The following is a 72,089-nucleotide window of genomic DNA, read 5'->3' as shown; positions in this document are numbered from 1 at the left end:
CATAGAAAAGTTTTGTAGCCAAAAACTTGTTGCACGTTTCCGCTTTACCGAAAATTGAAAGGTTATGGTATAAAAGATTTAGCATAACGCTCAAGGCCTGCCACCCTATCTTTCCAGTACTGTGCGCTTGACTTGTGTGCACTTAGTGGAACACCAAGATATTTTGGTGGCACCACAGACCACTCAATACCGGCAAACTGATCAGGTGTAGATCCCCATGACCCAAACCACAAACCTGAACTCTTAGAATAGTTTACCTGTGCGCCTGAGACGCTACCAAATTGCTCTACTGCATCAACAATCCTTTCAATACTGGGCTTGTCAGTACAAAAAAGGCAATGTCATCTGCATATGCTAAAACTTTAACTTCATTCTCTAGCAGTCTGAAGCCATGAATATTGAGACTGAATAATATGCAAGCATATCGGTTCTAAGTATAGAGAAAAAAGGAGCGGTGACATAGGACATCCCTGCTTAACAGAAGAGCTGATAGATATAGGCTGCGAGAGATGACCGTTCACTATCAGGCGGGTAGAACAATTTTATAACAAAGTTTCACTCCTTTTAACAGTATTGAGCCCACATTAGCTTGCTGTAAAGGGAAAACAGAAACGAGTGAGAAACACGATCAATGCCTTTGCGAGGTCAACTTGCAGTAATGCAAGTTGGTCAAAAGAATTTGAGCAAAAATCTAGAATAGTACGAGCGATGTGGATGTTAGTCTGTATAGAACGGCCTTTCAGTCCACATGTTTGATGGGGTCCAACAACAATCGACATTACAAACTGCAACCATTAGCTAAAATCTGGCAAAAATCTTATAGTCTACGTTACATAACGTTATGGGCTGTAACCATCATGACGTAATTTTTCTTTATCAGCACTCTTTGGAATCAAAATTGTGTGACTTTTTGTGAAAGACTGTGGAAAAGCCTCGATCTCTAACGCCTCTGTGAAAATTCTCATTAGAATGGGACATAGACGTCCCTTAAATGCCTTATAAAATTCACCTGATATTCCATCAGGACCTGGTGTTTCGATAAAGGCAATTGATCGATGGCAAGTTCTAGCTCTTTCTGAGTAACAGGGCCACTTACAAGTGAACAATCTTCATCTGTTAATGGCTTAATGAGGGACACGAATTGATCGAGAAGTTGAACATTCTGAGCAGAAGTACTAGCACTAAACAATGTTCGGTAGTTGTTCTCAAATTCTGCCATGATCATCTGGATTGGTCACCAAAGTACCATTAGAGTATACTTCCCATATCATTTTTGACTTTGCGTTTCGATGCTCGTCAAGCAGAGCCTGACGAGTTGGTTTCTCGGAATTTAGTGCTCGATTATTGCGCGAGCGAATACGCGCACCTCTGTAGCGTTCTGCATCAAAATGTGAATTTCACATTTGATACTAGCAATTTCTTCAACACATGAACCAGGTGCTTCACACTCTATCTCATAAAGGCTTCTGAGGCTATTCTCTAGCATCTTTTCTCGTTTTCTATAGAACGATTTTACAGAAGGGAGAGAAATTCGGCCTTGTTGGTAAGAATTAGGAAAAATTTTTCAGCGCAAATAACCTCCCTTCTCGTCCCTGTTATTTTGCGCTGAAAAATTTTTCCTGATTTTACAGAACTTTTGTTCTATAGCGAGTGCGCGCACCTCTTGCTTGAACAACTCCCATGCAGCAAATAAAGGTAAATCAGCGTTAAAACAAGTGGTCATAGTTTACACACCTCAGTAGTAAATGCTTGTCGCTTAAAGGGTGGAATTAAATTTCCAAAGAGCCCAACGAGGACGGAACTTTACATTGGAATTTTTCCTAGTTGAGCAATGACGATGCAATGGTCTGAAAACGATACCGGTTCAGTAACACATGACCACCCACGCGAAAGAATGGTTGAAGAGATGTAAATTCTATCGAGACGTGCATGAGAAAGTCCTTGAATGTGCGTGTACGAACAACTCCCTCTGTGGGGCTCCAATATCCACAAGTCCCGCAATTTCAGTAATCTCAGCCAACACCTCTCCACTCTTATCTGCCTGCGAGAACTTTGCCCTACACGGTCATTATCATCACAAACACAGTTAAAGTCGCCCATAAGCACTGTCTCTCTATCACAATCTAGCAGGGGAGCCATACTTTCAAAGAAAGCAACTCGTCTACCTATGTCATTAAATGCATAAATATTCACCAAACGCCATGCACACCATGCAGCACAAAATCACAACATATAAACCGTCCTTCAGTGTCAACCTCATAGCTGAAGGCGGAATAAGGGAGATTATCTTAAGTAACAAAAGACAACCTGCCGACAAACCCACAGAAGTGACACACATATGTTTAACATGCTGAAAGAGCCTCAGGGCCCTTTCAGTCTCGTCATCACTCTCTCAAGCTTTGTCTCCTGAACTGCGACAAAGTCGAAACGCTTGCCTGTAAGCAGCCGACGAAGTTGCATTTGCTTCTGCCGAACCTAAGCCCTCGTAGATTTAAGGTCGCGAAGGTGAGCTGCATGGACCCATGGTGACTACACACCGCTTTTCTATTCCAAGCTGTCAGGCGTGGAGGGTGAGGGAGAAACCTCCCTTGCACTGCACCAGGCCGTCTGGACCTTGATCGTCGATGCTTTCTTTGTGTTGGACGTCGCCGACCACGTGATTGCTTTGGCACGCTGATGTCATTTTCCTCAGAGGACACAGATGCGTAGGAGGCGCGGCGTTTGGGAACTGCTGTTCCATTTTAGTGGACACCAAGAGCAGATACGGAGCATTACCTTGGCTCTGTCGCTGGTCAGGAGCACTGCTCGTAGCGACGACAGCATCTGCCGTGATGTCCTCGTTGTTGGCTGACTTGACGTTCAAGACGACACACAGCACATAGTGGCTGCTTCTCACTCCGACACGCAGTTGCCTCGCATCTCTCGGACACGGAGGTGCTCTCGGATAACGTAACACTGGTTGTTGACGTGTCTGTTAGTACCGACGTATTCATTGTGCTTATGTCCATAGCGTTAACTGTTGGAAGGTCACCTTTCGCATCAATGACCTCCGTAGCATCCATTATGTGCTCTTTAACGGCATCCTCTTGAGGCCGGGTTCGGTGCCTTAGCTTATCGGCATAAGACACCACACACACTCATCCGCAGAATGTCCAAAACGGCGACAGTTTTCACAACGAGGCGTCCGGCAATGCCGACGTATGTGACCAACTCTATTGCAACGGAGGCACAGAGGTGGCCTCCCAGGAATCAATAGAAGACTCTGTACGCCGCAGACAGTAAGCACATGTGGAATTTCCGCAACAGTGACTCCATCGGCTAAGGAGAGCACAACGTCACGGTTAAGGGTCTTCATGTCCTCCATGTCCGCTACACGCCAACTTCTCTGCTTACTGAAGTCACCTTTCCGAAAGGTGAAGTGCTTCACGTATGTAGATGTCCTCCAATCGTTCTGGAAGCCACAAGAGCTTCATCTTGACCTCTGCCGGCTCCGGGTCTATGACGATGCAGCGGCGGTTTTAACCATCACTTCACGAGTGCAACGAGTTTGGCCTTTGCTAACGCTGACTTGCAGGTAACCATCCAGACATGCGACATCTGGAACTGTCCAATTGAACTTATCTCCTTCAGGTCGATAGCATTCCGTAGGGCATCTCTGAAGTCTTGAACTCGATAGGGGCGGCCGGCTAAGTCAGCGTGAAGAAATACAGAGTCGGTGACGAGCTTACCGGTTGGCAGACGTGGAAGTACGGTGCGGTATTCATTACTACTGGCAGCAGCCTGAGCAGTGCCTCGGCTAGAAGCCGATGATTCCATTGGTGCGGAGAACATCAAAAACACGACCGTTCGGAACGTCGTCTTCGTCTTTCTCCCAGCCACGCCTCTGCTTGGAGCTGTAATGAAAGTAACTTTCATGCTTCCCAAAAATACGCGTCCTGTATACAGGTGTCACAGTACGAGATGTAATATCGCAGTAATATTGCGTGGTACAAGCGCACATTGCCACCGGGCCTCACACCATGTCAATATCATAACGACTTGGTGGTTTAAAGACAGCCACCTATTACAAAAGGCACACACATTACTGTACGTATTCCCTTAAGACCACGTAGTGGGTGCATCGCAACTTAGAAAAAGTTTCTCGCGCATAATTGCTCCTGGTTTAAAGCATGCTACCCATTACATAAGGCCCACACCTTAGTGCGCGCATTCTGTTAAACACTCGTAGGGTTCGAAGTGCGCACTAGGGGCAGGATATCGCTATCGCGTTCACCTCTTAAAGGCGAAGCTTAAGCGCCCCCAATTTTTTTTTCCATGCACCATAAGGCTAAACTGCACTTAGCTTCCGAAAACATAAATGACTCATGGTGCCTAAGACAATCCACACGTCCCTGCTGAACACTCACAAAGACAAAGTTTTGTTTGTCCTACAAGTGTGCAGCATACGGCGATATCACGTTACAGAACTGCAGCAGCTATCGACCTCTCGGCCAAGCAAATGAACGACGCGCTTGTAGTAAAAAATAAATAAATAAATAAAACGACAGAAAGTAGCAACAGTAATTGTTTTAGCCTTTTTTGTTGAAAACACGTGATTATTTCTGTCATAATTAACATTTGCAGAGGCTCGCGTGAAATCCCTAGCCTTTACAAGAAAGACGCGATATCCCTTGAAGACATCAAAAATCCCTAGGCTTGGCATCACTGAGAGAACGTCTGGTGGAGCCACGTGACTAGGCTGGGTACAAACTCGCTCGGAATTCTCTAGGGACACCACCATAGACGAGAAAAACTGGGCCAGGGGGCGCCACGGCGCCTGCTTAACAGCGTCTCCAATGTGGAAATGACGCGCAGCGCAGTCTCCGCTTTGTTTACGTTGATGCGCCCGCGCTTTCCTTCGCTGCGCGTGCTCACGGCGACCAGTTTTCGACGGCGGCAGGTCGCCTGCTTGCGGAAAAGCGACGCAAAGATTACAATGTGGATTCAAGAAGATTGCCGACGCCGACAGCTTTTTTCGTGGCGGCAACCTCAAGAAAGGGGAGCGTCTGCTTCCATGTGTGTACGGCGTTGAACAAATTGCCGACGGTGATATCGCAGTGAAAGCCAAGTGCGTGTCGTGGGTGTCCGACAAGATCGTTTACGACGTCGAGTTAGAGTTAAACTCAGGGGGTTTGCTGAACATATCGTAAGTGGCGCGAAGCTAGGATCAAAAGAGGCACGTAAAACCTTTCAGGCGTTGTGCCGAAGGGGTTGTATATGAAATTCCCCTGAGCTGTGGCAAGACCTACATCGGTCAAACAGGTCGGTGTATCAACGACCGCCTCAGGGAGCATGCCAACAGCATTGGTAAGAGTGGTGGTGCGCACCTTCCCGCGCATGTCAGGTCATGCTCGTGTGTGCCACGTTTTGCGCAAGCTAGGATTATCGGCAAAAGCAGAGATCAAACAGCAAGGGAATTACTAGAGGCGTATCATATTAGCTCTCCAGATCCTAAGGAAGGCTGGTCGACAGCAGTTCAACAGCACCGCTATCCTATGGTTCCCAGCACACGTCACCATCCCCACCGACGAGGGCCCCCCTAATTCGAACGAGGTGGCACACCGCTATGCGCGAGAAATGACCCGCCGCGCAGAGTCGAATACCGCCCCGTCGAGTTCGGACCTCCTGCTTCAAAACACGCGAGAACGCTTGGTCAGGTACAATGACATCACCAAGCACTACCAGTTAGGCAGGCGGATATTGCCCCCACCTCACCCCAAGCTAAAACGACGCCAGGCAGTCGTCTGGCGACAGCTGCAAACACACACCTTCCCCAGTCCGGTGCGATTGCGGCACATTTTCCCTGCCCAGTACCCGAATGCTACTTGTAAATTATGCCAGACAACCAGAGCGACGCTCTCACACATGTTATGGGAGTGCCCTGTCACAGCAGCTCAGATGGCAGTAGCTCCGGATGCTCTCGCGTCGAAGTGGGCAGCCGCACTGCGCAGCTCCAACTTCAAGACACAAGAATGGGCAGTCCAGCGGGCCCGCGAGGCGGCGTTGAGGCAAGGCCTCGAAGTCCCCTCATGGGAGACCTGAGCCCGGGTTATTAAACATCGCCGGACTTTCAATAAAGTTGTTTCCATCCATCCATCATATTAGAAGTAAAGGGTCCGCTTGTGTCAGTGACACATCCATTGTTCTCTTTCAGTCTGAGTTGTCCTTCTTTAATGAACTGCTCACGTGATGTCATGTTTGGGGTAACTTTTCCACTCCACTGCGCATGTGTGGAAGTTTACCTGTTTTTCAGCCTGCGCTGGCAATAAACAGTTGGTAGTTTGTCGCTCTTCTGTCTCTTTCCTTCGGCCCTTTTTCATGTTCCTAGCTTCGCGCCACTTACGATATGTTCAGCAAACTAAGGCACCAACTCGCCCAAAAACAAATTCTTCTAAACTCAGGGGCTTTACGGGCCAAAATTATGAAATCGTTGAAGCATGAAATCATTGAAGGTGGGATCTCGGGTACGAGTTTCACCGCCGCGGGGACTCTTTAACGTGAAAAAAAAATCGAAGTACGCGGTAACAATGGTGTTCTTGCATTTCGTCTTTATACAAATGGGGTCGTCGTGTCCGCGAATCGAGCTCGCGTCGTCAAGCATAGCGGCGCACAACGCATGCATTTAACTAACACGGCGGGTGCCACTGTAAATTCAACTATGCGACGCGATTAAACAAAACGGCCGCACGCTAAAAACAGTCTTATTGCGTTTCTTCGAGTGGTCGCGACAACGCATGCGAATGCGACTCGTCGCACTGCAGTTATCCATGCTTGTCTGTCCTTCTCGTACCACTTCCCCGGAAATCGGTAGAACTTCACGGTCGGCCTTCGACCTTTCGTGTTTTCGAGGCCGTTGTGGCAATCAACAACACAGCAGTACTGCGTGCCCGCTTTCCTGGTTGGTGCGGTCGCGCTCGCCATCGAGAAAACAACGCGTGCGCACGCTCGCGCCGTAGAGAACACAGGTGACACAGGCGCGCGCCTGCGCAGACGCGACCTTCAAGAGCTCGGCGGGTCCACCAGGGGAGCATTCGGCGCTGGCGTTGCGAGCGCAAACTTTAGGTTGCCTAAAACATGGGTGTGTGGTGGCTTTTTAGTCGCTTCGCCGCCGAAAGGTCTTCTCTTTAAAGACGATAGTCTTTCTTGGGGAACATAAACGCAGAAATTTTGGTCTGTCTTTCTGTCTGTCTTTCTGTTTGTCGGCACGTCCCTCGATTCAGCCACCCGGCCAAAGTTGAACCACTTGCCCAAGGGCCAGCCACCTTGAACGGCTGACTAGGTTCATAGTTGTGTACATTGTTGATCAAAAAGCAAACATTACGCATATTTGAGGCACAAGATCACTAGGTAAGTATTAGGTGCTGTGTTCCTTTAGTAGAAAATACATAGATACGTAATTCTAGAGACCCTAGTTTCTTAAGCTGCGCTCAAAATGCGACTGCGCTGAAACTTGCCTTCTTCCGTGCCCTCTGCACGAGCTCATTGTTGTGTTTCGGTTTCGGTTCTGTATTGCACTGTACGAATGCCATGGGGCGCCGCTATGGCATTCCTGTTTTATCCCGGCGACGTGTAAAAATTACACCATTTCCCGCTAAAGGGGACCATGAGGCGATGCGAAGCCGGAGCACTTGCACGATCGCGTTCCGTTGGCGTTCTTCGGGCATGCTACCGACCTCGCGTCGTCGAACGCGAAGAGGAACGCTACGCGCGTCTTGTCTTCCCTCTAGCCTGGCCGTTAATTCTCACAGGGCGAGCGGGGAACGCACTCGGCAGGCGTGCGAGAGGGGGGGCAGCGTAGGAGAGGAGAGAGAGGGAGGGGACGCGCATGCGCTGGTGCTCATCGCAGCGTTGTGCAGGAGAGAATTTCGGCATGTCTAGCCCACGTTTCAGAGGAAGAGTGGAAAAGGTGAGGGGAGAGAGGGGGAGGGAGAGGGAATGTGGAGAGGGTGAATGGAGAGGGTATGCGCATGTGCAGTAAGGGTGGTCACGCCGCACACCACCCCCACCGGATTGAACTCCGCCATAAGATACTTCGCAACTAATAAAAGAGTGTGTGAAGAATACTCGTTGAGTGCGCACGTTTCTTCTGCTTCGGCGCTTCGCGCCAAACCGCGTGTTCGGGCTGGCTGGCGTCCCCGCCGGTCGCGTTGGTCACCGCCGGTCTTCGCCTCTGCTGCGCCGCGACTACCAGCCCGCAACACAGCACTCATGTTTCCCGACGTATTGCCAGATGGCGTCCATATCTCACGCAGCGCCTCTTCTATCATCTTTAGACGACATTTGCAGCGAAGCACGCAGATACGCGGCCATTTTTTTATTTAAAGCCCCTGAATGAAATAAAGGTAAGAACTTTTCTCTCCTGCGCCGGCGTTCGCTCTCTCTTTTGTCGACCGTGGCTCCTACTACGCGGTGCGTATCTAGCAGACGCTATCCGCATTAAACGCTGTTGCCGCGAATTGCTCGCGCTCGTCAGCTGGTACACCTATTTTTAAAGACGATAGTCTTTCTTGGGGAACTTAGACGCAGAAATTTCGGTCTGTCTGTCTTTATGTTTGTCTGTCTGTAACCCGATTCAGCCACCCGGCGAAAGTTTAACCACTTTCTCCACGCCCAGGCATCTTGAACTGGTACGGCCGGTCATACTTGTGAACATTGTCGATCAAAAAACAAATATTACGCATATCTGAGGCGCACCATCATGACGTAAGTATTAGGCGGTGTGTTCCTTCACTAGAAAATACATAGATAAGTAATTCTAAAGACCCTAATGTTTCTTAGGCTGCGCTGAAAATGCGACGCTATGAGCCAGATGCGGCGGTTCAACATAGCAGAGGAGGACTCGTGTAGTACGGTCGGCACAAGACTATCGTCTTTCGACATTTGCAGCGAAGCACGCAGATACGTGGCCAATTTTTTTAACACGAAAGTGTTTTATGCCGGGGTCCACCAAGACTTCGTTGACGTAATTTCCGTCACGGAAGTGACCTCGAAAAAATTTACACAATCAGATGGCAAAGAAAAAAGTTCCATCAACGGGCATCGAACCCACGACCACTCGGCCCGCAACAACAGATGCCGGGCATGCTATTCACTGCGCCACGATCACAGACTCCGGAGGGTTTACAAACGCACCTTTTATATCTACCACTCTCCCGGTCGGCGGGGCGGTGTTGCCCTCTGGGAGCGGTAAAGTAAAGTAATTCGTCATTACTGTGGCCTCCGCGATTAACACCTGCAACGCGTTACACGTCCCTCCCATTCGGCGCGTTTTCAATAGAAGTTCAATTTTGTCAATGCCTTAACACACCGCGAGGTGGCGATCTTAGCACAAGCGTCGCAAACGCGTCGGCCTCGCTCATAGCATCACGCTAATACAAACAAAAAATAGCTCTGCGACGCGCGCCTGCCTGACCTGGCTGTTATACCGCGTTTGCCGCTCACGCGCTCGCCCCGAGAAAAATCGCGGCCGGGAGGCGGCACGACGCGCTTTGCGTTTCCTTCAAGTCCGGTCGTGGTGTTCAATCACATTTTAACATGCCGCGGGATGGCGACGTTCTGCGTCCAATATGCGACGCTCTCTTCTGGCTATCACACCTCGTTCTTGATTACGCTTTCACTGTTAGCTACTACAGCTACCACAAGGTTTTGTGTAATCATTTAACATGGACTTTAGTCGTCGGGATGATGTACCACCAATCATCAAAGTGGGTGCATCCACGGTAAACGGTGCTATAGCTGCCATACATCAATATACATGTGCAAACTGTCTCATATCAATGTACAGTAAACATTCAGTTACTTCTGTAAGGGTACGCTTTACTTTCGTGTTATTAAGATTCCTATGACGGAGGGATCAACCATCTTTTTTTTTATGTAGCGGCCGTGGCTGGTACTTCGATCGGATTTTTTTTATGTTACGTTATTACTGGCTGCTGACACATTACGAGAGGACATCGAAATGTTGTAACGCTCGGGTGGCTTTGTTATTGGCGCCGAGACACTGAATTATGCCGCGGGCGATGTCGGTCTTTATCGGACCGCTGTCGGCAGCCGATACGTATCGGCGGGACGACAAAAACGCATTCCCGTAGCAACTGGCGCTTCGCGGGAAATCTGAATTTCTTAATCAGCGAACGCGGCTATGGCACGCCAGCAACTAAAGTTGGAAACGCAACATGCGGCGGACGCCGGCGTTGCCGTCGAAAGCGCCTTGCATGCAAGCCGAGACGTGTCCCCGCCTAAAGAGTATATATCTTACACCGTGGTTGAGAAAGCAGACGCGTTTGAAGATGACTTCACAGAAGTCGGGCACAAACGTTACAAATAAACGGAAAGGGAATATGCGGAACATAGAAGGACGAAAAGCTAACGAAGTTAGCGATGTGCGAAGAGTCGCCCGCTTACCTCGCAGATCCGAGTCCATTGTGTCGGTTTGAAGTCGGCCCAGCTGATTCTATGAAATCAGATCTTCCTCCGTGCCGCATGTCGCTTCACAGACGGAAACCGAAAAAGTCGCTTGCCGTCAGTAGAGAGTTTTAGCAAGTTACGGAAATACGGTACGCAAATACGGTAAGGACGTACGGTAGCGTTCCTCCTTTCCCGCTGGTTGTGCTTCGGCCGTTCAACGACCGGGAAAGGAGGAGCGGTACCGTACTGCCTTACCGTATTTGCGTACCGTATTTCCGTAACTTGCTAAAAGACTCTAGTTTCACGTGTGCTGCACCCGACATCGCAGCAGCGCGGCATCGCAACCACAAAACGACTGAAACCAGGCCGTGAAAACGTAAAAAAAAAAAGGAGGTGCGAAACGTGGCGCCAACGTGCACAGCTCGCCTTTTTGCAGCGCTAAACAGGGCGTCCTCATAAACTGGGATGGGCCATTAAATGTTCATCCTTCCTGAATGTTTTCCCGCTCACCGCATTAAAATCGGATAATTTGTGACAAAACTATAGCCCAATGAAGGAGGTCAGTTCTAAAAGAATCACCCTGTAGCATTGGGGAGCCGTGAATCGTGCGTACACCTCATCTAAATTCATAACCGAACACTGTTTGCGCTTTAGATTGCTATCACCAATCTTCATACCAACAAAGTTGATAACTTTGTATGTATCGTGAAATGCGTGTGTTACCTTGATTGCTACACGTTAACAATTTTACTTTAAGCCTGACTTTCATATATGTTGTGCCTAGTGAATGTGCTTACGCGTGATGTATGCTGCTCCAGGAGTGTGATGCACCTTGATCATTAAGAATGCTATTACAGCGAAGCTGCATTTGGCTAAGATCCGGGGTTCCGTGTCTGTGTGCGAGAGCGAAGTGAGGAGGCCACCCTGCGGTAGGCCGCCTTCGTGCTTTCGCCTCGGCTGACTGCGCGGAGGTTCAACAGAGAGACAAGCTGCCGTTTTGAATTATCTCGTTGTAATGGGGAGGCCTCGTGTATCGCGCTCTCCCGAGGAGAGCGCAGTGCACTTCGCATCCTCATTACGACGAGAGAATGAGTTGTGCTGTGTGTGTGTGCGCGTGTGTGTGCGTGTGTGTGTGCGTGTGTGTGCGTGCGTGCGTGTGTGTGTGCGTGCGTGTGTGTGTGTGTGTGTGTGTGTGTGTGTGTGTGTGTGTGTGTTGGTGTGTGTGTGTGTGTGTGGTGTGTGTGTGTGTGTGTGTGTGTGTGTGTGTGTGTGTGTGTGGTGTGTGTGTGTGTGTGTGTGTGTGTGTGTGTGTGTGTGTGCTCTCCGCCGCGATGACCGCCGCTCATGACAATAAGATGTGTCGGTGCTTTTCACCGAAACCCTGTGTCACTTATGCGTCTGGTGCTACACACCCTCTCTGGTGAACCACCTTCACAGAGCGGAATGCACAGCGAATTTTCTTAACCTGAATTTAATATATTCCTCAACAAATTTCTTTCCGTGTTCTGTATTCTGCATGTGGCCTGTGATTCTGTAAAGGATTGAGTGCGCTGTATTTGCTGCTTTCACAACGCACTGAAGAAGGGCGACTTGTAAAGGGAGACATATGTAGGTTTTACCTGCATCAGCATATATTTGATGTATATGGCGGGAAACAAATGAAGTCAAATTGAGACGTTGGCTTCTTCCAGCGTCGTCTTGAATCTCACCTTAGCCTATTTACTACGCGTACTTTTCTCTTTAACGTCATTAAACATTGAGAGCGTCTTCAATAAGTAAGTACTGCAGTAAGTGAGGCAACGTTAATTACCTTGCAGCGGGTCGGTGGCCACCTGCGGGGTCGTCCAACGCGAGCTGCAGCATGGCCGAGTTCGACGCCTGCATGCGCAAGCTCAGCAGCATTACCGAGTCCGACGAGCTCGCACTCGCATCCACAAGGCACGAGCTGGACATCCTGTGCAGGTCAGTAGGCCACGATTACGGACGATTTTCCGCAGTGGAGCACGAGCGGCCGTGTGTGATAACGTGATCGTGACTGGCCTTTGGTGTACGAAGCGGCCGTGGACGTACCGCACGAGCTGGTTTTAGCAGGGGGTGAGCAAGTCTCATGCTTGCGGAGCAGAACATAGTTCTATATGCAAGTGCCTCAAAGTTGACAAGGTTGAGACATTTGCCTCTGTTTGGCACGTAGTGCGCCACAGCAATACTATATATGTTTATTCCGTTTCGCATTTACGTCGTATGCCTTTAATTGCTATGTCAGTAACCGCCAGTAACTGTGGCTACAAATCAGCATGGCATCACCCATGCCTACGCGACCACCCGCTTCGATCCGAACTGGCGCTTGCTGCTTGTCCACTGTTCCGAGAGTAATAAGTGAATGGTGAAATCGGAGGACCGAGTATCAGGTATGGTTTGTCTGTACTACTGCTTAGCCACGCCTACTAAGCCTTGTCTCCGAGGGTCTTAGAGTACACCTTGGAAAAAGTGCAAAATACTGACGAATGCATTGCTCTCGAGGCTTCAGGACGCAAATATAAAGCAAATACAAGCGCAGGTTTCGAACTTGCAGGCACGACGACGACGTGATAAATTCGAGGCTCAAGGAATCTGCATCGATGGGTGTCACCATGTTGTATATTTTCCGGCGCTGCCGTCTCGTCGCTTTTACCATGACCTACTGCAACTCCTGACCTGCACGGATGTCCCCACTCAAGCGCGATGCTCTAGTTCATTCCTTCAGCCGCTAGGAACTGAACGTATGAGCGGTGTGGCGCTAGTCAGCACCTGTTATCTGACGTCAACTTCAGCGTTCGTGGTGATGTTTCGGCCAGCACAGAGGGCTAATATAGTGTAATTATTATGCATAAATGCAAAATACCTCGAAATAAAGATATGGGAAGTGATTTTGGAATCCTTTGGATCTGAATGCACGCCCAAAGACATGGCGTCATATACGCCGTCCAACTCCACGCAAGTCTACTAATTATCACGTTAGTCAATCACTATATAGTGCGATTAAGTGTTTATTGTATATACAATAAACACTTAATCGCACTGAATAGTTTACTTAAGCCTCTGTCTAAGCTCGCAAAACCAGTCACATACATGCTGGCAGTTCGTCACAGAATACGGGCGTCGTCACTCCAACGCCGTCCAAACGGCCGCATAGTAGGAGACGAAGAGGTTAAGCACCACCAACGGCGAGTAGTTTAACAACAGCCGGGACACGCACTTCTATAGAAGCCCGGCTATCTGTGCAGGTCAGGAGTATAGTAGGTCGTGCTTTTACTTGCCCAACGCATGCGCGCAGACGCTATGGGGACGCCGAGCAGACGACGTGGCACAGATGAAGACAAATTGAGCAGCGTTGCCCAAGGCCACGGTGCCAGTGGCGCCATCCGATTTTGTTCTAAAAAGAGACAGGGCGTGCAAACACGGACACAAGAAAGAGATCAGGACACCACAAACGCCGACTAACAACTGAAGAGACGCACAACGGCTGAAAAGAAAGAAGGCACGAAAACTTATCTGCGCATGCCCATGCAACCGGCGAACCTATCAATCCGGCACGCGTGGCGGTCTACGTGGAAGATAACTGTTAAGGCATTTGATTTCATCTTTATGCAAGTTAATCGACGGTTGGCTCACGCATGCGCTACCACTATTCTCGATATGCCATGCTTCAATCATCAGGCGCGTTCTTCATTTCTATGCCGGTACAACACTGCGCATTCATCGAATTTTGGCGTGCACTTACAATCTCGACAATTTAAAGATAGATTAGAAGGTGAGCCTCCTGTTAGCGATCTCTTATGTTCCAACAATCTCTGGTTAATGCATCTGCCCGTCTGTCCTACGTAGAAGCGGCCGCAGCTGAAAGGGACCTTATACACCACACTCGTACGGCAATCAGTGAATTTGTTGGTGTGTTTACGAAACAATTATCGGTCCGCTTCTTGTCTTTACTCGCTCATTCTTCCTCTGCACAGCGGCACAAATCTTACCTAGCTTATTGGCAGCCGTGAAAACAACATTAACGCCGTATCTACTTCCTACTTTCTTTAGCCTGTGGGATATGCAATGAATGTACGGAATACCTACGACACGTTTCTTCCTATCGCTTTCTGCAACCATGCTCGGACTTAACACAATAGACTTCTTTAAACGCTCAGCGACCGTGGCCACTGCATCACGAGGATACCCTACATCTAAAAGACGCGTAACCTGTGCGCTAAAGCTATCACTCATTTTGTGCTCACACGACTTGGTGAGGGCTGACTTAAGGCAAGACATGGCGATGCCGTTTTTTACAACCTTCGAGTGCTTCGACGAAAAATTTAACAGCGGTTTGGAAGATCTAGGAGAATACTGCCAGCACACGTGGTTCTTCTGGAACGTTAAGGAAATGTCTAGAAATTGTATTCCATTATTCTGAGGCACCTCTTTAGTAAAGCTCAGCCCTCCTCCATTTAATTCAAATTTTTCGCTCACGGAAGTTACCACCTTTTCAAAGTCCTCATCACTAAAAAATCAAGTAGTCGTCCACATAACGAAAAACCTTAATAACCGAATTACCTAAGGCGCCTTCCAAAAGACTGTCAATCTTGCTAAGGTATAAATCACTAAGAACCGGAGCAACCGGAGTCGACGCTGGTAGGTTGGAAGGAAGGCGTTTATGTGCAGAAATCAGGGATATGTTTTGGTTCTAAGGTTGCTCCGGTTCTTAGTGATTTATACCTTAGCAAGATTGACAATCTTTTGGAAGGCGCCTTAGGTAATTCGGTTATTAAGGTTTTCGTTATGCGGACGACTACTTGATTTTTGTAGTGATGAGGACTTTGAAAAGGTGGTAACTTCCGTGAGCGAAAAATTTGAATTAAATGGAGGAGGGCTGAGCTTTACTAAAGAGGTGCCTCAGAATAATGGAATACAATTTCTAGACATTTCCTTAACGTTCCAGAAGAACCACGTGTGCTGGCAGTATTCTCCTAGATTTTCCAAACCGCTGTTAAATTTTTCGTCGAAGCACTCGAAGGTTGTAAAAAACGGCATCGCCATGTCTTGCCTTAAGTCAGCCCTCACCAAGTCGTGTGAGCACAAAATGAGTGATAGCTTTAGCGCACAGGTTACGCGTCTTTTAGATGTAGGGTATCCTCGTGATGCAGTGGCCACGGTCGCTGAGCGTTTAAAGAAGTCTATTGTGTTAAGTCCGAGCATGGTTGCAGAAAGCGATAGGAAGAAACGTGTCGTAGGTATTCCGTACATTCATTGCATATCCCACAGGCTAAAGAAAGTAGGAAGTAGATACGGCGTTAATGTTGTTTTCACGGCTGCCAATAAGCTAGGTAAGATTGTGCCGCTGTGCAGAGGAAGAATGAGCGAGTAAAAGACAAGAAGCGGACCGATAATTGTTTCGTAAAACACACCAACAAATTCACTGATTGCCGTACGAGTGTGGTGTATAAGGTCCCTTTCAGCTGCGGCCGCTTCTACGTAGGACAGACGGGCCGATGCATTAACTAGAGATTGTTGGAACATAAGAGATCGCTAACAGGAGGCTCACCTTCTAATCTATCTTTACATTGTCGAGATTGTAAGTGCACGCCAAATTCAATGAATGCGCAGTGTTGTACCGGCATAGAAATGAAGAAACGCGCCTGATGATTGAAGCATGGCATATCGAGAATAGTGGTAGCGCATGCGTGAGCCAACCGTCGATTAACTTGCATAAAGATGAAATCAAATGCCTTAACAGTTATCTTCCACGTAGACCGCCACGCGTGCCGGATTGATAGGTTCGCCGGTTGCATGGGCATGCGCAGATAAGTTTTCGTGCCTTCTTTCTTTTCAGCCGTTGTGCGTCTCTTCAGTTGTTAGTCGGCGTTTGTGGTGTCCTGATCTCTTTCTTGTGTCCGTGTTTGCACGCCCTGTCCTCTTTTTAGAATGAATACGTACGAACTAGCTCAGCTCTCTGTTATTCTAAGATCCGATTTTGATTGCATAAGTCAGCTGCGGAAAATCGTCTATAAGGCACCATTGAATGGAGTGCTTGATTGGGAGTGAGTGAGTGAATAAACTTTATTACGAGATCCGGCATGTTTGTGGTCCGGGCTAGACCGCACAGGTAGACACCAGGAGACCTTGTCTCCCTATAGCCTCCCTGGCCTGCTGGATAGCCCGTCTTTGGTCTTCGACCTCCGAGCTGAGCAGCACTAGCCGCCACCGCTCCCGGAGGGCCTCAGGAGAACTTGTTGATAGGTTGGGGCATTCCCACAGTATTCGTATAAACATATACTTGATTGTGAAACATAACAAATTAAATGAGTAGTTAATAGGGATTATCAGTCACGTAATTGGAAACTGGTAGCGACACCTGATTATGCAGTACCTAACGAAAGACACACAAAGCTGATATTGCAGTGTTCTACCAGACCTCCGGGCTAAGGCATTGTCACTTAGATGATATTTAACTCACAGTAGTTTCACTATTTTGTTTTGACGAAAACACTGATGCAACTTATGATTTTATGAACAATGCGCGTCACCCACCAGCAAACATTGAATTACGTTTTCTTATTGACACATATCAGCTACGTACACAAACTTCGTTGCGTGTTATGCATACAATAAATGTATGAGGGCAAGTATAATAGCTAGTGCACGAACACAGTTACCGTAATTAGATGTGACAGCCCTGCGTGCCCAGCGTGAGCCGTGTTGGAGGCTTGCCTGGACAAGTGTGCAATGCATTGGGCCTTTTGTAATGATAAACCACTTGTGCCGCTTTTGCTTCGGACGCAGCAAGTGGAAGGCGGGCCACCGCTGTGTGGACGAGCACATGTCCCGCTGCTCGGACAGACTCAAGCAGATCCTCTACAATGATGTGGTGCACGGCACGCGTCAGGTCATGAATGAGCTGTGCAGTCCGGGACGTATGCAGAACGGTAAGTGCACGCTCACACCTGGCTTGGCAGCAATTAAATTACTCTTAGCTGTAATGGGCGATGAATTTGCCTTGTAGGCTGGTAATTTGGTAAACTGGCAAACCTCGAGCGTGGGAACACTACCGAAGCAATTAACTGCCCCGCCAGTATGGATTTGTAAACGAGTCGACAACTTTCTGATGCTCACTTTGAGACCCAGCTGTTTCTGCGACGCAACAAAGATCTCTGAGATTTCAATGTAAATAAGTAATTTCAATTTCATTACTTTTCAAAAGTAATAGTAGTTTATTGCCACTACTTCAGGTAAGCTGTAACTTATAATGTAACTTAATTACATTTAAACAAATTTTAGCAAAGTTATTAGTGATGTAATTTGTTTACATTTAGGTGTAATTTTGCCGTCTATGGATCATACATTCCATTTGAATGACGATGTTCAGCACGAAAGAAACCGAACGCCAACCAATATGAAAAAATTTAAATGTTTTTAGGGTGCCCACGTGGGAGCATTTATTGTTATGATTCATTGAACACATTTTCGATACACTTCTTCATGGTGCATGTTGCCCTTCATGAATTGTAGCCGCTGAGTTTGGAAGGCATATCCACTTGGGTCGAAATCAGAGGGTGATCGGTATCTTGAGGTAAGCACTACCAAACTTGCGTAAAAAAATGCGCTCTCTCGTTTCAGTTATATCCCTACCACAGCGCTGTTTTTGTGCAGTCAAGGAAAGAAACTGGAAAACCCTCGTATTTCGTCCCATTGGATGTTCGAAGTACATGTGCCTTGGGAGTTCGCGGGCTAAATTCGTCGCGTAAAATTTATACGACATAATGTAATTAATTAAAAATAATTATAGTGCTTGCTAATTAGCCCGTTGTGCATTTGGATTTTTCGAGAAAGTAATATCCGACGCTTGTCGAGTGAATGAGCCGAACACTTACGCCGTCTGTCACCGGCGAAATTTAAAATTTGTGTATCTTCAGAAAAAAAATTAAGCGACCCCAATGCAAGACTTAGGGCTCTGAGAGTGGCACTGACTGTGTTGGTAAACACGTGATTAACCGTGAGCCGTCTTCTTGTTTCTCTTGTCAGTCGGTGTATTGTTGTGTGCGTAACAAGACAGCATCAACATTCGACAATCTGTCAAGCAATGCCCTGTATTTCGCGGAAACCTTCCCAAGCAGGGGCGTAGCCAGATATTTTTTTGGGGGCGGTGCGGTCCAATTATACTTTATGTACGTTCGTGCGTGCGTTTGTATGTATGCGTGTATACCGGGTGTTTTAAGAAACGTGTCCAAAATTCTCAAAAATCAGGGAAATGCGATATTTCTTCTATGGCTTCACAATTCTTCTGTAGCCGCAGGCATATTAAGGTGGCTAATGACATCAATTGGGACAGTAATTAAGAAAATTAAATTATGTTTTAATTAGTGGAGTTAGGCGGGTATGTCAAATGGGAGAATTGAACTCCTTCATACGAAGAACCCATTGCAGCTTTGAGATTTCCAAAAAGCGGCCTACAGTATTAATTGCGAAGTAATGAAGTCAACCCAAATTCAGCGGCCGAAACCGAAACGTGGGAGAGCGCGACTGCCGTATTTTTCTGAGACGTCCAGAATGAGTGAGCGTCGTTATATAAACCATCAGCCGACTTCGTTGTGTGTTTGTGCGGGCTGCGTTGGAATTGTAGCTTGTATGACGCGCATGCGTTAGCGAACGCGGAAGTACTACACCTCTGTAATCGTTGACTTGAACAGTGACGTCATTCTGGTCGTCCGCTTGTTGCACTCATTGGTGCTTCGGTTTCGCCGTCGAACTTGGTTGAATTTCATCGCGCCACAATAATTACTAGAGGCCGCTTCTTCTATATCTCAAAGCTGCGATGGGTTCTTGGCATGAAGAACTTCAATTCTCCTATTTGATATAGGCGCCTAACTCCACCAATTAAAAATTAATTTAACTTTCTCAATTACTGTCCCAAATGATGTCTTTACCCATCTTAAGATGCCTGCGTCTACAGAAGAAGTAAATGCAAAGGCATCGAACAAATATCGCATTTCCCTGATTTTTGAGAATTTTGGACACCTTTCTTGAAAAACCCGGTATGTACACATGCATCTTAGTGAAACTTTTTGCGGGGGGGGGGGGGGAGTTGAACACCCCCTCCCCCCTGGCTACGCCTGTGTTCTCAAGTATGAAAAGCATTTATTCGCGCAAAATTTCTTCTGAAGCTAGCTAGCTTCGTGATGGGAGAGATTTTCTGCATATATGCCTGACCGTTCAGACTGTCCAGCTACACAGACTTGCGGAAGAGAGCCACAGCTCCATCTTCAAGAGAAGACACCGACTGCAACGCCACCTGACAATTTTCACAAAAAACATGAGTAGCAAGCACTATGACTATGCGGATGCTTCCGGAAGCTCAACCTAAGCGCAACATTTAAACATAGCGCGCCTGTGTCAGTATTCTGCATAAAAGTGTGGCAGTTTGAGCGAGCTTGGGCTGCATAAGATGTTCATGTGCTAAATTAACCGCTTTGCATCTATTACGTTGGACCAGCGCTGGTTGGACAGACAGGGAGCGCAAAGAAACCAATAATGTTGAGAACAAGATCTCGGCTGATGGCTTCCTTGCTTCTAAAGGCAGGGGCTGTACGGTACCCCTGATTTAAAACCATATTTTGATGTCACCCGTTATTATAATCAGCTCACATGTTGAATAATAGAAGCTGAGGCTATCGAAAACATTGGGCAGGTGTGTGCTTTATCAATTAATGAATCGGCATCTTCTTACTACGTGATCCCAAATATCAACTACTATTTGTACGCTCTTCGAGTTTATATTACCATTGAAATGTCCTCACTGGCGCCGAAATTCACTCGCCACCGTCGCTGTATGCAGCACGGAGCGACGCAAGAGCCCAGAATCGCACTAGCCATTTTGTCACAAAAGGTGCCTATCTCTGCTGGTGTGGCGCAGTCATCGACGAAGTCATCAGTGCCGCCGGCAACCACGGCGACAACCTTTGTGCGGCTTCAGAACGAAGTTCATCTCCGCAGTGTATAGAGGCTCTTGAGTGCACCACTGATAGATATTGATCAGGCCACGTTAGCACCCACAGAAAAGGCGGGGTCACACAGAAGTGTTAGAGAAAGGAACTCAGCTCGCGAAGGATGCGATTGTTGCTATTTCTCCTTAAACGTGGAACTGTATCATTTCGTTAATAAGACTCCCATCATGTGATGAGGCGCATTTGTGAGCAACGTGTGCGGCTGAATGAAAGAAGCTCATACAGGACTCCGCTCCAACTTGTGCTCCTCAAGCTTGCTCGGCCGTAACAAAAACAGTTAAATCAAGATGGGTCCTTTCAGAAATAAGTAGAGGATGAGCTAGAATTAACGAAAAATTATCAAAGGCAAATAGTGGAATGGCAAACATAAAGAACAGTTACCACATTAACAAACTACTTGCAAATGCCTCTTGAGAGTGAGCACAGCGTTCTGCCGGGAATATTACTGCACTTCACTTCAGCTTTCCATGGCCTGCGCGTTACTTGGAACTACTAAATCAGCACGGGAGTTTGGCTAAATTGGTATGAATTCATTACATTGGGTCCGGCTTCAATTTCTCAATGGGGACATTTTCAATAAATATGTGTAATTTCTGAATAATTAGAATTACCTTCTCAATTATTATGCTATAGTTATGCAACCTGAGGTACTGTCGGCCTCTTCAAGGTAATCCAGCGGGCATGACCGATTGATCACAAGCTATAAAATACTTACTGAGTTCCCTCTAAAACATTCGCCTGATACATTTAAGTTCGACTGCAGTGTTATCTTAAATATGCAAGCGAAAACTGCCACGAGTCCGGCTATACCGGGATATATTCGTGTGGCATTGCATTCATCTTGTATGTGCGCATTTGTCACGTGTGTCGTACGTTATTGCTTACGGTGTAAATCTATAGACTATACCACATAGAATTGCTTAAGATGTGCATGAAGTACATGTTAGGTAATTAGGAGTGTATCCACAATTCAGTGTCTAAGGGATCACATAGGCAGCGTTTACCTGTATACGTTCATTGTACATTGCTTTCTCTGAGGCGCTAACCTCTTTCGAACGTGCGCCGTGATTTCGGACTTCTAATCATAGATAATTCACATGCAAAACCTTAATACTACAAGGACGGACCACCGGGAATGTCTTTTAACGCAACCCTGCTTAACTTTGCAATCATGTGTCATGCTTAATTGTCTGTTACATCGATACGAAGGGCTTTTAAGGCGAAAGCCTTTAATGTCTCGTACTCGCGGCGTCCGTCTGTCCGTTCGTGCCCTGGCACGGTGCCAGCTGTGGCCTCTCCCCCTCAAACTCTCTCAGCAATTACGTGAAGGCACAGCGGCGCATAGCAACAGTTGCGCGTTGTGCAAACTGTTGCGCAACGCGGCGGCGTCCATCGGCGGCGTCCGTCCTTCGATGCGCAACAGCCAAGAATTTGGATTCCCCCGATACCATGGCGTAGTCAGTCGAATGGCCACAGGCTTTCGCCGAACACACTTTGGAACTTACAAAGTGTCCTTCAATTTTTTTTACCCATGCTACACGCAGTATACGCATTTAATCTATAAACGTATATTTAAAAAGAACAGATTCCGTAAAACTTCGACATTTATTTTTTTTAAAGAGCTGTTTTGCTAACAAGGACACTTTTTTGCTTTGGAGAGACTAAAACCTATTACACGAGGCCATGATGGGACTTTTCACGCCGATTGCACAAATAGCGGAGCACCAGAAGCAGCCACTGCTTGTGCATTACCCAACGTGTTTGGCACGAGACCAGTGGAAAAAAAATTACAAGAACAGTCCCGCGAAAACCGCTAAGCATAAGAGTCTTCGCTATACGTTGCGATGATTCGGTGGTGCATTCAAATCCCCGTGCTTATAAAATGGCGGTTACGTTGTTTCGCAAGTGAGTACAGTAAAAAAAAAAGAGTATGGAATACATTGACAGTCTGCTTAGCTAATGCTAAGGAGAGAACAGGCGAGCTCACGAGACGCTCATTAAGTTACTTTGGCGGTCTCATGAAATATCCTTAACAGGGTGTGTCACTAGAGCCACCGTTTAGACATGTGGTCTTCAAGTGGAAGAAGACACGACCACTTGTCGAGGCTCTAGCGAAACCACCTGTTCGAGGATTTTTCACCTCGTCAAGCCTTCCCCTGAACTTCTGCCCTGTTTGGAATCGGACGACCTCCATCAATTTCATTGTCTTCGTGTTTATGAAGAAATGAGTGGAGATAGCGCCTGGGTATTGAAGGCGAGAAAGAAACCACTCCCTCGTCTTTGAACACGAGTGGTTCAGGGGTCCTTTAAATATTACCCTGTGTTGCAGACTACCTACGGCTGGCTCCGTGTTTCAAGAGTCTGTTCGTGGAAGGCGGCAAGTGCTCGCAGAAATACAAGAGCATGATCCAGTGGTCCAAAGCGTCCACCGACATCACAGAAGCCGCCAACGTCGAGGAAGGTCTCCGAAGGACCTGCTGGTAGGTGTGATTGCTGCGCAAAAATACTGTCTGCCCAACCAAAGTGATACGCTGTCTATTTGCTTGGACTAATACTTATCACGTTACGAGTTTGAGATCGAGTTCACGCGTTCAAAATGATACGCCACTCTCATTTCTTGGCGCTGAAGCTGCCGAAGCTACGTGCGACACACAGCTAATTCAGATTGGTAAGCGTTGTTTTACAGCCAAGCAGCTCAGGAAAATTGCTCAATGAAATTTTAGCACGGCGGCGTGTGACTGCGTGCACCACCAAAAGGCACCTGCACCTCCGGAAGGTACAGCGGGCTTAAGCCCTTTTTGAATAAATAAATAATATCCCAAAATAACTTTTGAAAAAAAGATAACCGATTTGTGTGTTTAATCATGCGTGCCTATCGTTAACAAAATAAAGTATATCGATCACGATAAGTCCGACATTCCAGCCTGAAATTTCTAGTGCGTCATCTGCAGTCATTGTAAAACAACCTGTTCTTAATGCTGGCGGGCGAACCCTTTTTTTTTTCTCATGCTTTCCGAACGATATGCTCCAAAGGTCACATGAACTGCACTTCATTGACTTCAATGCATAACGGAGAAGTAGCATTTCCTACCTTAAAGGCTCATTCACACCTGCGACTGGCACTGGTCGCGCGACCAAGTTAGCCAGCCGCAAATGGCCGCTTTGGTTGCAAAGCGACTGCTTTGGCTCGGACGCTGGCTGCTCGATCTTTCAGTCGCGCTACTGCAGCCATATACCTCTGAATCAATCAGGTGCGCAGAAATGGGACTTCAGCTTATTTTGCGGGGTAATAGCAATGCCAGCAGTCGTAAATTCTGTTTGGCGACGGGTATAAGTCGCACGCAGGTGTGAACATCGATCGCCGTGAGTCGCTTTTTGGTCGCCAGTCGCAAGTGTGAACTATAGCCTGAACCGCCTATGCAGCTCGGCCCTTTTCTTACTCGGTCAAGGCGGGTGGCTTTCATAAGCAGTTCAGTTTACTATACGACACGCTAATTTGAACGAAAATGACAAGGAACCTTTTCTTTGTGGTTGACCTTTTTGATCATTTGTTCTCCCTATCTGGCTTACTGTACTTACGTTATGTCTACTCTCCGATAACACCGCATGTGTCGGTGCGCCATAGAAACGAAATGCCATAGATATGGTCATACTGAGAGCGCAGCTTTTACCAAGGCATGAAACACCGCTTGTTTTCTGATTATGTAACGGTACGGAAAGCCCATGGACGTAATGTATTGACGACTGCTCTCTTCCGGTGACGCAGCACATTCAACGAGTACGTGCACTGCTACTACGTGCACATGCCGGAGCTGTGCGGTGAGGAAGGGCGCGACTTCTTCCGCACCTACACGGAGAAGATGTCGGGGCCGCTGATACACGAGCACTGCGCCTCCTACACGTTCGACTCGACCTGCAGCAGCCAAGCGGCGGCCGCGCCACACCGGTGGGCCGCAGCATCGTGCCTGTCGTTCATCGCGGCTGCCACGTTTGTTTGACGACTGAACTCGCAAGGTTCCTCAAAGAAGTGAAAAAGCGGCGATAAAGAAACGTGCCCATTCTAGATTGTGGTGCTTCGACTGGTTGACGTGCCATGAAATGCTCAGTGCAAGGGAACAGAGTATGTGAAGGGCACTTCCGGTTTGTTTGTTCATGCCCTTTTAGTGCCCCGAATAAGCACCTTTGTCTGTGCGCGCAGTGTGTACTTTGTTAACTGCGTAGCCGTTGCTCGTGCCGAGATTGCATCGGGGCCTCCGTACGCTAGTTCACAACACGCATCGGTATCATACTATAAGTAAACGCAGGCATCGTGCTTGCGACATTTTCGGAGTGTCGCTGCCCGGTGTCGGCGGACCAATATCAATCACACACCACACACACACACACACACACACACACACACACACACACACACACACACACACACACACACACACCACACACACACACACACACACACACACACACACACACACACACACTGATCCCGTGGCTGAATTGGTGAAACCGGCGTCGCACGCGTAGTACCAACACACGGTTCCGGACACAGCCTGCGGCTAGTTGTTTCTTCGTCCAGTTTAATTTTTCTTTACTTAAGTATTTTATTTCAGTAAAATAAACCAATCAGTCTAGCTACACTTGGCTTTCATTCTCTGTTGGATCGACTTGGTGGGCGCGAACAGAAATCCAGCCCATCGTTTCCTTTTCTTCTCTTTGAGTCAGGTGAAACGGAAGGATTCAATCCTGTAGGAAGGTGGCCGTACGAATGAGACAAAGTTAGAGACCACATCAGATTTTCATGAAAAGATTAAAAGTGTGTTGTTGTCTAGATTCAACACACCGTCTGGTTTTAGAACGTTTAACTTGCACTGTTTTACTAACTCATAAAGAAAGTGTTTTACACAACATTGAAAAGAAATATATTACTCTTGATCTTTGCATTGTTTTTATACCCATGTCATACTTCAGTGCGCTTCGAGCGTCACATGGGAACGCGTATTGACACTTGCTGCTGAACACACTGGCCGCCCAGTGTGTTCGCCAAGCTCACTGCGCTGCGACAAAGCCTTGGTAGCATCTGGCTCAAAAATAAATAAATTTACTACTGAAAACTCTCTTGTTCGTATCTTTAAACCACCGTTTTCGTTATTACGCATGTAGTTCTGTAATGAAACGTAAAATGCTACCATATACAACAACAGAAAAACTACTGCTCTAGTTATCAGGCTCTTTACGGCAACGGTCGCAAATGTCGTGCAAGACGACAAATGTGGCTGCAAATGGCGATATGAAATCGCCAGCAAAATGAGGTTCGAAGACAGGAATATGAAAGACAGCAGATGGGCAGATGTAGTGTTCAGGCGTAGAAAGAGCATTCACTAACATTGGAGAAAAAAAAAAAAACAGGCTCACGAACAAGTATATACGGCAGGCAGTGTAAACAATATGGCAGCGAAAAGTGCTAAGTTTACCCTGACGCTGACCATAAGTAACCATGACCACGAGATGGAAATTTACAGAATAATGAATGAATGGTTCGAGTGTATACAGCAGGCCCTACCAATGTAATGATTGTCATCCTGCGGCTATCTCTGGAAGTGAATGTGTACACTCATTGCGTTCTACAGGTCATATGGTGCTGAACATATTTATTTACTAGTTTATTAGTATAGCCTACAGTTAGCAAGGTTCGGTTAGCAAGGAAACTCGCGAAGTTGAGGACCGTGAAGTATGTGATGTTAGGCGTAACGTTAAGAGGAAAGTAGGCAGAGGCGTAGCCAGAAATTTTTTTTTCCTTTTTTTGGTGGGGAAGAGGGGGAGGTTTCGAACGCCATTTGCACATGTTCGTGCATGTGTTTATATGTGTCGCGTATATGTACACATACAAAATATGAAAATTTCGGGGGAGGGGAGGGGGGAGAGACCCTTTGGTTACGCCACTGCAAGGTAGCCATGTGAATGAGAGAGCAAACGGCGCTATTGATATTCTAGTTTACTCAAGAGGAAGCACAGGCAAGCCATAATGTGCATGTCAAACAAAAGTTCATTAGAGTTACATAATGGATGTCTGAGTGAGCTCCATCCAAACTGTTGAGGACAGCAGGAATTTGCCTTATATGTCGAGATTAGGATTATTGTGACCATATTGGGTGGCAAAACACAGGGTAATTGGAGACAGTTTGGAGAGACGTTCGTCCTGTACTGGACAAAAAAAATGATGGTGACGATGTGACAGGACACTGCATATGGGCGTTGAGGCCTCATCAATTCTTTCTTTTGTGATATTTATTTCTCAACCGGACTCACTCGGGACTCACCAGCACATTACTCAGCCGGACTCGCTCAGACTCCGACTCACGGCTTGACCTGAGTCTGAATGAGCCTGAGTGAGTCTACCCATGAGTGCGTCAGCGTAAAATTAGCTTTTTGGATCGCGGTGTCAATGCCATTTAACGCCAATGCCTCACATAATCGATGCTCTAAGTACGATACGCCATTTGATCTTGTACCTTCAAATACGAGTTATCAGTAGTCCCAATCCAGTAAGGACATTTTCATGAAATATCCGACTCACACGGGACATTTTTGTCGAGAACTTCCAGTGAAATTTGAGGGAGGAGGTCATGGCACAACCCCCCTCCCCCCACCCCACCACACTACTGACGTCTGATCAATAAGTATTGAAGTGCGCATGAACGCGAGGGCGTGAGATACGAGGGAACAGGCTTGAGTATAAACTTCAGCCGATATAAGGCTGATAGTTATGCTGAACATGAGTAGATAGGACCATAGCTCGGCAATAAATGATGGAGCTCACTCAGATTGACTCAAGAAATATATTTTGCGCTTAGAGCTCACTCGGACTCCGACTCACCGATGTTTTCCTCAACCGGACTCACTCGGACTCAGACTCACTAAATTTTTCCTCAGCCGGAGACTCACCCGAGCTCACTCAGACTCAGACTCACGGCCCGATCTGAGTCTGAGTGAGTCCACTCATGAGTGAGTTTGCCAGCCTATGGCATGGCATTCATAAAAAAAAAACAGGGACTGATAACGCAGCGGAAAGCAACGGTATCGAATGCGCCTATCAGAACAGCACAGCCGAGGACACTGGCACTTGGCTGCGCATAGCGCGCATGCGCATACTCTTGATCATTCCTCAGATGTGCTCCGTTGTACGGCGCTGTTCACTTAAAGATTGTACGTAATGTTATGCTGAAGTAAACAGCGTAGCAGACGGCACTCGCAGTTCAGTGTGCGTTGTGCGCTTGCGCATCGTCGGCAGATGTCGTTACCTTTCTACACTCTAAGGCAAAATTACCAAAAACAGGAGTAAAGGAGCCCAATTGGCGCGCGCTATGAACGGATAGACAGTTGAAGGAGCAACCAGAGAGGGACGCGTGCCGTGTGCAAACCCGTTAGTTTGCAAAAGCAGCAAACGGCGCGGGAGATGCAGGCCGTGTGCAGAGATAAGTTCCGTGTGCACACCGCTGTCAAGCGAACTAACCGCTCTCCTCCATCTTAGGTCAGTCTTCCCATAGAGTTTCCTCTAGCGAGTTTCCCAGAGTGAACTCTAGCGCTGCGATCGTTCAGCGACCATGAGAATGGTGCTGAACCTTTTACCTAACCTTCGTGCTTGCGGCTTCAAACGCACTCGTGGCTTTGTTTATTGTTGTGTTTTGACATTTGTTTTGGATAAAAGAATGGCTCGTTGTGAACTTCGTGAGCCCATTTGAATTGGTGAACCTAAAAAGATTGAGGTGGTGAAGTGTAACTGCTGAAGATTTGATGAACTTCGTCTTGTGACAAAGCGCCCCCAGGCCACACGGAGCCACACGAAGCCAAAAGAACGAAGTTTAGACAAATCCGTGTACTATACCCATCATTCGATGGATGGATGGATGGATGGATGGATCCTATGAGCGTCCCCTTTAAAACGGGGCGGTGCCAGGCTCGAGAAAAAAAAAACCTTTACTCTTTTTTTAGCGTTGGCCTAGTGTCTTTACTTCAATTAAAACTATTTTACTCCAGAAGAAAAAAAAAACCTTAAGTTTTCAGCTCCGTTCTGTGCCCTTTACGGCAGAATGTCCTTATTTTTTTTCCATTATTTATTTTTGTCCTTTCTCTCTAGTTTTCTGCCACCAATACTCTAACCGTCTCTTACTTATTTCAATCGCGGGTGTGTTCAGCTTTCCATTGTCTCTAAAACCCAAGGCGTCATGTATGCTCGTGCCCAAACGTACACCTGGGTGAATGTCTCCACATTCAATCAGAACATGCTCCGCCGTTTCCTGATCTTCCCCGCAGCACGTGCATTGTTCTTCTTCTTTACTGAATCTCGCTTTATAACTACCCGTTCTAAGGCAACCCGATCTCGCTTCAAACAGTAAAGCGCTTCCCATTGAATTATCGTAAAATGCCTCCCTCCTTATTTCATTTTTGCCCTTTCGGTAGTTACTCAAAGCCGGTTTTTTCTCCATAGCTGCCATCCAGTAAATCCTCTCCGCCTCTCTGACTTTCGCTTAACGCTCTTTGTTGACATACTGCTTACACTACCAGCCGTATATTTACTAGTGAGCCTCCTAGTTCTTTTTCTCCGCTGTGTGTCCACGCTCTTCCTATACAAGTAACGGAACACCTTCTCTGCCCATCTATTCTCCTTCATATTCCTTAGCCTTTCTTCGAACCTTATTTTGCTCTGAGCCTCCCTCGCCTCAAAACCTGCCCACCCCATATCGCCCTTTACAGCCTCATTTGTCGTCTTCCCGTGAGCACCCAACGCGAGGTGTCCCACAGTCCTTTGATTTATATCCATTCCCGATTGCACCTCTGCCCTCATGCACACCACTGAGTTCCCAAAAGTAAGCCCCGGAACCATTACACCTTTCCACAGACCTCGAAGCACCTCGTACCTATTGTATCCCCACAATGCTCTGTGCTTCATTATTGCAGCATTCATCTTTCCTTTTGCTGCTGAGGCTTTTTCCTGTACCTCCATGTACCTGTCACCCTCATTTATCCATACTCCGAGGTACTTGTATTCGCTCACCCTCGGTATTTCTTGGCCCTGTATTGACACCGCCTGATCACAAGGGTCATTGAATACCATCAATCCACATTTTGTTACACTAAATCCTAGTCCTAGAGCTTCCCCTTCCCTTCCGCATATATCCGCCAGCTGCTGTATATCCTCTCGACTGTCAGCAAATAAGACAATATCGTCAGCATAAAATCCTGGAAGCTTCTGTTCAATCATCACGCCGCCCTGTTTGTGTGACAGATTAAAACCAAAGTTGCTACCTTCTAGCGCTTTTTCCATATTCACAATGTACAGCATGAATAACAGCGGGGACAAAGGACATCCCTGTCTCAGCCCCTTGCTAATCTCAACGTTCTCTTTGCTACTCATTCCTTCCCATTCTATGAAAACTGTATTTTCTCGGTATATCTCCCTCAAAAGCTGTATACAGTCGTCGCCTATGCCCATTCCTTTCAATATATCCCACAAAATTTCCTGATTAACGTTGTCGTACGCCCCAGTGATGTCTAGAAAAGCCATGTACAAGGGCCTATTTTCTATTTTAGATATTTCTATACACTGAGTGAGAACAAACAGGTTATCGTCTAACCGCCTGTCGACTCGAAATCCATTCTGGAGTTGTCCCAAAATATCGTTGTGTTCTGCCCACTTTTCTATTTTCATTTTTACTGCTCGCATCGCCAACCTGTATAGTACCGATGTAATGGTTAGTGGTCTATACGAGCGAATGTTATCCTTTTCTCCCTTGCCTTTATAGATTAAGTTCATTCTACCTTTTCGCCAACTATCCGGTATTTGCCTGTCCTTTAAGCATTTTTCTACAGCTTTCAGCAGTGCTTCTTTAGTGCTATTTCCTAGTTCGTTAATGAGGCTAACGGGAATCCTATCTAAACCCGCGGCAGTGCGCTTAGGAATTTTTCCTTCAGCCTTTTTCCAATTGAAATTCTCCAGCACTAGCTCTTCCTCGGTTGCTCTCCGCCACACTTTTACTCTCCGGGGAAATCCCCTGGACGCTCTTTTTAAACGAATCGGCTGTTACCTTTCGAATGTAACCTAGCGCTTTGTACCCTTCCAATTGATTCCTCCTTCATCGAGAATATGTTGTTGCGTTGTGACAGACTTCCTACCTAGCGCCTTTATGTGGCTCCAAAATATCCTAGGTGCGGCCTCCTTTTTTTCGTGAATCTCTGTCACCCAGCGTTCACTTTCGCCTTTAATTTTTGCCTCGACCAATTTCTGTACAATGGATTTTTTCTCTAGATATATTTCCCATATTTCGCTGACTTCGTCCTGCGGTCGCTTGTCCTTTTAAATGCGAAGCATTTCTTAGCGAACCTCAGGCACTTTGGGCGTTTCTATCTACGTATCTATCTTTGGGCGTTTCTATCTACGTATCTATCTATCTATCTATCTAGCCGCCTACGTCTGGGCGCTCTCCTGGTCGTCTCCATAACTTCTAATGTACCAAAATTTGCATAGCAGGGGATAAGTGTATGGTGAACACGATTGACTGGTCATGACATGAATAACGCAAAATACCTGTCGCGTACGTCATGAAACCCTTTCTCTCAGTCACGTGTGGCACATACCCGCATACCAGAGCTTATGTTATGCGGGTATGTGCCACAGGTGATACAAAGTCTCAACCACACAGTAAACGCGAACACACACATTGACACGCAAGGGAAGTGACAATAGTAATAATTGTAGGGGCTTTAATTTTTACCATCTGGTATTCTTTAACGTGCACCGAGATCGGACAGTACATGGGCATCTAGCATTTTGCATCCATCGAAAGGCGACCGCCGCGGCCGGGATCGAACCCGCGACCTTCGGGTCAGCAGCCGAGCACCGTAACCGCTACACCACCGTGGCGGACACTAGGGAATTGAGGAAGCTGAATGCAGAACACCCCTGGAAGACGCTCAATTATCATGCACTCGTTCACGTGGTCCGCAATGTGGACCACGACGATTACGAAAAACCGGGGTAATGCTTCCTACAATAAATCTGCCGAGAGAACCAGGCCGGTCATCATTATCGGTGACTTCTACATTGAATTATCAAGACCCAACAACGACTGGTCTTTATACTGCGTGAAAGACGGCTTGAATGTGGACAGGGTATCAAAAGACCTTGCTGCCACGTGCAGGACAGGAGGCGTCATAGATCATTTCATCGTAAGAGGCATCCAGGATTTCCACCAGCTGTACTATACCTCGCACTTCACTAGACTTAGACCTCTCCTAGCCGCGATCATGAACGGATCCGATTAAAAAGTCCGGTCGAGCTACTGGTGCTCACTGATCACGGTGATGATGACCTTGTCCAAGAACTGTCAAGAACCCCTTCTACACATGCACACGGGTTCGTGAAACGTGCGTGCGTTCCCGTCATAACAGATAAGTATAAGCATAACAACTGTAACCCAACTGCAACTGTGACTGTAACGTACGTGCAGTGTGCCTGCGTGTGCCACTTGGCTGTGTGTATATCAAGGGGAACTTTTCTGAATGAAGCTTAGTTGCGAGTAACGCCTCTCCTGTGCCTTTGTGTTTCGTCTTTGTATTGTTCGGATTCGCGCTATTTAGTATTGAAGAAAATAAGCACTACATATTAGTTTACCGCGTCTGGTGATGGTAACACCCATGTTGCTGTTGGCATCGCTACGCAACTGTAAACAACTGGTCTTATAATGCATATGCGAGTCATAAGCCTATGAGTGCGCGTTACCACTTCCACATTTCTCTAGCGTCATTACTTAACGTCTCGCTCAATGTGAAAAATTACGCCACAGCCACCATCCCGCGCATGCTTCGCATAACATCGACTCTCACGATACGTGGGATCTGCCGAATTTTTTGCCCTTCTATGATTCCGTGATGCTTCACGCCGCTTCTCGATCGCTTCCCGGATTTCCTTGTTCCACCAACTTTTTGGCTTCCTCTTTCCTTTCCAGCAAATAGTTTTCTTCTTCTCCTATCTCTTCGTCATTAGATCTAACAGCTCACTGTACTCCCAGTCCTTGCCTGGTATTTTGCCTACTTCTTCCTCGACTATTGTGGCTATATTTATTAATTGTCATTTAAATACGTGGTGCCAGACTTTGATTCTATGCTCTCATTTCCAGTTTTATATCCCATTTGTAATGTTATTCGTTTATGATCACTACCCAAGCTTTTAATCCCTTCCTCGTCTATTCTCATTTCTCTCAGTTTGTGATAAATTCCTTCAGACATGAGACAATAATCAATACTTGACTGTTTGTTTCCGACTTCCCAAGTGATCTGGCCGTCACATTTAGGCCCCGTGTTAACTATCTCCAGACTATGTTGCTCGCAGAGATCTAGTAATAACTTCCCATTGGTGTCTGAATATCCGTCAAGGTCGTGTATGTGGGCATTCATGTCCCCTAGAAGGATGATTTCGGCCCCATTACCCAATTCCTTAATATCCTCACTCATGCAATCCACTATCTCCTGATTCTTTCCTCTGCAGTTATTTCCCGTCCACAAGTAGGCAACCCCTAGCCACGTTCTTTTCCACCTACTGTGCCCGAAACCCAGAGGTGCTCTGAACACGTCTGTTTCACTCTAACCCATTTGGCGCCGCGGTGAATTAGCATTCCTACACCCCCACCTTTCCTTTCTGATATGATCCTGTTGCACCCGTCCCAAACATAATTTTCAATATGTGGTGGCTCTTCCAAGTCTCTAAGGTGTGTTTCTGTAACCGCATAAACGCATATATCTGTTCTTTGTTTAACTGCTCCTCAATCTCTAACCATTTTGCCTTTTTTCTGCCACCCTGCATGTTTATGTAACTAATTGCAACACGCGCCTTATCCCTTTTTCTTTTACCTTTTTTCTGGTTTTTCCCAATACTACCTGTCAAAGAGTCCTGGTTGTTTTCCCTGTTACTAGCTACCCCGGACTCTGAAGTGCCCGCGTGCCCCCCAAAAAAGCTACTGCGCGGTGGCATGCTGGCTCACGCTGGGCATGCTGCTGCGCGGTGGCATGCTGCTCCCACGCTGGCTGAAGCGCCATCTGCTGCAGCTCCCATAGAAACTAGCGCCAGAGTTTCCTCTAGTGTATATATAGGAAACTCTATGAGTCTTCCCATTTGTTTTAATAAAATATTGATGGCGCAACTGAGACAAGCAAGAAAACAAGAGAGAAGACAGGATAGGGCGCCAGTTTGTTTTCTCTAGTTTTCTTGCTTGTCTCAGTTGCGCCACAAATATTTCATTAAGCCATGCACCAACTCACCCAACGTCACACTCTGCTGTGTTCGTGGCGGCGTGTTGGCGGTTGTGTCGCGCTCGACAATTATAGTTCGGCGATGTAGGAACTACGCCGCGGCGCCTTGGACGTGGATGAGCGTGTGGTGCCGCTTTTACGTTTCGCCGCGCATATGTAGTGTGGAGCTGGTGTCCACACGCCGCACTGGGGTTCCATTCTAGACATCGTCAAATTCCGCCGTGATATCGAATTCCGCCATTGGTCCAGTCTGATTGGCCCGAAGGGCTGTTATAGCCTCTCCGATAGGCTTAAAATGCTATCATTATGCAATTTTACAAAATGGCGGAATTTGACAGTGTCCAGGATAGCACCCCCGCATTTCTCCGGCTTAGTCACGGCACGACGGCACTGCGTCACCACCTGCTGGGAATGGCGGCTAAGGAGACAGTAGGCCCATCGGATCTTTCAATCTGACTCTGGGAAGCAATAGGCGCTGGATCCTTTCACAAGTAAGTGATCACTCTTTATTCTGCCGTGCTTGTCGCGCCCATCGAAACTAATCGCGATTGCCGGCAATTCAATCGTGTTGGATATCCAGCGTGTGAAATACACCGCGAGGGCTGGCGTGGGCTTTAGCTAGCCGACTTTAGCTGTGCTTCCGAACTCAGTAGAAATTGGTCGCCTTTACCGCCTGCTTCCTCGTCGCTCGCTCGCAAGCAGCTCGTCGCCGTTCGTGGCGCGGCCCCGCTTTCGCTCGCTTTACTGCCGCTCGCTCGAGGTTCGTCGGTTCGCTGGCGGCAGCGGCGGCTCTCGGGGTTCCTCGAGCTGTACGACGCCGCTCGCAGAAAACTCGCCGACACGTTGGCGGTTCCTCGGCGGGATGGCTGCGGCTGCCGCACTTGAGCTGCACTATGTGGCTCGAAATGTGGTTTTGATTATGTATGACATCACGGTGAAATTAGTTGATGCCATATTTTAAACGTGTGTTTTTATTTCACCTTGCACTTATTTGCCGTGTGCGCTCATCTTCAAACTATCTGTCGCGTGTGACTAACTATTTGCAATCTTGTTGTGCTTTGCAGGACGCAGCCGTTGTCCACAATGTGCAGACTTATCTGTGCGCTGGCGCGTGCGATGCCAGTCATCTATCGCTTCCGTTGGAGCAGCCATATCTCTACGAGATATGGCAACGCTGGTGGTCCTGTATTGGACATTTAACAGTGAATTCACTGAAAGGAAGCATAAACTTAATATTACTATTGAAAAATAAAACATTTCATTGCCCTGTTTTTGTCTTTCGTTGTCGCATTGACTGTGCAAGCAATGAAACCCGCATGACTAAATATTTTTTCGCGTGTTCTTTCCGCGCCATTTGTTGCTCACCGCGGAAAAAATGCACGTGAGAAAAGTATAAAGCCTTGCGGAAAGTGACTGGAAAATAGTGATGCAGAAGTGTCGGTAAATTGACTATCGATAGCATCGATAGTTTATTTGAAACTATCGATAGTGTAAACAAACTATCGATAGTAGTACTAACCATAAACAGGTCTGGGCAAAGATACTTTGAAATTGTATCGCGATACGATACAAGATACTCAGGCAAGAAGTATTGGAGATACAAGATACTACCGCAATAATTGTATCCGATACGATACTTGCCAATTGTATCTTAAGATACTTCGATACATTCGCAAATTTGTTATTATAGACGCCCTAATGTAGTAGCGAACGCCTATGCAGGAAAAGGTTTGCTTGAAAATTTTTTAATGTGACCAATTTTGTTTCATTTTAATGAAATGTGCGTTAGTATTTCAAAAGTATTGACCTTCTTGATCCAAGTGCATTAGTTTACTTCCGACAGAACTTAGTGGGGTTTGTTTTGGCTGCTTAACAGGACAGCTCTTCACTGACAGCGGCTCTTGATTGTCATTTTTTAATTGATGGTAGTCGCTGCTCAGCTTGCCAACCCGCTAGCGGGTTGCCATCTAATCGCAAGAACTTCAATAAGAAGCCTTCGCACGATGGTGCAAATACCGGTGTGGAGTTTTACCTTGTCTGTAAAAGACCGTTCACTCAATACCGAATCACCGGTGTACAGTAGCAACAACGTTGCTGGCGATATTTTTCGTGACGCATTGTGTATGCGCCGAGCTCATAAAGCTGCAATGACTTTTCATGTTCTACTTATCTGCTGGCGTAAAGCGTTCGTTATCATTATATCCCCTAACGTGCAATCGTTTAACAATTTTTCTTCAACGAGAGAATATTTTCACTCCAGAAATGCCTAATACCTATTGTATTGTCAAGTGGTGGTGAGGATAAAGAAGGCGGCAGTCACTCTGGTAGAGACGAAACTGCTCATTGGGCAAACTGGTGCCCAGAAAACTAAGTAACTCATAATACAAGCAAAGCACTCTGTACACTGATAGCGGCAATAAATGTCGCAGGCCTTCGGTATTCTGATCATAGACGGAACGCGTGGTCACATCAGCGATCGAACCTTCCAGCGTTAACCGCTTGTGCTCGCGTAAGCTCCCAAATGAACTACAGTGCTCGCGTCCTGCACATAATTTTAATAATAATTGTTGCGGTTTTACATCCCAAAACCACGACATGATTATGACGGACGCCGTAGTGGAGGGCTCCGGAAATTTCGACCACCTGGGGTTCTTTAACATGCTCCTAAAACTAAGTACACGAGCCTCGAGCATTTCGCCTCCATCGAAATGTGGCCGCCGCGGCTGGGATTCGCGCGTAATCTCAGCAGAACAATCTGAAACAACCGCGAAGCTTCCGAAACATCGCGGCGTGGCTTGAGCTGAGCGCTGCTAATAATGTTTTTGCAGTTTAAACCCGATCACACCAAAATAAAGAAATCAGAGCGCGTGGCAGTATAGTTGCACAAATCGTCGCAGCACACCGCTGCCATTCACGGTATTACCACCTATATGTTCGATTAACTGGCGATTAGTAATAGTAAAAAAAAAAACATGGCTGATCCCTCCGTCATAGGAATCGGTATAACACGAAAGTGAAACGTGTCTTCACAGAAGTAGTGCTTATTGTGTAGTGATATATGAGAGCTTGTACAATGTCTATTCGTGTTTGGCAGCTATAGCACCGTTTGACGGGGATGCACCCATGTTGACAGCATGTCTCTATCGCGACGACTAACGCCCATGATCATGATTAAATCGCTGTGGTAGCTGACGGTGTGAACATATATTTGGACACAGAGAATCGTGAATCCCGCGTAAGGATGATATCAACAAGCTCATAATGAACACTGGTACCCGGTATGCACTTCTTCAAAGCGTCGTCAATTAAGGAGAGAAACTGCACGGGGTGCGCTTTCTAGCAATGGGTGACCGACGCCTGTGCTCACGCACACACTAACACACACTGCGCTTCAGCAACACGGGAGGTAGAGGTTCGTAGCCTGAGCCGCAAACGCGTGCGTCCCGTTGGTTTCTGTCTCGCAGGCGCTGCTCTCGCTCCACCAAGGCACCACATTCGGCCGTCGAAATCGCGTCCCTTCTGCAACGCGTATTGCAGCAGTTTTGTTAGTCTGTGTTCTCGCAATTGAAGCAGACGGCGGCGGAGAAATCCCGTCGGTGCACGTGGAAGCTGCACTACTCCGATGAGCCGACGCACGCTAACACGAAGCCAAAGGCGAATAATGTAACTGCGTCAATGGTGCCTCGGCGACGCCAGCGCGGCCAGTCTACCTCTCTGGTATCGAGACGCTTTAACCATGACCTCCGATATCGCGTGCAATCTCGGAGTAAGCGCTAGTAAGTGTCGATCGTGAAGCATTACTTCTTTTCACATCTCACAGACGGCGGCACCGCCTCGCTCCGCCCGCCGCGAAAGAGAATGTGTGAAAGATATAAGGCGCGTTCGCGCCGTGTCTCTCATCTCCCGGGTTAGGTTAGTCGGTAGGGCGTCGGGCGCTTGACGTCGCGGCCGCAACGTCGTGGGTTCGATTCCCGGCGGGGTATCTTTTTCTTGGTTTTTTTCTTCCTTACCCGTTAGCGTCCATTTTATCAACGTCATATCCGTGACGGATGTGCTTGGTGGACCCCGGCATAAAACACTTTCGTGTTAAAAAATTTGAGAGGCCTAGAAAGGAAAACAAATATATGTAAATAAAATAGAAAAGTCGTTCTGTATCAAACATTCATCGTGAATAAGTATTGATACACGATACAGGCGGCACCCTTAATAGCTATGACAATTAAGCATGAAGTATCTTGAACTCACCTGTTAATGTAAGACAATAAAAATATTTGATGCCTATCAAAAATTGACTGAAACGGCTCGTTGGGATGCTCATGAGAAAAAGAGATCATTTGGTATAGCAATGTTTCTCGAATCCCCTTCCTAACAACTTTAAGAGGGGCTGATAATTATTTCCATAATTATCATGCAAACTCAATCTCGCTGTTTTACTAAGCAGATAGCAAGATGTTTGGTACTGCATACTCAGTGCGCACCCACATGATTACATATTTGTTTTCAAAATCACCTTCGCAGAACAGTAAGCTAAAGTGAAATATAAACGTGCAAACAGTAGCAGAAATAAAGCAGACAGTTCAATGTAAGAATAAAGCAGAGAGCTTATTTTGACAGCACGTTACAAGAGGCATATTTGTGCGACTAGACCGGAAAAAAAAAGTTCAGATCCCTAGGTAATGCACGGGATGCAAGAGAAGGACAACTAAGAAAGCACTTGTGCTAACAATCAAGTTATGATTTCATAAACTCTTTGGATAAACATAGCAGGAAGATAATAATAATAATTGTTAGGGTTTAGTGCCCCAAAACCACGATACAATTATGAGAGACGCCGCAGTGAAGGGCTCTGGAAAGTTTGACCACCTGGAGTTCTTACACGTGTACCTAAATCGAAGTACACGGGCCTCAAGTATTGTCGCCTCCATCGAAAATGCGACCGCCGCGGCCGGGATTGGATTGACAGCAGGAAGAAAAACAGGGGCGTAGCCAGAAATTTTTTCCGGGGGGGGGGGTGCAACTATACTTTATGTATGTTCGTGCGTGCGTTTGTATGTGCGCGTGTATGTACGCAAGCAAAACTGAAAATTTTCGGGGGGGGGTTGAACCCCTCCTCCCCTGGCTACGTCCCTGAAGAAAAAGATACGGTACACGAACATATATTCTCTTAGATAAGCGCTTCATCTATTAGATCTAGCATCGGTACTAGTGGTGCTATAGCTAGGATCTTATTTGCACATAAGTCAATCGCATGTAAGTCGAACTTACATCCACAAGATCCTTCAAATCGCTTGTGTGTGAAAGCCACGACACGCAAAGCAACCCTATACTTCAGATTTCGTAACGAAGCACTACGCAGGGGAGCGGCATCAGAATTTGCGCGATAATCGCCGCACGCATTGTGGTACGTGGCGCTGGATAGTGGATAAGGGTAAGTACACAAGTAAAAAAAATCGAGAAATCGAAAGGCACGTGAGCTAAGCTAGACGTTCGCACGCTTGTTCTGTCGTGACTACGCGAGCGCTGTCAAGTTGCTCTGCTCCACCAAAACGGACGCGCACACTTCATTGCCTGCCTTCACTGGTGGACTCTGGCGGAAAAATAAAATTATGTCACTGCGCTGAGTTTTATTGAGGCGGTTTAGTAGCACCAGTACCAGCTTGAGAAGCGGAGCTGAGCCAGCGATTGTTGTTTCGTACGGCGGTGTTCCTATAGGAGTATCTTGTATCTTAAGATACACGATACATTGTTGAATGTATCGGAAATACAGATACAGATACTCGTCTTGCGAGACGTATCGCGATACAGGTACAAGATACCCAAAGAGTATCTGAGATAGTATCTAAATACATGTATCTTAAATTATCGATAGTACAATCGATAGTACCATCGGTAATATATAATAGTGATAATGCACTCTTAGAAACAAGTTAGTAGTTAGTACATGAATGCATTTACTAGTATCGAGCATATTTTCAAGCCTTCGCGACATCCCTTTACTACCCAGCAGCTTGTAAAGCTGGTAAATTTTGCCTTTACTAACCGGGGAGCCTTTCTTAGTGTCTTTAAGTATACTACTAAAATGCCTATGCTGCCAGATGCTTCGTAGATGACGTAGTTTATTATGCCGTAATTGTGACAGTTTTATGGAAATTTTAGGCAAAACTTCAGTTTTGGAGATTATGTTGGAATAATAGTATCGCGATACGTGATGGCATACATATGTACTAGCACTAGGATACAATACGCTGGGTAAAAAATAATCGTTTATCTTTCTAAATTCTATGAGTGCTAACCGGTACAGTGTCTGCTATTCCAAAGTTGGTACATAAATAGCCGTCAAGCTGCTATTAGAGTAGATTGCGCGTGAGTAGAAGCCTTGATATTCTGTGTGTGCTTGTGTGTGTTCTCGCTTACAATCCGCTCATGCCTCAATCTACGCTGTTATGATGCATACTTACCGTGGTAATTAAATAAATTGCGGTTGTTAATTGGTGCTACAAGCCATGCCATTTTTTTTATTTCACCTTATATAGATGCTTTCGCGGTACGATCAACGTGACATGGCATTGTAAACGCACATATAAACGAAATAGACGTAAACCTCTACTTGGCTAAGTGCAGTCCGCTAGAGTTAGTAAGTATGGTAACTAAGTCGCTGGTGCGGTTGCCAACAATTTAGTAACAGACTAACCATTCGAGTTACAACAATTCATTTACTGACAAGGTAGTGTATTTCACTAACCTGCATCTTACTATTAGTATTTTGTTAGTGAATATGAATGCCTTTTTTTCTAAGAGTGTACTATCGATATGGTGCGCATAACGATGCTGTTGCTGGTGAGCAATTTGATGAGCAATTTTGAGCAAAATTGATGAGCAATTATTCGCAAGAGGAATAGATTACTTCTGGAGTGAAAATGGCGAAATATGTCGATCAATAAATTCATATTCAATAGCAACCAGTTACACCATACAATTAACAAGCTTATCTCTTGTTATTTTTTTATTTTGAAATCATAAAAAGCAATATAAATTTGAAGCCGAGCAGTTCCGCCGCATGTAACGGCGGCCCTTCCGCTACAGCTGAACAGTTTTAAGCTAATTATCATATGCCAGCCAAGCATTCAGGTAAAAAAACACAAACTTGTCAACCTTCTTGCCCTTCAGCCTGCTCCTCCTGCTCAGCTATATACCACGAACTCAGGTAACCAAGTTTATGCTTCAATGAGTTCGCGCGGTTGATTGTATACTATCGATATTACTGTCGAATTTACTATCGGTAGCACTATCGACAGTTCTTTCATGCCATCGATAGTTCGATAGTGACTCAGCTATCGATAGTATCGATAGTACCATCGATAGTTCTGCATCACTACTAGAAAATCATTCCTGGGGATTAACGGATCACTTGAACTGAGGATAAAAAGTTCATTCGAATGGAGTATGTGAGTGGACCGACCGTTCGTCCGGCGCGGTGCAACTGTGTAGACTAACTGTTGCCCGGTAGGGTGTAAATGTGAGGACTAAATATTTGTCAATTGAGGTGATCTGTGGACACTAATTGTTAGACCCGGTGCCATTAGTCCTTAAAGGGATTAATGGTTGTGGCAGCCCCATTAGTCCCCAAAAGGACGAACCACACACCCTTTTAACACCATTTTGCCTTAGAGTGGAGAATATTAGACGCCACCATATATCGGGGGGGGGGGGGGGAGAGGGGGCGCTCAGCACTCGCACGATACTGCTAAAAAATTGCAAGGCTGTACAATAATGTATGTTATGAAAAAAAGTTGCGGTCATATAATTAGTAGAAATTAGTATAAACAGAAATTACACAGCTGGAATAGTTGCGGCAGCTGGCGGAGCAGATCTCAGCCCAAGGAATTGAACCAGGGCAGACGAACGCCGCAAACTTATACGACAGGGGTGGAATGGGCTAAGCCAATCGTTGTATATGCTAGAGTGGACAGTAAGGTATGACATAACTTAAAATACGCTGAACGACCGCGGGCACCTACAGTGTTCACGTCACATCCTCGTCGCCGCAGGCTCTGCCGGTCGCTGCGCCAGCTGTGGTTACACAGCGTACAGCGCTCCCGTAGGGTGAGCTTGCTCCGACGCTCGCCAGTTATCGCGCGCCTCGCCCTTCCTCCTCCACTTCCCTGTATAACAGTGCACGCCTACTTACGACACCATTTCTGGGTGTCTTACGTCACCAGTGCTCTTCTTAGAGGGCTCACTGGCGTCGAACACGTGACGTTGCCAATGTCTCCTTGGCCGGAAGCGTTGCACAGATTCTACATTGACCTCGACGGTCGTGACACGCGGTGCGCAGCAGTACTCTTCGTTCCCTTCGCGTTGCGTGTCCCTTCTAGCACTGTAGCGCACCAGGTGTCCCTACCATCGAGATCAGTGTAAAGTCCCTGGATATTTTTAGGAAAGTACCGTCTTTCTTTTAACCGAGCCGCCACGCCAAGCACCCTCCTCTCCCGCCTTCCACCTCCCCCGCTTCACGGGCCGTCGCCTGGGAAACGCGCGCGTTGTCTGCGTGACATAGCATTCTTGATAGGAAGTGGCGCGAGCCGGGTTATACGGCCGGCGCCCGCACGGTGGTCGTTTGGGAGAGGAGATAGATACGGTTTGGACACTTGGGAGAGGAGGGTTGGACACTTGGGAGAGGATATGGGGGAGAGTGTCGCTTTTCTATATATCAAGGGACTTTAGATCAGTGTAGCGTCTGTGACCATGGAGGAAGGAAAAAGAAAGGAGGGAGCATGACGTCACGCGATTGAAGCCCACCGTGTCGGCCCAACACGTGATCAAAACGTCAGAGCGCGCGGTAGGTTTTAGCACTACCGGTGGGGTTCTGTTTTTTGAACCGCCGGCTGGTCTGCGCCGAACGAGCGCGCTTCGATTAAAAGCTACCGGGCGCCATAACCCGAAGTCTCGGCAAACCTCATTTCTTGCGTGATCATGACGCAAAGGTCACGTGTTGGGCCGACACTGCTGGCTTCAAAACGGGTTGGCTTGGCGAGGCTGGCTGCGTGACGTGATGCTCCCTCCTTTCTTTTTGCTTCCTCCATGTCTGTGACCATGGGTGACATCAACAGCAACGGTGGATGCGGGCGAAGGCAACGGCCGGTTATGGTGGAGGCAACGCTGGCGCGTTGGTGTCGAACGCGTCACGGCGGCGACGTCTCCTTACCCAAATCTACCCAAGAACCGGTGCGAGTGCCTCTCCCAGACCTCCAAGCCTTAAATTAGGGACGCTTTAGGATATTAGGGGCGTAGCTCCTCTTAGTCTAACCTTGTCACGCGTCCGGCGTAAGGCGTAAGGCGTAACCGGCAGTATCTCCCGAACAGTATAATAGATGGCGCTGTCTCATAGAAGTACATACAAACTGCAGTTGAGTGATGATATTCTTGATGGCGCTGTACACAATCTGTGTCGCCATCACCATTTCTCGCCTCATTTCCTAGATGGCGTTGGTCCAATAGAAGTGTGTGCAATAGTGCGCTTGTGTGAATCGCCACTAGATGGCGGTGGAAGTGCCGCTACTCTCCGATTGGCTGCTGCGCGGGCTGTGCCTGGGTGCGCGGGGAACGAGTGCCTCTCTCAGTCGCATGGATCGTCGCCGTACGTGTCGGATCGTTGGTGGGCGAAGCGAGCGCCGCGGCGAAGCGAGCGCGGCGCCTGGCGGATCCCGTGACGGTGCGCGCCAATGACGCCGCGGCGCAACGTGCACTCCTAGCAGCGGACCCCGACAGGCGAGCCCGAGAAGCGGCGGTGAAGCGAGCGCGGCGCCTGGCAGACCTTGATGGTGCTCGTGCGCGGGAAGCGGCGACCAAGCGGCGCCAGCGGTCTCACATTCAAGGAGCCGACGCGCGGTTCGAGCGGGAATTTCTCGCTCATTCGTTTGGCCACAGTTGCGACGTGTGTGATCGACTTGGTTCGACAATAACCTCACCGCGGTTTCTGGCACCAGGAACGAGATCTTCACCGTACCTCACGTGTTTGCATGATGATTTTATGGGGCGAACTTCTCGGAGGATTAACGGTAAGAGGATTAACCCATAACCTCCGGAGCTTCGCCCACCTCACCATCATTCACCTCGTGGATATGCTGTGATTTTTTTGTTCTCACCGCGCGGTGCACGTTACCTCCTCCCTCGCTTGATTGTAGGCATTGGCCAATACGAATACGCGCCTTTTATTCTGCCAATGCCGCTTAATATCAAGTGTGATGACATCAATTCGCATTTCTATTCTGACCACAGATGCTTTATATTAGCTATAATGTCAGAAATATTTGTTTATCAATTTATTTTCAACCCTAGCAGCAAGCATCCAGTCTATGCGTTCAGAGGCATCAGTTACTGGGTGCAGATGGGGTACCGCATTCGCTCAGCGCCTGCCCGTTTCTTTTCTCAGCATTCCAACTAAACATGTGACCCTTACCTTCGCGGTGGATTGTCGACGCAGTTTCGACACGAGAGTCGCATTAAAACAGCTCGGTGCCGGCGGAACAATGCGGGGCGGAAGAGGCCCAACGGGGCTGCCGCCTTCCCGCGATGAGTGCATGCGCCGATAATTCTCCCCGTTTGGAAATTTACTGCCTTCATTCTGTCGCTATACATTCTCAAACGGCACTTAGTTATAGAGGCAGAAACGCGATAAGGCGTTAGAAGAAAACGAAGAAACTTTCGATTTGTAGTCCACTGTATAATAATAATAATAATAATAATAATAATATAAATAATAATAATAATAATTATTATTATTTATTATATTATTATTATTATTATTATTATTATTATTATTATTATTATTATTATTATTATTATTATTATTATTATTGAGAAGAAGAAGAAGCAGGAAAAAAATTGGCCGCGTATCTGCGTGCTTTGCTGCCAATGTCGTCGAAAGACGATAGTCTTCTGCCAGCCATGCTACATGAGTCCTGCTCATCCGCGGCCACCCGTGATGCTGTTCCCAGGGCCACGGCCAGGTGGCAACACCATATCGTCGGCAGAGGGCTTCTTCGTGCATAGCATCGTATTTGCAGCGCAGCCTAAGAAACAGTAGGGTCTTTAGAATTACGCATCTATGTATTTTCTAGTAAAAAAGGAACACACCACCTAATACTTAGGTATTGATGTTGCGCCTCAGATATGCGTAATATTTGCTTTTTGATTAACAGTGTTCACAAGTATGAACGCAGCTACCAGTTCAAGATGGCTGGGCGTTCAGCAAGTGCTTAAACTTTGGCCGTGTGGCTGAACCATGTAACAGACAGGCAGGAAGACAGACAGACCAAAATTTCTGCGTTCAAGTATCCCAAGAAAGACTATCGTCTTTAAAAATGCGCAGTTCCGGCGCGATAGCAGGACACCGGAATGCAAGTAAGACTAGTAGCTTTAGGGGCGACGTGCTTCAGCTGTGTGCTCCCGAACTGCGGGATCATGTCGGTTAATTCTCCGGCATTGATCTGCTGCATATCTCACGCACAGCTGCACGCTGTTCCTGCTTTCGGACACGCGTGCAAGCGCGATTTTCCTTCAGCGCGACTGGCGCTTCGCTGAAGCTGCTTGGCCGGCGTTGCGAAGAAACTCGATGCTTGCCTTCACAGCCCCAGTGCGTGCTGCTCACGCGAACGGCACAAAGACAACATGGACAAGCATGGTAGACGCGCACCTCGGGCGCTCACATGCATTTTAGGAGCTTGTTCCTTTTGCTGGGGGGTTGTCCCTCGTCCCTCCTGTCGTGTACGCTAGTTCTCTGAGAGCGGTGCACGCGCTCAAGTGCACGATTCAAGGGCGCGTGCTTCAAGAAGAAGAAGCCGAAGAAGCCAAGGCAGCAGCGCGGAGGGCTCGCAATGCAGCAGCATTGCGGGCTCGCCGCCAGGACCTTGGGCCGAGAGCTCGCGAGGCCGAGGAGAGACGCCTGTGCCGGTAGCAAGCACAAGCCACTACCAGCACCGAGGCGGCGGCAGCAGCGAGGGCTCGCGATGCCGCCGGGCTCGTCGACAAGCGGACCCGGAGGCGGCACGGGCCCGCGCGGCCGCAGCGAAGCGGGCGCAAAAACAAGCGGACCCCGAGCTGAGATCCCGCGAAGCAGAAGCCATTATACTAAAAGGAAAACGTTCTCCCGAGCTTATCTGATCCGTAAATAAGCTCTTGAACAAAATGTATATACTGCATCAATATGTAAATGTATCTATGTAGTGCATCGATATGTAAATTATAAACATTGTCTTATAAACATTGTGTATATACAATCACACTACAACAACTCTCGTGTCACTTCTTTATATCATGATGATTGAGCAGATGTACAGAGGATTCACGGTTTACCGGATTTAACCTCCGGAGCAGGCTCCCTCATCATCATTCAGTTCGTGGATATGCTGTGATCTTTTTTTTTTCACTTTTAACACGAAAGTGTTTTATGCCGGGGTTTACAAAGACTACAGTGACGTATTTCCGTTACGGAAATGACGTCAAAAAATATACACGATCAGATGGAAAAGAAAAAAAGTTGCGTCAACGGGCATCGAACCCACGACCGCTCGGTCAGCAACAGCAGATGCCGGGCACGCTATCCACTGCGCCACGGTTCTTTTTCTTTATTGCTGTCGGTCACAGCCTCTAGAGCCTTTACAAACGCGCCTTTTATATCTACCACTCTCCCCGTCGGTGGGGTGGTGTTGCCCTCTGGGAGCGATAGAGTAATGTAATTCGTCATTACTGTGGCCTCCGCGATTAGCACCTGCAACGCGTTACACGTCCCTCCCAGTCGGCGCGTTTTCATTAGAAGTTCAATTTTGTCAATGCCTTAACAAACCGCGATGTGGCGACCTTAGCCAAGCGTCGTAAAAGCGCTGGCCTCGCTCTTAGCTCTGCGACGCGCGCCTGCCTCCCCTGGCTGTAACACCGCGTTCCCCACTCACGCGCTCGCCCCTAGAAAAATCGCGGCCGGGCTACTGGGGCGGCACGACGCGCTTTGCGTTTCCCTCTATAGTCCGGCCGTGGTGTTCAATCACATTTTAAATGCCGCGGGATGGCGACCAAGTTCTGCGTCCAATATGCAACGCTCTTCTGGCTATCACACCTAGTTCTCTGATTATGCTTTCACTGTTAACTACTACACCACAAGGGTTTGTTTAATCATTTAGCAGGGAGGTTAGTCGTCGGGATAGGGACGTATACCACCAACCATCGAGGTGGGCACATCCACGTATATAGCTGCCAGACATCAATACACATTTTGCAAACTCTCTTATATCAATGTACATATACAGTAAACATTCAGTTACTTTTGTAAGGGCACGCTTTACTTTCGTGTTATTCCGATTCCTATGACGGAGGGATCAACCATGTTTTTTCCTTCGAAGCGAAAGTCATTTCTCCAGCGACGCGTTATGAACGAGCGAGAAAGCACACGGAACCGCTGGGCCGCGTCGGCTCCTACATTCTAAAGGGGTAGCTTTCCTGCATGACGTGGACGCCTCGGCGGCCAAGATGGCGCACCTATGCGCAACTATGCTACCTAAAGGTAGCATATACAGTAAGTCCACCTTATCGCGCTCATCCGCACCCTCTCTCGCTTGATCTGCGGGTGCGTTAGGACAAGTCGTCACTTGCTGCCCTGGGCATGCGGTACGAGAAGACGCGCTTGCTTGCTGCGTGAACAATGGAAGAGGACGACGATGATCAAGCGGATTCTAGTGCATTGTGTGCGTGTGTACATCGAAGCCATGGAAGTCGACGACCACTAAGCAAACATAAAGTCCAACCAAATCAACCAAAAGCTCGACAAACGCTAGGGGCTTGCGCCATTAAGGACACTTAAGTGGAAAATTAAGGTCGCCTAAAGTATTTTTTTATTTGCACTAAGATATGAACAAGGAAGTGCTTTGTTTGAAAGAAAATCACATTTTAGTGTTCCGCATACCGTAAGCGAAATTCAAACCGCCAGCCTCCGACAACGGCCTTGTGACGCTCCATTCGCCATGGTCGTCCTTTATTTCCGGACAGCCAGCGCAGCGGAGCACAGCCAGGAGAAAACAGTCGTTCTCAAACGCAACGCCAAGTTCTTTTTCAGCGAAGCTGCTAATCTTTTCGTTATGCCGCGAGGCGACAGCAGAAAACTATCATCATCATGAACCGGCACGAGCTCTCTTCCTCCTCTTCTTTTTCTGTTTCGCTCGCACAACACGCGCGACGATTAGTCAGGCGTGGGATGCAATAGGTGGATAGCAAAACGGCGCGTCGTCTGCTGCAGCACTTCCGGTTCACGGAACCTTCAAGGCTCAGCTCGATCGCTGCTTCAAGTTCTGTGCGGTTCAGTGTAATCGGGGAGGAGGCAGAATAACTGGTAACAACCGCGTCGCAGAAAGTACGTGTTTTCTCCCCGATAACACTAAACGGCACACACCTTGAAACAGCAAAGAGCTAGGCATCGAACCGGACGACGTCATTTTGCTATCCACCTATAGCTATTATGGGCGAGAGAACGACGAGTAAAGAGAGAGAAAGAGAGAGAACGAGTACAGAGACAGAGAGACTGAAAGAAAGGGAAGAAAGAGAGAAAAAGATTGAAAGACAGAGAAAGAAACAGAAAGAGGAGAAGGAGCAAATAAAGCCATGTACAGTATTTTATTTTATTCATTTAGTACATACTGCAGTCCTATGACCTAGCAGGAGGGACAAGAAAAAGGAACATAGTGAAAGAAACGAACAAGATATACAACAGGTCATAATGAGCATTACTACTGAAAGACAAGCTAGAATAACAAGGATGATTAAATATACATTTGTAGAAAAACTTGCACAAATTTGTAGAAACAGTTTTATGGTAAAGCAAACACAGTTGAAATGATGGGCATGGCAATATAACGTAGCATGGCAATATTGTCACGGGAATCAGGAATACACTGAAGAGACAGAAGCGGGTATATTACAATATTTACAAGTAGCTGTACCACCGAATAGCTGCCACCCTATCGCGCCGCATTGCAGCTTCTTCTTGGTCTCTTCGTCCCTGGGTTGTCTCCGACGGCGTGCTCATGCAGAATGCCTCGTAACCATACCAACACTGTAGTTCACGCGCGAAGATGTGTTTGTTTTTCCAAGTCAGGAAAGCCACGTTCTGCAAAAACATTTGAAAGCAGAGCAGTCTATCCGCTAATGGTTCGCGGAAAAAACGAGTGTTTGAAAGGTTAGTAAGTGCAAAGTATGGTGTCAGATCGTGACTGTGACTATGTCTGGTCTGCTGGAAAGAAGAGGGAGAAATGCATTGACCGGGATCGATATTTATCTGCACATTACGGAACAAGAAAAAAAACTTGAGCCTGGCGATTACTCTGCGCTGTTTCAAGAGTTGAATGTTGTTAGTAGCCATCAGTGATGGTGAGTCAAGATTGTCATAGGCATTATAGATGAATCTTATTGCTCTCCTTTGGGCCGTTTCAAGTTTATAAACATCTTCTTTTTATATCGGCCCCAGGGCACGCATGCGTACTCCAGACTGGGCCGAATAAAAGTGTCATATATTTTATGCAAGAAGTTTGATCTGAGATGGCGCGTTTGCTAGCTTGTGTCTAAGAATTGCTAGTTTTCTAGAAGGGGAGGAACAAACCTCATTATGGCTACCCCATGATAGTCACTTGGTAATCTTAATTGCCAAGCATTTAAAATTGTTGACTTCGATCAGGGTATTATTATTATTTATGGTGTACCTATAGATGTAAAACCGCTAATTTTATGTGATTCGCATAAAGGCTCATTTTTTCATATTTAATTCCATCGACCAGGTGCTGCATCAATCGGACAAAGAATTTAGGTCGTTCTGCAAGCAATCTCGGTTCTTTTCACTTTTAATTGGCATGTAAAGAATGCAGTCATCTGCAAAAAGTTATGTTTATGGCGGAGGTGTCAACTGATGAAACGGTGTTATTGATGAAGATAAGAAACAAGGCAGGGCCAAGGGCACTGCCCTGGGGAGCTCCTGAGGTTACAGGCAGATCCTCAAAGCTGCAGCTCTCGACCTCGACAAACCGTTTCCCGTTGGTGAGGTAAGAGCGAATCCAATGAATTAGGTTAATGGGTAGACCAATGTTAGAAAGTTGCATGAGTAGTTTACAGTGAGTCAATGACACACACAGTCGAAGGCTTTTCTAAAATCTAAGAAGACAGCGTCTGTTTGGTCGCCCTTATCAAGTGCTATTGCGAAATCATGAATAGTGGTGACAAGTTAGGTGGTAGTCGAGAGGCCTTTCCTAAAACCATGCTGGAAAGGAGTCAAAATATTGTTTTCCTCTAGAAAAGACATTACGCAATGCGTAATGACGTGCTCCAGACGTTTACGGGGACCGGAAGTTAATGGTATTAGAATAGCCAGGGTGGGAAAGGGAAGTGAGGGAAAGGCCAATGCAGCCTGCTTCCTCAGTCTTCGCACCAGTACTGCGTAGCTGCCTCAGTGTTTTCTCTAAAGAAGCACATGACCAGTGTTATGGTTGACGTTGTCGATATACATTACGTACGCCAAGAAACGTCATCAAAGATATCAACACCAAGCTAGCTGCATGAATCAAAGGATCTAATCGTTAGACCGCTAAGAAAATGCATGCGCCCAATTAGAAGTGCACTGCAGTAGAATGGAAAGTTGGGCAAGTTGGAATGCATTCATGAGTGATGCAGCGCTAAAGACGAAGACTCAGACTAAAGGTCCTGTGCACTCTGTGTTCCTTTAGTCTGAGTCTTCGTCTTTAGCGCTGCATCAATCATAGAAGTGAACTGTTACGGCGAGATATGCGCTTGTTTTTGCATCTCGTGGTGTTTATAGGCGCATAAGCTATTCCTCACATGCGCGATGATGCTCAATTATTCAGGCCTGCTTGAAGTATTGGGCAATCAGCGAGTTTACCTATCTTATGGTAACTTGCACAGTCACCGTCACCTTTTAATGGACGAGAAAGCTGTTTTGCTAATGAATGGGAAAGTGTTTTGTTAAGCAGGTCAGATGTAACAAAGAGTTTAAGCTAACGTTTCCTGCTGTTTCCTGTGTTGTTCACTGCCACACTTATGTCGTCGAGCTGCTGGGTGTCAGTGACGTAGCAGGGGGTGGCACAGAGGGCCCGTGCCACCCCCCCCCCCGGAAAAAAATTCTGTCTATGCCACTGCTGGGTGTCTCACATGCGTCGTCAAATATAGTAAGTTTGCTGGTTCTCCATGTCGGAAAGATCTCTCCCAACAAACTTGCTAAAATGGTTGGCAAGCTAGGCGGCAATAACAATCCTTATTGGTTGTGCCATGCGACAGTCTCGGCATGTTACGGCATAATCGGAAGACGTGGCAGTCGTGTAGGTCGTTCTGAGGGAAAGGTTCGTGAGATCACGGCAACTTGAATGTTCGCTGCAGAGACTAACGAAGACTTTTGCAACTGGAGTGATAATGCTTTTATGCCACAAAGAATGATGGTGAAGTTAGCGCGTTAAATGGGAACAGCGAAGAACTGCCACGACTACAATAAAGACACGCGTTCTCGAATCACTTAAGTTTTAACACATTACGTAGACCACCACTCCACTACGCAATGTTTGTAAAGCATCACCGTGTGATGGTAGAAGGCTGATGGCTGGTCGGCGAGTCGTTGGGTTGCGCCTCCCACCGACAGCAGAGACGAGAGAATAATGAAAGGAGCGGATCGGGTAGCAGAGTAGAAGTGGAACAAACACGTCCAGGACCAGGCTCGATTCTCGAACACGCCCGGGTCCAAGCACAACGAACCGGCGCCGGCTACTGGAGCACCCAGTGGAAGGGAGCGAGGCCCGTGCAGTCGACAGGCAGCGGTGGGCTTCGGGACGCTGACCCGACGAGCGCTTCGGCCTGCGACTGTCTCCTTCGGTTCCTTTGGTTGGTTCCTATAGGGGAACGGCTCAACCCACTACGAGGGATCGGCACGAAGCGTGCGGCGGTAGAATTTGTGAAAAAAGAAAATAAAAGGAATATGCGAAAAAGATAATTTATACTAAAATTTTGATTTCTTCCGCTCTCGAACACACACCTCGTCGTCTTCTGTGCCTACGGCTCAGCTTCGACGTAGCGATTGCGCCTTTTTGCCTGCCTCGTCGTCGTCGTCGCACCGCACAAAGCCATCATCATCATCATCATCAGCTTTTATAGTAGCGGCTAGATTTCGGAGGCAAATGATGATGCGGGAATTCAGTACACCATATCTAAGAAATTCCCCGGATTTTAACCATGTATTGACACACTGGAAAAGTTCAACATGCAGAGATCTGGAAGTTATAATTACGAAGCTGCGCTGCCGTGTTCCATCTAGAAATTTTTATTTATATAGAGCCGGTTTGGCACCATCACCCCTTTGTTCTTATTGTAGGGAAGAGGAAACAATAGAACACTTTCTGATCTCTTGTCAAAAGTTTTCTACATTACGAAAGACAGCTCTAGAAACGCCGTTAGGCATCATGGGATTAGAGTTGACAACCTCAAATTTACTATCTCTAGGTGCACTTACCCTTGGGCACAGCAGCGGGAAAGTATGCGAGGCCATGCGAGATTTCATAGAACAATCAAATATATTTACACAATAACCACAGTTCCAAAGTTCCATAGTTAACCAAAAGCAAAATACAGCAAGATTTTTTCTAGATTAATTTATTTCTTATTTGATGAGAATTAATTCCACCAACCTTTTTCTTTTTTCTAATAGTTATTTTCGCAAAATCAACTTGTAAAAAATCTTTTTCTTATACAAAATAAGAAATTATTCTAATTTCTAGTTTTTCAACATTTTTTCTAAGATACCCGATTATTGGGCAATCCCCCTGAGTGGGTGTGAGCCAGCAGTACAGGATCTACATCTACGTCTACAAAACCACAAACACCGCGCGCATCACGACAGTCGTGTAGGACAGCACAGCTGAGAGCGTAACAAGAAGGTCCGCGGTATGGAAATATTGCTCAACGGTGACGTCCCTTCACAGTGTAAAGGAACCGTGAGACAAAGCTGAATGCAGTGGTCTGCCAGTTGCTGTTCGGTCAAGCTCGCCCTCATTCACGACGTCGTACTGGCGCGGCGGTGCGGGATATGCGCGGTCGGCGTCGGAGTGCTTCTGTCTGGGCCTAAAAATAAAAATGATGTCCAATTCAAATCGCACGGGCGAAGCGACCTAAAGGCTTCGTCAGATATGCCAACCAACGCAAAGCGTTCGGGCCGTTTTGACTTCTAAGGACTTGAGGTAAGGGCAAGAGTTTGCCATAGCCTAAATAACGGCAAGGCGTCCCATCGCAGATGCTTTCAACAGTGACCGACTAGCGAAGACCCCTGCGAGTCAGTGTTATCTTCCTACTATAGGACAGCAGCGATGTCAATGCCGTCCAGGGCTACGTTGGGATTGGCTTCATGGGTGTCCCAAACGTTGGCTTCATGAGTGTCCCAAACGTGCATTCTTAGTATCAACCGCCACATGTCACGTGCATCCTTAAACTTGAAGGCATCCTCCTCACGTCAAAAAACAAGAAAGCGTGCTAAGCTCGATGACGCGGGTTCGATTGCCGACTACGTCGGCCGCATATTGACGGGGTTGAAATGCAAGAACACCCGTGTGCTTAGACTTGCGTGCACATCAAAGGAATCCCAAATTACTCCGGAGTCTTCCGCTACAGCGTGCCCCGTAATCATGCCGTGCCATCCCAGCCGTCGTAATAATATTAATGAGAAAGCCCAGTCAGGCTATCAGATCCAACGTGTCTGGACCAGTTTTCTGTGTAGCTTCGCCAAACGACCACAAAAGCTGGCTAAAGAAATTCAAAAGGCCTTTCACAACTGGAGCTGTGAGAACGAGTCACGCCACGTATATAAACTCTTCTTTGGGATACGCCGCGAGCACGTGCTTCAGATTTCGCGAGGCGCTTGAAAGCCCAACCTGATTTCCCATGTTTTCCTTACGATCCACTCATCAAAGCTATAAGCGAGAAGGAGGTTATTGTATGCAGGGCTTCTCTCAATGCTTCCTGGCTTTCCAAGGCCAATTGAATTATTTCCAAGTAATAATTCAATTGCGTTAGCACCCCATTATCCCTAAATTAACTCAGCGGCCAATAATCAACTGAGATAATACAGTCAAAACTCGATCTAACGAAACCAGATTTTACAAATTTCCTGACCGAACGAAGAAAACAGTCCAGTTATAACGCACCCTGTATATTCCTTGGCTTCATTATTTCGTGTTTTTCATTAACATTGACCGGCAAATACTCATATATGGTACTTGACGCTTTCTTGTTTTTTGACGTGAGGAGGATGCCTTCAAGTTTAAAGATGCACGTGACATGTGGCGGTGGATACTTGGTAAACACGAATTAACTAAGTTTTTTCTCAAATAGCAGGGTAAATTATTTTGATAAAGATGGGTTTTTCTTTGAGCGCGCGCTATAACGACATCATGTTAAAACCTATAGGCGCCCTTGTCACGGCCCTGCAGCTTTATTTTTACGAGGCTGCACTCACTGTCCATGCACGGAACCGCGGGCTCGACAGTCGGTAGCGCTCTTAGAGGCGGGGGTGGCTACTTTCATTATCTCGTGATTTACGCGGCTGATAGCACTGATCGTCTCCTCTCAACTTTCTCGCTCGGCCTGCTCACGCAATCACTGCATTCGTTCTCCGCGTCTTCGCATGTCAATAGCTTGTGATAGCTTCACGTTGTGCGTACCGTGGAGCAGTTCGTAGTCGAGCCGGTCCTGTCGACGACCACCGCTGCGAACTTTTTACCGTCTCGACAAGCAGCGCGCGCGCTCACCGACCGCGCTGCTCTCGACATGGGCGATGGCTCCAGCGCCGACAACGCAGGACATAAGGACACTCCAACCACACACAACGAGATCACCAAGTATTATTACATGGCGAGGCGGGCTTTCCCGATCCCACATTCAAAACTCAATCGAGCGCAGGCAGTCTCGTTGCGCTTACTTCAAACCCATTCGTATACATCTTTAGCACACTTAAATGAAATTTATCCACACAAATTCCCCGACGCCGCCTGCACCGCTTGCGGGCAGGCCGCTACATTAGCTCACATGCTCTGGGAGTGCGGGTCGCTCGGCCCGACTTACAGCAAGACCGAGTGGGATGCGCTTTTGCGCAGCCCAAACCTACAGGACCAAATCCTGGCCGTCCAGTGCGCCCGCGACAGGGCCGTTAGGCTAGAGCTGCCGGTACCAACGTGGGAGTAGCCGGGTGGCGCGGGGCAACCTCTGCGTCTGCACTGGACTTAATAAAGTTGTACTCTCTCTCTCTCTCTCTTCACGTGACCGTCTACGAGGCCCGCATCGCCCGCACGTGGTGACCCATAGGTCCTGGCGACATGGGAGGCTCAATGTACAGGGCCACGCTGGAGCAGTCCTCGCTGACTTTTCACGCACGTAGGCATGGTATGGCGGCAAAAACAATGCCGTGGTAGCTTTTAGGTGTCGCTATACGTTTCAATTTTATGGCATCTTCGACAAATCGCACTGGTGCGCACCGGGGCACCCTGGTGCGCCGTTTCGTCCAATCGTCGTAGCGCCTGGGTGTCCCGGTGCGCACCGGTGCGATTTGTCGAAGATGGCATTAGATTTTGAAGGACCGAAAAATATCGTTCTCGATTTTACGAACTTCCCGATTAAGCGAAATAATTCGGGCACGTACATTTACCAGTGACCAAATTTGTAAAGAATTAAATCAAGTTGCGGAAGGCCCTGAAAACGTTGTCCGATCTCGTAAAACATATGCATACGCCATAAAATACCTCACAAATTTTCAAACGGCATGACAATAGTTAGGACGTACAGCCTGAAATATTCCTTCCATTCACAGCCTTAAAGAGTACCTTATTATGTGGCTGGTTTCGGCGATCACAATGCGAACTTTGAGGTTCTTCCGGTTTCGTTCAGAAAACGTTTCTTTGTTGGATGATAAACCCATCCATAAGGACGATTTAACTTCATTAAACTCAGCCTTGCTTTTTAAGTTGTTGGTTGAGAAAAAGTTTTTATTTCTCGTAAATCTGCGCTTGGATTCTCTAATGTTAGAGCTAAAAAAAGAAGAAGATATTTCCTTCGTACTTGGAAAACAGTGCCTACAAGTTTAGGCGTTCATTACGACAACGTCAGCGCCTTTTTTACAGGTGAACACCGACTGCTATTATCTATTTCCCGCGTCAGATACTTCCTGCTCCGTTTAATTCTCATTACAGCTGCCCACTTTGCAAGCATATTTCTAGTGTTGTTAGACAAGAATTCTCTCCGTGGGCTAATTATTGCGCACGTAAGCGGGTGCAGTCTCGCATTGGCATAATTGAGACCGATCGGCGGAGAGCGCTGCTAATCAGATAATTGGGCGGACTCTCCTTTCGTGCTGCAGCATGGTCGACAAAAAAGTGCATCTCAACCCTAAATTCAAAAGGACGTGTAAGTAACAATCTGTCTGCCACTGGTATTTGACTTTGGCTAGTTCATTCTGATAGTGACAGTATATGTTTGCTGAACATATGATATTTGAAATATTACATTCTGCGCGCTCTGCTCAGGCAACAAAAGGTAGACGAGAGCGTGAAAACGCTCGCGCACAGAACAAGAATTTTCACGACGTGGACATTAATCGTGATTTTCCAGAGCGGCGACTCACACAACACGTGTGTGATATGCTCAATACCGACAATAATATATAATATATATATTATATATATATTATATAGGGGGTATAACACAACGGAGGCGTTGTCAACAGTGATATAAATATTTATTTCCCAACAGTTTCGGGAGGGGACCTCCCTCAGGGGATGAGTTAAAACTGACGTCGAAGTTCGAATTTGCTTCTTGCCGCGTCACTCTCGCCTTCAAGGACGTTTAAAACCACTCTCTGAAATCTGAAATGTCCTTGAAGGCGAGAGTGACGCGGCAAGAAGCAAATTCGAACTTCGACGTCAGTTTTAACTCATCCCCTGAGGGAGGTCCCCTCCCGAAACTGTTGGGAAATAACATTTATATCACTGTTGACAACGCCTCCGTTGTGTTATACCCACTACTCGAAAAGAACTGGCCCATTGAACTACCAATCTACATATATATATATATATATATATATATATATATATATATATATATATATAGAGAGAGAGAGAGAGAGAGAGAGAGAGAGTTCATGAACAGACAGGCATTCGCTGACATGTCGAGAAAGGCCCGTGCTAAAAGATTCTCCATCGATTCTTGTAACTGCCATTTTAGCCAGAAAAGCGACACATAGGAAATGCAAAGGGGCCGGAGCCGGCTAATCCGCCTCGCCGTGTAATCATTACCGCCACCAGCCCTAAGCCTAAGCGCGCGCACGCTTACGCAATAGGTTTATCTCCCTGCCCCTCTTCGCGCAGTACAATATGCCAAATCTTGATCGACATGAACACCAGAAAAACCACAGCCGCACACCATCCGTCGCACGAAGCTTTTTTAACGAACGTTCTTTGTTGATCGTGCAAGTTTCTGTATACTGCTGTCTCGTCGAATATAGTTACACCTTTTAAAGAACTCCCAGGTTCCCTTAGGCTTAAGACGACTCGAAGGCGAAAGCCCTCTTGTTCTTTTTCGATCTGTCGACCCCCTCCGAAGTCTTTTCTGCCCCTAACGTGGAGGTCTGACGCTCCGCGCCCACGGAGGTTCTCCCCAGTTCACGACGTTGGAGAACAGAGATCAGCCAACCACGTAGAATGAAATTTCGCAGAACTTATACCTTGGCAGGAGGATCTACCCCCCTCCTCACAGAAAATTACACAGAGCCCAGGCAAGGAGACTTAGACTCCTACAGACAGGTTCATACCCGAATTTGGCTTTGTTTCACAACATTTATCCGGATACTTACAATAGCAGCTCGTGCCCCCGTTTTGGGGATGTAGCTAATTTAGAGCACCTGCTCTGACGATGCTCTTCGTTACTGGGCAGCGATAAAGCCATCCAAGCTAAGTGGTTCTCCCCAACAACGGGGATCCGTCCAGAGAGCCCCCGATGCGGCGGTCAGGCTTATCTTGCCCGTCCCAACGTGGGAGGAGCCCACTGCGCTCTAGTCGAGTCTCTCAGGGCAGTTTAATAAAGTTGGACCAACCAAACAACCAACCTGACGGGGTTGGTTGGTTGCACTACCTCCAGGGTCGGAGGCATTGCAAGCTTTCTGTACCCCACCTGGTTTTGCACGGCCTCCGCGATCGGCCCACCTTTGACCAAGCGACGATATGTCATGCAATAACCCGCTCATGTGAGGTCACAGTGACGGCAGGAGGACCTCGTACGGTGACGTCATCGCACAGTGATTTCTTTACCCACTCGTTTTGACACCGACGCCGCGGGACGCCGACGGTGAAATTTGGCGTTCGATCCAAGGCCTTAAAAATCTAGCCGCAATTATTGAGGTGCCAAGCATTCTCGAGTTGCACGCTCGTGTTGTGCGATTTTACCGTGTTCTTTTTCCTGCAACCTCAGTTCTTTGAACAAGATGCTTTGCCAGCGAGCCAAGCTATCCATCATTTTGCATCCTTAAACATTCTAACAACTCAACTAATTGACAATGATGTGTTTAGAAAAAACTACTCACGAAGACGAGACGTCATAACGAGAAATTTGAGCGCAGCTGTACAGGTGTTCTTATTTTGCGTTGTGTGAAGCGAACAAGTTTGAGAGAGACATGCAAGCTTGTCTCGACATCACAGCACGGAGGCGGGGGTACTACTCTCAACATTGGAAAAACACGCGGGTGGCGATTTTGCAGACAGGTCACGCATTGCCCTGTTTCCTCCTCCCCTCTCTCTATTCCCCATCACTGTCATTCGTTCTGCGCTGAGCTCTGCGTTCGCTGTCAATTTTCTTTTTCCTTGTGCCAGCAGATCGTTCGCACGATTACGATGCGAAACCCTCGGACGGGAGCTGGAGGGCGACGCTCTAAAAATACCTGCGAAATGCGGAGGTTATTCTGGTAGCGCGAGAAATTGCTCGAATCACGAGGCACAGATACGTTTTCTATCCGTTCGGGTTCGTACGTCCGTGGCAAAATCGTTCAGTGGGTACATGAAGTCATGGCATCACCTTTTGTGGGTGATACGTGGTACCACGAGCGAAGCCAGAATTTTTTTTTTTTTTTTTTTTGGGGGGGGGGTCAGGCCACCTTTTATGTATGTTCGTGCGTATGTTTGTACGAGCCGAGTGCCTGTACATCTACATGCAAATCGTAGAAATTTCCAGGAAAAAAGAAAGGGAGGGGGATATGGGTTATCCTGGAGATAGTGGCGACCGCATCACAATGTGCACCGCGAAGGCAGGTATGCAAAGCTCCGCTTTTCTAATATAACTGTGCTCTTTGTCCCATACATTTGTTGCAATAAGGCTATTGCGGTAAAGTTGGTCGTTTTACTGTGTACTCATGCGGAGAGCAAGGTCGGCAATTAGCACAGCTGTGAAATTAGTTCAGGTGAGGCTTCAAATACAACATTCAGTTTTTAAGGTGGACCGAGAGGATCACGCGAGACGAGTATAAATTCCAAATGAATTCTTTGAACGCTCATCCACACCGGAAGTTAGGGCACCAGTCGCGCGCAGTGGCGTAAACCATCGGGGTATCAGGGGGGTCCTGACACCTCTTGTATTCAGGCTAGGGGGGGGGACACCCCTTGCAAGTGTCCCCCCTTGAGATTTACCTTTCAAACATCATATTTGAATTGCTTGGCAGTTCAGCACGGCGCACTCTCCTTAATATTGTTACAAGAATGTTTCACACTGCCGAAGCAAGGAAGGCACCAAAGAAGACGACATGATGTTGCTGTTGCGGCACGCTCTCCGCCATCTTGTCTAACGCTTAAGCGTTGTGTAAATATATTGTAATACGCACTGCTTCCCTGTGTGCCTTCACGTAATATTTTGGTGGAAGTGCGGGGTAGCAACGCACAACGGAGCTCCGCAGCGGCCGCCAAGTCGCCACTTCAAACATGTCTACCGGCAGGGATCCTGCGTCAACAGCCGCGCCCACCGTACCAACGGCACCCACCTCGCCTGTGGTATTGTGGCCGCTCCACCCCGTGATCCTGGCAACTTTTCGGGCACTGACGGCGAGGACGTAGATGAGTGGCTTCAACTCTACGAGCTCGTGAGCGAAAATCACAGGTGGGACCCAACCTTGATGCTGGCAAACCTTATATTTTACTTGAAAGGAACGGCCAAGGCATGGTTCAACAACAACGTGGAAGAGCTCACAAGCTGGAGCGTATGTAAGACCAAGTTACGCGAGGTGTTTGGCCAATCTGCCGGCTGCAGGCGAGCCGCCAAGAGAGAACTTGGTATGCGTGTCCAGACGTCCACGGAGTCGTACCTGGCGTATATTCAGGATGTCTTGACCCTTTGCCGTAAGGTTGATGCCACCATGGCAGAAGCTGACAAGGTAGCGCACGTGCTCAAGGGCATCGCGGACGATGCATTTAACCTCCTTGTGTTCAGAGGCTGTTCGACCGTCCAAGATGTCATCACTGAGTGCCGACGCTTCGAAGAGGCTAAAAGCCGTCGCATTGCCCACCACTTCGCCCGTCTTCCTAACACTGCTGCGACATCAACGTGTGAGGACCTTCGTATAGAGACCCAACCCACCCCCCTGTCCGGTGACATTACCAGAATCGTTCGACGCGAAATTGAAGCTATATCGCCCGCACCCTTGAGATCCCTGGCACCCAGTGATCCTCAGCCGACCATATCCCTCATACAGACGGTTGCGCGCCAAGAACTGGCAAACGCGGGCCTTCAGACAATCTGCTCTGTGCACCGTCCCGACGTGGTCACTCCGCCTACCTTGAGCCCCCCCTCCGCCTACTACCGCCGCCCTGCTCCGAGTAACCGTGACCCAAATGCGTGGAGGACGCCTGACGACAGGCCCATTTGCTTTCGATGCGAACGAGTGGGACACATTTCGCATCATTGCCGAAGCACTTGGACCTCTCCATCGCGGACAAGCTTCCACAACTTCCACTCATCAGCCCGTACTTCTAACCAAGTACCGCCACACCGCGACGACTCAGCAAATTACGTCCCGACCACTACGACCACCGCCCAGTGCAGCCGCTCGCCTTCCCCACGACGTAGAGTTTCCCAGTCCCCTCCGCCACGTCGTTCCTCGTCCCCGTCCTACACCACGCTTTCCTTCGGGAAACTAACGGGTGCAGCTCCTGGAGGTGACGCTGCTGGTACGACCTGCCCTCAAATTCCTCTGTTGACGCTCCCTACCAATCAGAACCTGATCGATGTTGAAGTGGACGGTATACCTGTCACAGCTTTGGTTGACACTGGCGCCCATATTTCTGTTATGAGCTCTAATATTCGTGACCGTTTAAAGAAAGTCCTCATCCAGCCCCTTCACGTAGTGTTCATGTTGCTGACGGCGGTGCAGCTACCGTCATTGGCGTCTGCACAGCACGCGTTACTATTGCCGGCCACCAAACTTCCGTTCTCTTCACCGTTCTCACCCACTGCACCAATGATGTTATCCTCGGTCTTGATTTTCTGTCTGCCCATTCCGCCCTTATTGACTGTTCAGCTGGTACTGTGCAACTTGACCTGCCGTGTCCGACTGATCCGCCCACTGTCGCCCAAGGTCGTCTGTGCTCTGCTGAACATGTCCGTTTGTCACCGCAAACAGTGACCTGCATCGCCGTAGCACCCTCGCCACCTGTACCTGATGGCGACTATGTGCTCGCGCCCATCACGTCCATTCTCTTGACGCACAGTGTTACGTTTCCGCACACTGTTATTCACTTACGTGAAAACCGTGCTTGCATTCCTGTGCTCAATTTTGCTCTGTGTCCACAAGTGCTCCCACGCGGAATTGCCCTCGCCTTGCTGACGCCCTCTGACGAATGCGTTATCTCAGCTTTGTCCCCCTATGATGTTGCTCCCTCCAACTACAAGCCTGTCCGGTCTTCTCTAGCAAGTCCGTCTCCTGATGTGGAAAAAATCGCGCCAGACCTTTTGCCGCACCAAGCTGACGCGCTCTTTTGCCTCCTTCAATCATACTGGGACGTATTTGACTTTTGTGACCGTCCATTAGGGCAAACCTGTGCTGTGAAGCACCGCATTAACACCGGCGATGCCTCTCCGGTCCATCGAAGGCCATACCGCGTATCTCCAACTGAGCGCCACATAATTCAAAAGGAAGTCGACAAGATGCTCGCCAAAGACATAATTGAGCCATCCTCTAGCCCATGGGCTTCCCCTGTAGTTCTTGTCAAAAAGAAGGACAACAGTTGGCGATTCTGCGTAGACTACCGACATCTGAACACATCACTAAAAAAGACGTCTACCCGCTACCGCGCATTGACGACGCCCTGGATTGCCTCCACGGCGCTAAGTACTTTTCCTCCATCGACCTTCGGTCAGGATACTGGCAAATTGCTGTCGACGACATGGACCGCGAAAAGACCGCTTTTGTGACACCAGACGGCCTTTACCAGTTTAAGGTCATGCCTTTCGGGTTATGCAACGCTCCGGCCACCTTCGAGCGGGTGATGGACACTCTCTTGCGTGGGTTCAAGTGGTCAGTTTGCCTGTGTTACCTTGACGACGTTATAGTCTTTTCCCCGACCTTTGAAACTCATCTCGAACGTCTTTCCTCCATCCTTTCTGTTTTTCGCAATGCCGGTCTCCAACTGAACTCATCAAAGTGCCACTTCGGACGACAACAACTAACCATGTTGGGCCATCTTGCCGACTCCTCTGGCGTACGCCCTGATCCTGATAAAGTTCGAGCCGTGCAGAACTTCCCCGTCCCGACCTGCACGAAGGATGTCCGCAGCTTTCTCGGTCTCTGCTCGTACTTTCGACGTTTTGTGAACAATTTTGCGGACGTCGCACGCCCTCTCACCGACTTACTGAAGAAAGATGTCCCGTTCTCCTGGGGCACTGCGCAGGCTACGGCGTTCTCTACTCTCATCACGTTGCTAACCACACCACCTATTCTGGCTCATTTCGACGTTTCCGCCCCAACAGAAGTCCGCACCGACGCCAGCGGCCACGGAATCGGTGCTGTATTGGTCCAGCATCAAACCGGGTGCGCCCGTGTTATTGCCTATGCCAGCCGTCTCCTCTCCGCAGCCGAACAGAACTACTCAATCACCGAAAGGGAGTGTCTTGTACTCGTTTGGGCGGTAGGCAAATTTCGGCCCTACTTACATGGTCGATATTTCACCGTCACAACCGATCACCACGCACTCTGTTGGCTCTCGTCTTTGAAGGATCCCACTAGGCGTCTTGGTCGCTGGGCACTCCAACTCCAAGAATATAACTACTCCGTGTGTTACAAATCTGGCCGCTTACACCATGACGCTGACTGCTTGTCCCGCAATCCAGTGGACCCTCCTGAGATTTGGATGAAGCGCCACCATGTGTACTCTCCATCTCCGCTTGCAAGCAACATCCGTGATGAACAGCGTCGAGATCCCGTCTTATGTGACATAATTGAGAAGCTCAATTCTCCGACACCCGATCAGTCTACCCGACTGTTTGTGCTTAAGGACGGCACATTGTACCGTCACAACGTCCACACCAATGGACGCGAACTGCTCCTTGTCGTACCTTCTCATCTACGTGCGAGCGTTATCGGTCCTACATGACGCCCCCACTGCCGGTCACCTTGGTTTTCTCGGACGTACGACCGTGTACAACGTCGATTTTACTGGCCCTGCCTTCATCGTTCTGTCCGCCGCTACGTCGCCGCATGCGACCAGTGCCAACGCCGGAAGAAACCGCCTATGAGTCCCGCCGGACTCCTCCAGCCACTTGATGTTCCCTTTGACCCGTTCTTCCGAGTTGGCCTGGACCTCCTAGGTTCTTTTCCTGCATCTATTTCCGGAAACAAGTGGATAGCTGTCGCGACGGATTACACAACCCGGTACGCCATTACACGAGCTCTACCAACCAGCTGTGCCACGGATATCGCCAATTTCCTCCTGCACGACGTCATCCTTCATCATGGTGCCCCACGCGAACTCCTTACAGATCGTGAACGCTATTTTCTCTCCAGAGTTATTGATGACCTGCTTCGCTCTTGCGAGACGAAACATAAATTTACGACGGCCTACCACCCACAAACTAATGGACTGACTGAACGTTTCAACCGGATTTTAACTGATATGCTCTCTATGTACGTCTCCTCCGACCATCATGACTGGGACGTTGCATTGCCCTTTGTTACATTTGCATATAATTCCTCACGCCACGATACCGCTGGTTTTTCATCTTTCTATCTTTTGTTTGGCCGCGACCCAACTTTACCTTTTGACACCATCTTTCCGGCAGCCGTCGATGCGCCGACTGAATACGCCCGTGATGCTATCACCAGAGCTCGCGAAGCACGAGAAGTCGCTCGTCAGCGCATTTTAGCTTCGCAAGACCACCAGAGGCAGCGTTACGACGCCCATCATCGCGACGTTTCTTTTAGCCCGGGTTCACTTGTGCTGTTGTGGACCCCGACTCGGCGTGTTGGACTTTCCGAAAAACTGCTTTCCCGATACTCGGGCCCATATCGTGTATTGCGCCAGGTGACCGATGTCACTTACGAGATAGGCCCCCTCGAGTCTACATCTGCCTCCGTTTCGCTGCCTACAGACACTGTTCATGTGTCCCGCCTTAAGCTCTACCGCTCAGCAACACCATAGAAAGCACCGAGACGGTGCTTCACCACCCGGGGGTCATGTTACAAGAATGTTTCACACTGCCGAAGCAAGGAAGGCACCAAAGAAGACGACATGATGTTGCTGTGTGCGGCACGCTCTCCGCCATCTTGTCTAACGCTTAAGCGTTGTGTAAATATATTGTAAATGCGCACTGCTTCCCTGTGTGCCTTCACGTAATAATATCAACCCTGTAATCTGAAGCCATTCCAATGAATAGAAACGGAGCACAAAAGAAAGCTGTTTTTGTTTTCAAAAGGCACTGTAGAGGTCGTGCTTGCTGAAATGCGACGGGTGACTTCTGACGCACCGCAAATATTTATTATGCCGGCCTTCGAAGCGCAAGGAATCCCTGATCATCTACTGTTATTTATTTAGGATGACTGCCAGTTGGGCATGTTGGTAAAGGTTCATGATGAAACAAGCGCAATATACACGGATACTTCCTGTGTCCTTTCTGAGTCTCCGTGTATAATGCGCTTGTTTCATCCTGTTATTTATTTATGTAGATGATTTGGTGGAAGCCATTCACAATCAAGTATGAATGCGATTGTTCAAATATAACTGTGTTATTAAAGAAAATCCCCGGTGAATATAAACATGTATTGCAAAAAAACAAACGAACATAGTGCTAGCATTTTCATTCCATATGGTTTAAACCGAATGACATATATTAGCTAGAAATATGCTGCAGCTATACCTACAAGTTACACTTAGAAACTAAGCATGTCAACTATAGTGGCTGCCCAGGCCATGCTCGTTTCCTTTTTAATTGATTTGAAAACATGATTTTAATTTTTATATAATTAAAAATAAAACGTATATTTATGAAAAAACGCCAGGCCTGCGCGGAAAGCGCAGCACAGTCACAAGCGGAAAGCTGGAAGAGCGGCATTTCTAGAGCCGTTATAAACGCCTTGTGGCTACAGTAAAAGTACACTAGCAACGTACCCACTACGCCACAAATCATAATTTTTGTGAAGTTGGGAAGCACCCACCACAACATCATTCGTCATTCTGCGGAGAAGCGAGGTACCATCTGTCAGGCATTATGTGCACTTTGTTGATGCGACGGTTTGATGACGATGAAGAATTATGGCTGAGCCCTTTGTAATGGGTTGGAAGCTTTAAACTACCCACTAGTACGTAATTCGCATTGTGTGACGTATTTCACTCTCCCACCACGCTTTATAACATACGTTAACGTGAGAAAGAGAGAGAGGGGTGGAATAACTTTATTGAGAACCCTGAGGAAATGGATCATGGGAGCCTTATGGGCCTCCTTGGCAACCATAGAAGTGCACTTGCGAGGAACCCACTACGCTATAAATCACCATAATTTTTGTGAAGTAGCGCAGCAGCCACTATGCAATATTTGTCGTCATTCTGCGGAGAACCGTGCTACAGGCTAAACACCTGTAAGGCATTATGTGCACTCTGCTGATGCTGCGGCTGATCACTATGAGAATTATGCAGAGGCCTTTGTTAATGGGTTCGAAGCATTCAACAACCCACACGTTGCGAAATTCGCATTGTTTGACGCCTGGTTACAGAATTTGCATTGTTTGGACGCCTGGTTGTTATTTTCCTTTCTACCACACTACAATACTTATGTTAATGTGGTGCCTTCCCGATATAAAGCCTGTATAGGGTCTGTTTGCAAAACAGTTTGAAGCACCGGCATGGCTCTGAGGTAGAATACTAAGCTCCCACGCAGAGGGCCCAGGTTCGAACGTCGTTCCATCCCGGATATTTTTTCTTTAGTTTTCTTTTTCTTATTTCGCGCGATAGTGGTTACGGACACCGGCGGCTTTCGCTGACACATAACAGCTTTCGCTGTAAAACAAAATGGCCGCCATGACAGCAAGATGTGTGTCCCCCCTTGAGATGTTTCTGGATTGACGCCACTGGTCGCGCGACAAAGTTGGCCGCAAAGCGACTGCATTAGCTGAGTTGCTCGCTCTGCTCGCTCTGCCCGACTGCAGTCACAGATCTCTGAGATGCGCAGAAGCAGGACGTCCACTTATCTTACGAGGCAGTGCGAGCAGACGAGAATTCAGTGTGGCGAAGGGTGGGTTGCACTAGCCATTGTGAACTTCAGTCTCTCCAATTGGTGGCCGCGTGACCGGTCGCCGGTGTGAATGAGCCCCAAAGCTTTCTTTCGGAGACCCGTCTTGTAACTTGTAAATTAGTTACGTTGCGTGCACACAATATCGATTTCAATTTCTGTGCTTCATGTTATCGCGTGGGTTTTTTTGTTTTGTTTTTTGTTTTTTTGTTTTCTGAGATATTGCTTACTTTTGGTGCGGAATTTGCGCATAACCCCTAGCGTGTATCATTTCTTCAGATTGTACATTTCACTCAACACTACCTGTATTATGACATCTTCGCTTTTGTCAAAACGTTGTAACGTGTTAAATTGTGAGTATTGAATTTCTTTTTGTACATTGTTATTTGTGTACTACTTTTTGCAGTGTTGTACCGCATAATGTTACTTGTGTATTCTTATCGTTTATTGTACTGCCATCTCTGAAATGCTATAGTCAGTGGACGCTTTCAAGCCCATTTTAGAGGCTTTTTTGTCCACTGTCCACCACTGTACGCTGTATCTTGGATGCTGAAAATAAAAACTGAACTGAACTAACTCACACGGCAGAGTCTACGTACGCATCAGTAAGCAGTTACCGAATATTTCTATTAATGCGATCGCATTATGTGCCAGCGTCCAGCGGAATAATATAACATCGATACAGGCGACACGCCCGGACACGTCGCGCACTCCTTTTGTCGGAGTTATGAGAGAGCACTGGAAGCAGTGATATTTTACCGTTATGGTTCTGCGTCAGGCAAGTATTTTAGTTGGATTATTTTGTTATCTTTATTCAAACTGTTTATTTCTATGCTCCGCTCTGTGAACATCGTGTGAGACATCGTGTAATGCTTTAGATCGGAAGCAGGTGTTAAGGCCCGATAAAAACCCTTTGATCGCCCTGTGTGACAGCGCACAAAGCACGGGTGCTTCAGAGCACCCGCGCGCATTTCTCTTAGGACAGAAATTAAAGATGCATGGTTATCACAAAGGTGACATTGACGGAGAAACATGACCGCATCAGTAAAAAGGGACACCGTAACAGCAAAGAAGCGAATAGGGATCCGGGAATGTTTAAATATCGAATCGAATGAAGTTTACTCGATTCCACTTCGAATCTAATGGCTGCTATTCGTAAGTACGAATACTTTTCGTAGAGCGCAAAAGTACTTCAATATGACACCTGCACCCAAGTAAACACATGAGCGGTGCAAAAGTACGTTCTTTCCCGCGGGAATAGTATGCATGCACAAAATAGTCTTTTAGCAAGTTACGAAAATACGGTACGTAAAAAGTGTAAGGCAGTACGATAACGCTCATCCTTTCCCGCTCGATGAAGATAGTGCGCCCCCCGAAGGACAGGTTCCTCGTTAACAATGCGTAGGCTGACGGGCAACAATGAAGCGTGACAACCCCACAGTAAGTTCTGAAAATACGTTTGTGGTGTTGGGATGCCTTCACCGGCAAAAGCACAACCAGCGGGGAAGGAGGAGCGTTACCGTACGGCCTTACCGTATTTGCGTACCGTATTTCCGTATCTTGCTAAAAGACGCGTAGAACCTGCATATCGAAGCGGAAGCTTCAAGTGACTCATTGAGCGAAAAAGCGGGCGCCGTCTGTCCCAGCAAAGCACGGCCTAGATTTCCATTGGCCACGATTCCACATCAAGTGCACGCTTCCACAAAGCTGGGCGGGGGAAAGGGAACACTTGCTGAGCGGCGTTGGGAGAGAGGGCGCTCGCTTTCGCCCCGGTAATCGCTATAAAGAATATTAATATACAAAAGCTTAATTAATACAATAATATACAAAATGAGTACTTCGGAAGGACGAAGTACTGATTGCGATAGCAACATATTTGAATGTTACACGAAGCAGGACAAGCAGCTAACTCTTTTGGCAAACGACCATGCGTCGCTCAACAAAACGCTGCCGTAAGGAAACGCGACCGCTGCAGCATTTCCTCAACCAGCCAATCAGCGCACACTGAAACCGATAATATGGCGCACAGGTCGGCAAACTCACTTATAGGTCGACTCACTCAGACTCGGATCGAGTCGTGAGTCTGAGTCTGAGTCTGAGTGAGTCCGGGTGAGTAATATTTTGGCGAGTTTGAGTTCGAGTGAGTTCGGTTGAGACAAATTTTACTCATTCCGAGTCCGAGTAAGTCCGGTTGAGGAAAATTTTGGTGAGTTTGAGTTCGAGTGATCCCAAAGCACAAAATATATTTCTTGAGCGAGTCTGAGTGAGCTCCAAATTTTTTCGCCAACCTATGGTGACAACTACTGAACTTCAGCATTACTATTAGCCTTATGACGGCTCACGTTGATACTCTATTCTACTCACACTTCAACGCACTAGCGTTCATACACCTGCTGACTATTTATTGCTAAGACGCCTGCCCTGACCCTCCGCCCCCCCCCCCCCCCTCCACCCGCAAATTTTTTCAAAGGAAGTTCTTAGTAAAATATCTCATGTGACTCATATCTTTCAATAAAAATGTCCTTACTGGATTGCAATCACTGATAACGCGTACGTGAAGGTAAGAGATCAAAATACGTATTGCAGAGCGCCGATTATGTGAGATAATGGCGTTTAAGTGCGCTAACATCCTGGTTGAAAAAGCTAATTATACGTCTGCGGACTCACGAGTCGACTCACTCAGACTCAGATCGAGACGTGTGTCTGAGCCTGACTGAGTCCCAGCGAATAATATTTAGGTGAGTGTGAATCCGAGTGAATCCGGTTGAGCAAAATTTTAGTGAGTCAGAGTCCGAGTGAGTCCGGTTAAGAAAAACTTTGATGAGTCCGAGTCCGAGTGAGTTCTAAGGGGAAAATATATTTCATGAGTGAGTCTGAATGAGCTCAACATTTTTTGCCGAGATATGCTATGGCGACACCTCCAAAGGTCAGAGCCTCACAATACGGCCCCAGGCCGGTGCACTATGCTTGATCACATCATGCTACTTGTACCGAAACTTGACCGTTTTTCGTCATGGCGGGTTGGCAATGACGATGTTGTTCCAAGTATCGTGATGGCGCCAAGCGGAATTCGCAGGCCTGCTCGGAGGCGCCTCTCTCTCGCGCGCACTGAGCTTAGCGGCTGCCGTGTCCGCTGCTGCTCCCTCGTCGTGCAGGGCTCGTTGGCTCAGGCTTTCAACTGGACAATAACGCTCTCGCGTTCACAGCTCATGAGCGCTGAGTTGTTTTAAGATATTCGCTCCTGATGCTTCATCAGTGCTTTTAATGCTGATATTATTAATACTACGACGTGAACATTGTATTATAATGATTCCACAGAAGGCTGTTCAATATTCCAAAAGTATTCGATATTCGCATGTGACACTGTTTGATTCATATTCGATTCAGTCTTGAAAACCATTGGTCGTACCTCTTATAACATCGAAGACCTGAGACGCCTTCATCGCTAAATTTCGCCGAGTGTCTGCCGTGAATTACCTTGGTGCTGCGTTTCGACAAGGTCGTGTCTTGTAATTCAGCGCGTTTCAATGCTGAATGAAATGTCTCTGCACGGGTTACCACCGTGGTGGCTGAATAAAGACGCGTTCTCGCTGAATCGCCTCCTACTTTTATCTTGCTGGCTCATGAAAGCTTCGCGTACACCGATTTCCGCAGTGCGTGAAATGTTCACAAGCTTTTTTTCAACTGTATATTTATGCGTAAGTGTCTCTCAATTTCTGAACCACCAACTTCATGGGTCAGGGGCGTAGCCAGAGATTTATTTAACGAACCACCCTTTACGTATGTTCTTGCGTGTATGCAAAATTGAAGAATTGCGGGGGTGGTTACAACCCACACGCCTTTGGCTACGCCAGTGTCTTCTGTCATCGTAAAAAAATTGCATGGCGCCTTCCGAGATCGTTTTCCTCCTCTCATGGGTGGAGTTGTACGGATGCTGCGGTCCATTACTGTCGAGCATGTCCTGTGTACGCGATACAAAGCTTTCACAGTGCCGACACACGCAGCTGAATCACGTCCGTCATCGGGCTGAAACGAGGCTCCATCATGTAGCGCCTCGTGATTTTGTTTTCCTTCACTCGTAGCGAACTGTACGTGACGCGCGCTTTCAGCCGGGTCGGGGACAAGAGTGAGAGAGTGATTATGTCGTCACTACGTGACCGAGCAACCGTTGCAACACTCCTGTGATGTTTAGGCGCATATATGTTGAGACTATACGTCATTTCTTACTGCACCAGTAGGTCGGCTCTTTTGGCCAGTCACGCTAGGTCAGGCTACAGCCGTCAGCTGCAGCGAAGTAACAGTGTACACTCGAAGAACAGACTCTTGGGCGAGTTGGTAATGCATTATGTGGAAGACTGCGCGAAAAACGTAGACAGAGGAAGTCGTCCGTTTCTTCCTTTCTTCCTTTGTATATGTTTTTCGCGCAGTTTTCCACATAGTGTACACTTGGCGGTGCTAAAGTCCCTGAAAAATAACTAAAGTAGCGCCATTCGTGTCAGTGTATAGGCACCTCCTCACTCGTGCGATATGTAGATTGCAGTTGGAGTTAGTTGAGCTGCGAAGCTCGCAGAGCATGGCCAGAAAGAGAGGCTCGTGCAGTTCTTCCGCTAGAGCGCCCGATGGCGCTGCAGTTTTAAGTGACGCAGTTGGAAAAGTCCGCCAAATAAAGGCTATGAAAAAAAAAAAATTCGTCGCGTATCTGCGTGCTTCGCTGCAAATGTCGTCTAAAGACGATAGAAGAGGCGCTGCGTGAGATATGGACGCCATGTGGCAATACGTCGGGAAACATGAGTGCTGTGTTAGTCCCGGCGCAGCAGCAGGCGAAGACCGGCGGTGACCAACGCGACCGGCGGGGACGCCAGCCAGCCCGAACACGCGGTTTGGCGCGAAGCGCCGCAGCAGAAGAAACGTCCGCACTCAACGAGTACTCCCCACACGCTCTTTTATTTACACGTCGCCTGGTTAAAACAGGAATGCCAGAGCGGCGCCCCATGGCATTCGTACAGTGCAATACAGAACCGAAACCGAAACACAACAATGAGCTCCTGCAGAGCGCATGGAGGAAGGCAAGTTTCAGCGCAGCTTAAGAAACTAGGGTCTTTAGAATTACGTATGTATGCATTTTCTATTAAAGGAACACACCACCTAATACTTACCTAGTGATGTTGCACCTCAGATATGCGTAATGTTTGCTTTTTGATCGACAATGTACACGAGTATGAACCTAGTGAGCCGTACAAGATGGCTGGCCCTTGGGCAAGTGGTTCAACTTTGGCCGAGTTTTGAATCGAGGGACGTGCCGACAAACAGAAAGACAGACAGGCAGAAAGACAGACCAAAATTTCTCCGTTTAAGTGTCCCAAGAAAGACTATCGTCTTTAAAAATCGCATCATATCCACGAAGTGAATGATGATTGAGGAGCTGGCTCGGAGAAGATTGGGTAAGATTGGGAAAATCCGTGAATGTTCCGTACAAATCCTCTACCAACGTCTGAAGAC

At 47.6% G+C, this 72,089-nt stretch overlaps 1 protein-coding gene across 1 annotated transcript; it reads left to right on the top strand.

The window, feature by feature from the left end:
- Positions 1–12,283: 12,283 nt before the first annotated feature.
- LOC119377944 (uncharacterized) lies at positions 12,284–24,519 on the top strand. Its single transcript, XM_037647223.2, has 4 exons — positions 12,284–12,408; positions 17,251–17,393; positions 22,798–22,948; positions 24,235–24,519. The coding sequence occupies exons 1-4, from the start codon at positions 12,308–12,310 to the stop codon at positions 24,464–24,466; spliced, it is 627 nt and encodes a 208-aa protein (XP_037503151.1). The 5' UTR covers positions 12,284–12,307; the 3' UTR covers positions 24,467–24,519.
- Positions 24,520–72,089: the final 47,570 nt, after the last annotated feature.

Source organism: Rhipicephalus sanguineus, unplaced genomic scaffold, assembly GCF_013339695.2.
Source record: "Rhipicephalus sanguineus isolate Rsan-2018 unplaced genomic scaffold, BIME_Rsan_1.4 Seq626, whole genome shotgun sequence".
In the NCBI taxonomy this organism is placed as follows: domain Eukaryota; kingdom Metazoa; phylum Arthropoda; class Arachnida; order Ixodida; family Ixodidae; genus Rhipicephalus; species Rhipicephalus sanguineus.
The sequence above is the reverse complement of the archived record's forward strand: the minus strand, read 5'-3'. Positions and strand labels throughout refer to the sequence as shown.

Excerpts from the sequence above, each read along its gene's own strand:
- LOC119377944 (XM_037647223.2), top strand. The coding sequence starts at position 12,308 with ATGGCCGAGTTCGACGCCTGCATGCGCAAGCTCAGCAGCATTACCGAG. Across the intron at positions 12,409-17,250 it reads GAGCTGGACATCCTGTGCAG|CAAGTGGAAGGCGGGCCACC; the intron begins GTCAGTAGGCCA and ends CTTCGGACGCAG. Across the intron at positions 22,949-24,234 it reads GGTCTCCGAAGGACCTGCTG|CACATTCAACGAGTACGTGC; the intron begins GTAGGTGTGATT and ends CCGGTGACGCAG.